Source organism: Convolutriloba macropyga, chromosome 3, assembly GCF_964194025.1.
Source record: "Convolutriloba macropyga chromosome 3, txConMacr16.3, whole genome shotgun sequence".
In the NCBI taxonomy this organism is placed as follows: domain Eukaryota; kingdom Metazoa; phylum Xenacoelomorpha; order Acoela; family Convolutidae; genus Convolutriloba; species Convolutriloba macropyga.
The window spans coordinates 76,678,959-76,739,210 of record NC_134470.1 but is presented as its reverse complement, the minus strand read 5'-3'; the positions used below and the strand labels follow the sequence as shown (position 1 = coordinate 76,739,210).

Genomic DNA, 60,252 nt, shown 5'->3' with positions numbered 1-60,252 from the left:
ATTACCAGCACAAAAAACAAACAAGAAATTAAGCAAATCTAAAAATAGGGGCATAATATGCTGATGTTTTAGATCCTGACATTGCCAATCTTCCTGTGAGAGCAAAATATGCCAAAGTGAGCTTGTTTTCCATGAAAAAAAAATTAAGGATTATAGGCTGGTGTAACAGTAGATTGTCAGTAATTGAGAATGATTAAAACGAAGAGGTTCCGTAATGTGCGTACGCAGATAAGGTTCCGATCCCGCTCGTCCACATCTCTGAGTAAATTGGCTACCAAATGATGAAGAGTTGGAAAACCTTCAACAACATACATATCGTTCAATAAACAACCAATGGAATACAATAATGCCAAACTAGAGTGACAATGAACGTCGTTGATAATAGGACTACTAGAAAGGACAAAAATATCTAACAAAAAGCACTATTTACGACCCAAACTCGATGGCTTTACTAAATAAAATCATAAGAAAATCAAATTGTCTTCAGATAAAACTTTAACAAAACAATTTAAACTAGAATTTATTAAACAAATATATGAGACCTGTTCTCAATGCGAATGGTTAACAGCTCGACAGAAAAGAGCAAAAAGCTGCAAAATTCAAAAATACGTTTCCGTTTCTGAAAACAATTAATTTTACCGTTAATAATGTCATTAGAATTCAATTGAAATCCCTAAAAAGTTCATTTAAATCTCTAACGGAAGCAATTAAGACTTGTGATCATCCAATGTTTAATTGTGCAATATTTCAAAGCCAATGGAACCTATGATTATTGCTATAAATTAAAAAGAAAACAAAAATCCTATAAAATGCGCAAATATAAAAACCACAAATTTTTTTTGAAATCTCGTAGTAACAGTAGTAACAAAGCCGAGAAACAATTGTTTAAAGCTAAATCAGTTTTAGAGATTAATTTGTAGTTCACTGGAAACGGCTTGTGAGCTGTGCTTACAGAGACTAAGCAACAAATTGACCGAATAACTAAATTAAAATTGACGAAGCTCAAAAACCCTTATATGTTTTTGAAAACAAATATTTGCAAAAGTCACAACAGACTTAAGATTTTAGCAAACAGCAATGAATAAAGTTGCAAAACCTCAGGAAACCTATTGGGCCTGTTAATAAAGTGACTAAGTCACGACCCCCACAAAATAACAACAAATACATAAAGAAACCAAAACTTCAAACAATTATACGAGACCGCACTATTCAAGGCACTATAATTATAAAATTACGCCTGCAAGAATTGTAAATTGTCATTTTTTTTCATTTTTACTTCATTTAGGCTTTCTTATGAAAGGACTACGAGGAGATGACAACAAAAAGAATCCCAATGTTTTTTATCTGTATAGGAATCTCGAAAATTTTTTGTGAAATATATGCTCGAAGCAATAGGTCACAACGTATAACCAAAAACGAAAATTTTTATGAATCACCAAAAGTTCTTGAGACTTCTAATTATTGAGATTGGGTTACATGGTTACGTAAATGAAAGAAAAATGGATACAATTAAAAAAATGTTTATTCTTTCAATTTTGAAGTCGGTGAAACAAACAGCTATAAACTGAAATCTTTAACTAGGCTGAGTTAGACGTCCTGGAGCAGCAATTGAGACTTATTGTTATCAGATGTATGGCGTGCAACAACAACAACAACAAAAAACAAACATAGACGAAAACAAAAAACTCCATTTAATTTTTGCGAAACTACTGTGCCTCAGCTCGAAAAGCATAAACTATATAACTAAAACAATTAACATATCCAGACACGTTTTTTCAACAAAGTTTTGTTGTTTCCCTACTATGCTTTACTTCAATTGGAAATGTCAATAATATGTTAATTTAACAAGGAAACAAAATTAACTAAAAAAATGCAACTAAGCTAAAAAATAAAAAAAAAACTTGATAACGCGTAATATAAAAAGGAGGAGACCATTAGATGAACATAGAACAACTCCAAACAAAAATTTATAATCCACAAGAAATAATTTTCTGCTTGTTTTTGTTGAAACCGCGCCCAAAGTTGAAAGAAATAAGAGAAAAATAGTTGCAAAGTTCTGAAATTAACCGATAATTTCTTATAACAATTATATTCAAAGTCAGAACAGACAAAAAGTAACAACTGAAAAAATTGTCTAGATTCATTTATGCCTGCTGAGAAACAACTGGATCTTCGAATGGGGACAATAAGTCAATTAACTACAAAAATAGAAAACAAATGAAAGCAAAATTCCAGTACATAAATATCTTTTAACGAAAAAAATTTGTCAGAGCCACAAAAACCATATGAAACCGTAATATAATTTCGTTGGCTCTCAAACTTTTGGAATAGTTTTTGTCATTCATTGAGCCCTGATTTTAAGTTCTTGTAAGTAAAATAAATTTTACATAAAAAACATTTACATAGCGCAAACTTTTTGAAAAAAAGTCGCGCGCCATTAAAATCTTAAAAACGTTCTCTCGTAAGCATCCATGGCGAGGTCAATATCAGCCCCGATGTTACCTTGCGTCTAATAAAATACTCATTTTTTCAAATGGTTGCTAGATAGATCAATTTTTCAACAAAATTCTTTATTTTGTCAAAGATGAACTATATATAAATTCCAGAAGACTCTCAAAGCCAGCGGGGGTAGAATTAGCTCGTTTGTCAGTTTAAAACGAATATGGCTGCAGGTTTAAGGTATCTACTTCAAGCAAATTTAAAATAAGTGGACTAAAAAGAAAAATTGGTCCCGAAAAAAAAACGAATTTTGAAAAATTTAGCAAACATTCTAGCCAAAAAACTCAGATCGAAGAATTCAGCAACCCTCTTTCATCTTCGGCGATAAAATCAATAACACTACAGCGAAAAATTTGAACAAGCATAATTGACCAAAATTAGATCAAAAATACCGAAAATGTGAATAAAAACAGATGAATTACGTGAAATGTTCACAAAATTTAAACCCCGATAACTCCCTATAAAAAGCGAAATTGAAAAAATTTTATAAGTTCCATATTCTACGCTGGACGGATTTTTAATGACTACACTCACAACTCTCTACGATGATTATATCGATCGGCCAAAATTGTCTGAAAAAAGAAACCCATTTGAATATATAGTTCCTCCCCCCTAAAGTGGGTCTGAACAATAAAAGAATAAATTCTTTGAATTATATTACAAAAACAGCAAAATTTTTCCCATCCTACTTTGTACCTTTGAACAAGGGCTGTTTGAAACAGAAGACCGCAGTTTTATTATTCAATGAAGGCTGTTGCTCAAATTTTCTGATGAAAAACGACACGAAGAACGGGTTTGAACTGAAATTAGAACGCGTTAGCTTCAGATGTAGCTGCTTTATCCTGTTCAAATGGATATTCTGAAAAAATGTCTGAGACTTTATGCCCCGGAGGGCGCTGTAAAAATCCGTTTGATGAAGAAAAGAAATGTGCCTTGATAAGAGTTTCTGTTGATTTCGGTAAGTAGCGTGATGAAGGCCAGAACATGTTTACAAAACAGAACTCAAATGAACTTGAGTTTGACCCAGGTGGCTCTTCTGGTTTGGGTTGCAACATACTCATTTGAAGAGAAATTGCTTATATCAGCAATTTCTCTTCAAATGAGTATGTTGCAACGTACAAAAGCTAAACGCATTAAGAATGTTGAACATTTTCAAGCTCAGGTATTTCGAAGTAAATGCCTGAGTTAACGCATAAATCGAAAAGTAGTCAGGAATTGGTTCCTCCAAAAAAGTAGTAGTAGATAGAACGCGCGCGAATGATGGGCAAGAGTCCGGTTCAGAACCCGGTTAAAAATTTATGGGAATTTTTTCTTTGCTCCTGAAAACTTTTCAGGAAAACTTTTCAGGAAATTTAGGAGAAAATGTGATTAAGAATTGCAGCGAAGCGTACACACTTTTTCAAAATACTCCTGAAAACTATTAAAAATTGTAACCTAGAAGTGATTAAAGCTAAAGGCGCAACAAAGCTTTGCTAGAGAACTGAAAAATGAAAGATCCCTCTGGTGTTGTACGCATGTTCAACTTAAGGAATTCTTACATAAAAAAGTCTTGACAACACCAGTCGCTCAAAACTTTATCTACCTTGCCATGCCATGAAAGATCTTGATAACTCTTACAAGAATTGAAATATCTTGTCGAGATCTTGATAGGAAAAAATTTCTTAGAGCAATTTGGTCAGATCTTGACAAGAACTTATCGTCACGTCAAGAAAAGTTCTTGGCGCAACAAAAAATCTTGAGGCGAAAACCAGCTTTTACCAATTTCAACAGCTCAAACCAGATAAATTTGAAAAAATATAGATTTTAGACACTGTTCTTGTATTCGATTTGCTGCAAAGTTGCTATAAACAGACAACATAACGTAAACATAAGGTTAATTGGTTTTGATGCCAGATGCCAAAATTTTGTTTTTCAATCTGCAAGCAAAGATCTCGCAGGATGATGTCATCTTGTCATGTAACATGATAAGAATCTGTCGGATTAAACCAAGTTTTAGTATGTTTCTTATCAAGGCTATTAATTTCTGTTTCACAGAGAACCTTCTATAGTTATTTGTATTGTTTTTTTTGGATCTGTTCTGTTTCACCCCTGGTGTTTGTTATGCCCCCAATTACCATTTATTTAATGTTATATAGCACGTTGCTGTGAAAAATATAGCACGTGCGCCTGAGGGTGTAAAAGTCACATATGCCCACTAAGCTGCGCGGGAGGGGGGGGCGTTTTTGTACTTTCTTTTACCTGAGCAAAACTTGAAGGACTTGGTGCCATTTTCAACAACATTGCCGTTCAGTAGAAGTGAAGATACAGTGACCTTGTACTGAGATAGGGGCTCCAGAGATACCATTTTGATTCTTACTCGATATGCGTAGGACTCCGGTTGTAATGTTACCAAATCGTTACATGAATCAGATGTTATTACATTAACACACTCTACGCTGCCCAGTGAATAGGTGCCCCTGGTCCTTGTTAGATTAGAATTGACTTGGAGATAAGCTCTTGTCAGGTATGCGTCGATATTTGAAGACGAAACAGTAGAAATTTCGAGTTCTCCTTTTGCAACTGAAAATCAAAAGCAAAATTTATAAACCGATTGGTGATCACTAAATTGAACAAAAATTAGTGAGCCCAACTAAACAACGTTTCTATGATCTTTTATTAACAGCTGCGATAACAATAGCCGAGGGGAGCTATATTTGGATTCTCTTGTTTTATTTCGACTCAAAGAGGATGGTTTTCCATTATGGTTTTACATTTATTTTTAAAGAAAAGAGCAAGCGCAAAAACCGAAAGTTCAGGGGGAATCAAATAAGTTAGGAAAACAATTTAGCTGTAAAAAGGTTTGTAGAGCGGAGAAAACCCGTGGTGCTGTTTGCTTTTGTTAACACCTTCGTATGAAAAATAGCGTAAAGGTAGGTAAGAACAAAATTTTCGCTCAATGGGATTTTTTTTGTTCACGTGTGATTTTTTTCATGCTGTATTTTGTTTGATATTTTTGATTCAAAAAAGTTTAAAATTTTTTACAGACTGTAAAAACAATTGCAGGTTTGTTTTCGACAACATTTCGATTTTTGGCTTATTGTTATATTTTTTCCTCTTAATTATAGCTGTTCTGTTTTTTATGCGTTTGACTTCACGCGTTCTGTCGAAAATATTAAACATTTAAAAGATATAAGTATCAAAAGATACTCGAAAATAAATTTTATTTGGAATGAAGCTTTAACCTTTAAAATTCTTTGACATCAAGTTGAGTTCCTGTTTACAAGTTTTTTCCATTTTGTACATTTTCTTTCATAATTTTTGCTTAACTTAAAAGTTTGTTCTGCATAATAATAACACATCATTTTTTTGTGGTACTTTTATAGTCCATTTGTATAAAACACTCTGTTTTTTTTGTACATGTACTTTTAAAATTCAAAACAACTGAATTTTCATCAAATTTTGAGTTAATATATTTTTTGAAGTGTCTTGAAATGTAATATTCTTTTTAGTGGCAGATTTTAGTTGAACGAACAAAAAAAAGCGGTTGCACAAGGTTTGAATAAAAATGCAAAACTTTTGGAATTAAATTTCGAGGAGTGGAGAGAAGAAACAATAGCGATTTTGTGAATGCCCTCTTTTGAAACAGAGCGAAAATCAAAGGTATGAAAATCATTTTGTTCTGCTCGCATATTTTTAATGCTTTTTTTCATTTTTTTGTTTTTATGTCCTCAAGAAAATTGGTGCTGACTGAACAGCATTTGTTTTACTGGCGCTTCGAAGTTTTTCTGTATATAAACGGAATTTAACGCTCAATTTGAGTCTTAAAAAACACTTGGAGCCTTTTTGAGGATTAAAGGGATAATGTTGTTATATTTTACAAACTGCACTGTTTGACTGCGTTTTTTGTTAACTGCTTCGAAGCCTAACACTACTACTTTTTCCCTTTCGTGAACGGGAGTTTTTTTAGAATGAGACTAATCATTGAAAACATATAATTATTTTTCAACTTGCTTTGAATTTGCTTTTTTATTGGTTTTATGCTTCAATTTGTTTCAAGGTGTTGTACCAAACAAAAAATTATTGAGTTTTCTTTACATTTTTAGATTATATTTTTGTTTTTTATAGGTTCTTACTTCAACGTGCTTTTTTTCTCATTAAGTTTTTCCAAACTAATTTTGTTTGTGTTTTAAACTGTTTACGCATAAAAGTCTCAAAAATTCTTATTGAATTAAAGATTACTTTTCAAGTTATCTTGACAGCATTTTGAAGCTCACTGGTAACTAAAGAGCTTACTGGCAACTTGTGAGTTGTTCCTTATTATCAGGATTTAGCAGCAATTGTTATGATTGTTTTATGCAACTAGGCTGCTTTGTTTATTGATAGCTTAATGGAGCCTTCGGTTTGAGAAATTTGATTAAAAAATCATTAAAATTTTTTTGTTTCTCTTAGTACGAAGCCGGTTTTTTGTCTGTAAAACTTGACCACCTAAAATTTTGCACAGTTTTTTCCTTCGGACAGTTTTTCTACTTTTTTGGCAAAATAAAAAGCCTCTTATGCATATTCAGGAGTGCTTACCAGCAAAAAAAACAAGATATTGCACGCAGAACAATTTCGTATAAAATTGTCCAGTTAAATTCTTTATTTCTGTTGTTCACCGACAACAACTAAAAAATAAATAATTAATGGTTAAAATGTTATGAAATTTTGGTTTGTTTTCGTTTCAAAAGAAATGGTATTCTCCATCAATAAATTTTGACATCGATCGAAGTCAACTCTGTTTAATTGAGAGGACAGAGACTGCAATTTGGATCTATTAGTCCAGAATAACCAAAAAATTGCGCTGAAAAAAAATTGCGAGAAACCACTTGAAATTATCAATTCCTTATTTCCTATTTTGTGCTATTCGGATTTCTCTTTAATGTTATAAGTTTCGAGAAAGTTCTACTTCATTTTTACCAGCAAAGTTTGAGAAATAATCTTCAATTTTTAGCTCTCTTCTCGAACATATCTTCAAATATTTAGGTTACTACCCAAGCTGATTAGGTTTCAGAGCGATCAGAGTTAATTTCAATTTGACATTTCTATTGTTGAAGTTGGTAAGTTCTTCTCCTTTTCATTTCAATAGCGTCCTTTTTGACTATGCCAATACTAAGGCATAGAATGTTCTACACTCAAAACACTTTTTAATTCAAAATTTAGAAAATGTCTATTATTTGAAAGGATTAACATCATCCAGAGAAACATTACCTTGATATGTTAACCTAGATTTTTGATCTAAAAAAGTTTAAAAGAGGAGTTTACGTGCCGAATTTATCTTTCTTTGTTCGATGGCCACAGTTTGATCTGTTTTCGCAAATTAATATTTTAATCATCGGTTCCCCTCTAGTGCCAAATGGAATCTAAAACCAAGTCAGATGCCCTAAATAAAGGATTGAACAGGACCATCTAATTTAAAATTTCCTTTATGCATATATACTGGTCTTTTTGGTACTATAAGGGGAATAAAACTGCGCGACGGTTACACGCGAAAACAATTTTAATCCAAAAAATCAATGATTAAAGATAAACATTGGGATCAGAGACACATCGAGAACAACAGCTCGATTTCTTTGGCTCACTAATGAGCTTTTGAATGTATCGTCTAACCATTTTTCTAAATCACGCCATCTGGGTTGTATTTGCTGGTAAGTCGTTTAATAAATGATGCTCTATGAACCAGTAACAATATCAGAAATTTTTATTCTTCTGAGATTGTTTTCAAGAGTGAGATGACTTAGGCAACAATCTTATTTTTTTTTCAATAGTGTCTGAAATGAGCAGTGACCATCAAAGATTAACAATGGTTCAATCTTTACTTAATTGGTGTTTAATTGTTTTCATGCGTAACCATAGCACAATTTGATACTCGATTTATTACCAAAACAGACGAAGGCAGTTTCATGAAAGGATTTTCTGTAAAGTCACTTATTTAGAGAACCCGACTTACTTTTAGATTCAAACTGACGCCAAAGGGAACCGAAGAACACTGATTGTGCACTAGAATCAAATAGATAGTGCACGTTGTAACCCTCAATCTTTTATAACATTTTAACTTTTCGTAGCTTTTTGTAAAAAATCTTTTTTTTGGAAAAGTATGATTTTGGACCTAAAAAGACAAGATATCGCACGCAAAACAATTTCGTATAAAATTGTCCATTTAAATTCCTTATTTCTGTTGTTTACCGACAACTAAAAAATAAAAAAATTAATGGTTAAAATGTTATAAAAATTTGACGGTCACAGTTTTTGTAGTTCAAGTTGTGACAATCAAACATTTTTAATGTTTTGTAGCAAAAAATTATATTTTTAAAATGTTTCATTTTGTAACAAGAAGATCATTCTTTGCGAACAAAGTGAACTTCATAAAAATTGTCCTGAAAAAAATCCTGATTTTTAGTGGTCACCAAAAACAATTAAAACCAATTAGATAATGATATATAAATACTTGATGGTCACGGCTTGAACTATCTGTAGTTCAAACTGTGACCATCAAGTTTTTAAAACCTATTTAATAATTTGTAGCAAAAATCATATTTTTGAGCTAAAACTATGATTTAGTACCAACAAAACAAATCTGTTTGCACATGAGATCAATTCCATTTTGTACTAAAAAGACTTGTCTTTGCACAAAAACAATTTCATGTATGATTGCCTTGTAAGATTATCCAATTAGATTTTTGATTGCCTTGTAAGATTATCCAATTAAAATTATGCGTGTAGGATTGTCCGTTTGACGCTACAGGGAATGGCAAAAATTCAAATTTTGCGCTGCACTGAAATGGATAGTTCAAACTTTGATCATCTTCTCAACCTTTTAATAATTTTTAGCAAAAATTATTTTCTTTTAATTCTTTTTTTCAATTCTGTACCATAAAAGATAATTCTTTGCGCACGAAAGCAATTTCATGTAAATTTGTCCTGTAAATCCTTTGATTCTGATGGCTAACGACAAAAATTAAAGCCAATTAATTAATGATTAGAAAGATATAAATATTTGATAGTCGCACTCACTCAAATACAAAATTTTTTTATTCCCCTTAGCGCCAAATGGAATCTAAAACTAAGTCAGGCACTCTAATATAAAAATTTTACAGAACAATCTTACATAAAATTGCCTTTGTCTGTTTTGGTGTTAAATCGGGCCTAAAACTGTGCTCGAGCATGACAACAATTAGAAATTTATTAATAAATGATTAAATGTAAACATTGGTATTACAGAGACGTCTAGGCACGAAGAGTTCGATTACTTTGGCACTCTACTAGGTTTTTGAAAGTTTTTTTTTCAATCTTGCTCTCTGAGTTCTACTTGATAATGAACCGTTTAATCAATGATGCTCTATCAGCGAGGAACAATAACAGAAAATTTGATTTTTTAGAATTTTTCTCATGAGTCTTTTCAGTGAAGTTTTCCCTTTACAGGTTTTTATTGGGCATCTAAACTGTTACCAATGTGCAAGTTAAAATAAGTTTTAAAAAAATTCAGAACTAGACTTTACATACTTCATATCTTTTTTTCCTCATTTTGAAAAAATTATGGGAACAAAAATTGAATTAAAGACGACCAAATTTTGTACATTTCTATTTGGATACCATTGCAGTCTATAATTTCCGAATGTTTTCTTTAAACAGAATCATTTTAGATTAACATTTACTCACGTTGGTTGAACCAAAGAAACCACAAGAAAACACGAAAATTCTTCATAATTGAAAAAGTTGGTACGTAGTGAATTAAGTAGAACAATAAAATTTGTTCAGAGTCTTTTCAAGATAATCAGAACTTCTATTGAAGATGTTTTCAGGCGAAAAATGTCGTCTTCATCATTTGCGCATTGATAAATTATAACTGCCGTAAAATTACGTAGAATCTTTTCAAAATTTTCAAGTATTTACTGCTTTGAGATATTCACATTTTGAAGGAGTTTGAATTTTGTTTGTTTTTTGACAAACTATCATATTTAGTAAGCATTTGAAGTCTCTTCGGACGATTGAAGATCGATAACTGCAGTTGATGTATGATCACTTAACGAGACATATTGAACCGAAAATGATTAATGAGTTTTACTCTCAAAATAGTTGAATGGTTACAAATTTTTTCAGCAAAAGTGGGATATCATTATAGAACCACTGATTACCTCACAAAATTTACAATAATTTTGAAATTATGAAAAACTCTTCACAAAAAATATAAAAAAGTAACCAAAATTTTTTGAAAAATTGGAATCAATTCCTGTAAAACGAAAAAAAAAAACCAATAAAACTGATTGTTAGTTGTTTGTTGTCGGATATTAGATTATGACGATTGAAAATATGTCCATATTAAATTGCCACGCTTGCTTATTTTTCTTAAGCAAACTAACGTAAACTGTGGTTATTGCGGATGTTAAACGCCAAGATGCAACGGTTGCAAGAACGTCTTCAAAATTGATACAAAATTATTCTTTACTCCTTCGTTTTCTTAAGATGAAAAAGTTAAGTTATTTAATTGATAACGAGAAATTGTTGGCTTGCAAATATTGTTTAAAAAATGGAATGTAATTACTTTAGATTTCTCAAAACGTTAACTTTCGCGAGAAAAAAAATTGTCATTTTGTCAAATGGACAAATTTTCGAATACAGCTGGATTTGAAGATGGTCACAATTTGGCTACAAAAATTTATCGTTCGGTCAGAGCTCAGATGAATTAGATGGATAATTTTGGATTAGATGACAAAATTTGTTTTCCTCTGACTAGTATATATGTGAATGAGTTTGGTGTCTTGATAATTAATTCACAAGTGAAATTTAAGTTTCTTTTAAAAAAATTACTGCAATAGGCAAAATATCAAGCATCATATACTCAAAATATGACAGATCTGAATGTCTTCATTTGAAGCTATTAATGAACATAAAGTTATTAAAATATTTCAATTGATATATGTTCAACCAAATTGTATGGGTTGATGAAGACGAAGTTTTGAAGACCCGATTGTGATGGGTTCTGGGAACAAACAAAAGGCAAAGACTCAATTGGCGTGAGTACCATGGTGACTTGTGGGTAAAAGCCTGATCCTACTAAAATTTTCTGAAAATCGACTTAACTTAGATCTAATTTCAACCATGAGTTTCCCAACCAAGCATACCTTAACTCATTAGTATAAACATAGCAATAAAATCTTGAGATTAAAAAAATTGGTATACGATGGTTTTTATTATTTGAAATTCTACGTTTTTTAAAAAAAATAAACTCTTTTTGTAACTTTGCCGTTTTTGTTTCTCTACTTGTTACCGAGTCTCATTAAGGACTGATTCCATGTTTTTTAGTGAAGTACAAAATGGTTTTTTCAGTTTACTTATTATTTGGCGCTATTTTGACTTTGTTATTAAACGTTTTACAAAAAAATAGTCTGTGATTTTGGGTTGTAAATGATGCTTGCCGTTGTTTTATAGTTCTTTTGTCTGTCTGGTCGTGTAGTGTTAATAATAACACGTCTCATCCGCCTTCTATTGTGGCAATATTTACGTTATTAAAAGATTCGAGTTGCAAGCTGTTTTTTATTCATACACAATTACTCTTGAAAAATAATTAAATTGTTTAAAATGTTTTATCTCTTCCCCATTTGGTTGAGAATTCAGCGACAAATGTGGATTAGCGGGGTAAGAACTTTATGTGCAAACACACAAATAACCCAGTCTCTTTGTTTTACTTTACGTCAGTGCTTGCAACGTATAAACTTGATGCATTAGCCGTGGACAACAGTGAGGTAAAATGCGTAATTTGAAAACAATTTTCCTGGACTAACTGAACAAATATCGACCAATTTCTATCGTGTAGTTTTCCACAAATTTCTTCTTTAGGGCCAAAAAATTGATTTTTTTGGAATTGCATGAGACCCAATTGAGAAGACTAAAATCATTAAAGATCAGTGTTCTCAGCAGTTGAAGAACTGCTAATAATATAATCTTTTTAACTGTCTAAAGGCGTACCGCGTGATCGTTCACCAATTTTCATTAAGACTTCCTTTCCTTTTCCGTTTAATTGGCACGTTTGTTACACTATGGTCCCGAAAAGCTATGTACACCTTACACCTTAAAAGCATTACAAAAATCTAATAAAAGAACATTTTGAATTTGGTCTCTAGTATTGTGTCATTACAACTTAAGCTTTTTTTGACGTCTAGCAGACGGTTTTATAGATTTCATACATGATTCCAATGACATCTGTGTCAATTTCGTTCCAAATTTTTGACACTTTTGCTTCTAATTGTTGCTAAAAACACTGACTGTTTTCGTTAGCTGTCACAAAATGGGCCATAACTTTTCGATTGGATTGAGATCTGGCCTATATGCCCTCCATTAAATTAGGTTGCACTCCTTCTTGTGAAACAAAATTGCCAATAGTCTTCGCCTTATGCACAGGAGCATTATATTGTCGAAAGATGATGTCATGAAAGTTTCCAAATAACCAGAAGCGTTTAGCTTGTTTGGACTCTCAGCAGACATTTTGCGTCCATCTGACTGCATTGCACCCCTAAACATAAGCAAAAGTTTGTCCGAAACCAAATTTTTTTTTTCAAGAAATTTGTTCCATTTCTTTGAAAAACTCCAACCATTCCGTCACTAGAGATGCATCAGTAAAAACACCAATTTGCCGGAAAGAAAATGGCTCCTTGAGCAAATGGACACACCATTTTGAACAAAAAATTTTGATTTTTTCTCTTCAAACTGACTTTTTTTGTAGCATTTCTTGAAAAAAAAACACTTTTTAGTAGTATTTCTTGAAAAAACATAATGTTTGAGAAATTGTCTAACTGTGCCTCTGGAAATCGTATTCTATAAAGAGAAAGCTTTACGAATTACTCTGATACGCTCCAGAGAAGATTTTGGATGTTTTGAGGAGAGTGAAATGGAGTGATTTTTTCGACAATTTTGATCTTCCGCTCAATTTTTTTGGCCTCGAAACTGTCATTTTTTCAAATAACGTTTGTATGGATGCTGTGTACCATCTTTAAGCGGAGAAAGTGAGAATGACGTTTCTCCTAAAACATCTAAGTTTCACTTTTTTTGCGCCTTAGCGCAAATCATGCTAATGAAGCACGAATCTTGTTGTAAAAGCGGAAATCACGCTGTACGTAGGTACTTGGAAATATGGTGAATGAAGGCTTTGATATAACGTTTTTCACTGCTTAAAAATTCTCACACGTAATAAAGGCAATATTAATATAAAATTATCTTAGAAAATTTTTTCTAGGATTTAGTGTTCTCATTGCTTTATCACAGGTAATGTTAATATAAGATTATCTGTTTTGGCCCCAAAAGAAAAAATGTTTATAGCCAAAAAGTTCTCGACAACAATCTTTTTCATTTCAGCTTCAATTTAGCTTCAGTAAAAGTGCCGTTCTGCTATGGAACAGTTTTGAAAGGGTTCAATGCTCTAACCTCCGAGAAACCTCTTTTTTTACTATGAAACAGATGAAAAAAATAATGTTAGATGGATTTCACTGGAGGCTATGATATCATTGCATTTATGTTCATCATTTCTTAACAAAGAAGTCACAAAATTTGAAGGTAGTATTAGTAAAAAAAAACAGTCAAGTAACCTTTTTCTAAAGTTTACGGTTCTCATTTCATTATCACTAGTGTAATACTCTAACAATTGGGTTTAGCAATAGTAAGACGTTCGTGCCGTTATCAAATGAGTCTGGTAAAACTGAAACTTTGCTTAGCGACACTTTCAAATTACTTGTGTTTGCTTTTGTATATATGCAATCAATTTTGGAGATATGGAAACACGGCTTAATTCCAATTGCTCAATTTTGATTTTCAAAAAGAAAGGTTTTGAGTGACAACTGAATTGAAAGACTATTGAGAAGAGTGAAATAAGTAACTGCAAAAATATTCAAAAATGTTTGAGATGGAAGCTGTGAAAATATGACTTCCTCCGATACAGATATAAAATAGCAACAGGTGAACAAGTACAGTGAAAGTTAAGTTCGGAATAAAGAAATTTTGTCTTTAAAAAGGGGTTCCTTGTGTATCAGATATTACTCAGATATTACTAAATAAAATTATTTGAAAGTAACAATAACTTCAACAAAGTAACATCCAGATCATGTTTACAGCTTTGAGCAATTGAAAACATAGCTGGCAAATTGTCAGAAAATAGCCGCAATAGCTTCATAGATCTGTAGTCTCAAAAAGAAGGTACGAAAGACAGACCAAAAATGAAACTTATTCATTTCATTAGGGGCTGAGATGTTATATTTTGATTGAAAAACTGTATATGTTTTTGCTGCCTCTATTAGCTGCTCTCTAATAACCTTCATTTATAGTGACAAGCACTCATTTGACCTTATCTCTTTGAATTAAAGCAAAGTCAGTTTCAGGGTGTGGAAGTCATTTTTAAGAGTGAGGTAAGTCACGTATGACCAAAAATTTAATCACGCGAATGAAAAAACTACCTCTACTATGAGTGAAAAATAACGTCACGCACGCAGTTCAGTTGAAATTGCATTAACGAATGAACAAAAAGCAGATTTGAAGTGGTTGTGACGTCATATGATCGTAACAAAAATTGTGACGACGAAATAAATAAAACATAGCAGGACAAGTCCTGACGTACAATTCAAAAAATTTTCATCGACAAAACCGAAAACTAGACTTAGAAGGAACTATGAATGGATAGGGAAAACATTTAGAAAAAAAATCAATCCAAAAAATTGAAAAAAACAGTAAAATTCAAAGTGAAATTGCCGCATGTAAACAAACAACTACTAGCAAGAAAGCAAATTTTTGTACAAACAAGGTTTCCTCTCTCTACATTAAAATTAGAGCAAAACATTTACATTTTTACGCCGCAAAACCACTCGCTTTTTCGCTCCACTTCCTGTTTCGCCGTGACCAAAATCACTACTCCAATTTGACTTCAAAAATCATGAAAATGTGTGAATAGATCTTAAAAAAAAGACAGCGCCCCAATACAATTCAAATTCTTTGAATTGTAAAACACCAAGAGAAGGCCAATAAAAGCCTCAGCTATCGCTTCGTGGCTATTAATAAAATGAATTATTTTTTTACTAAAATATTAATATGATCTAGATAACAGCTTTTGCTAGTTATTATAGCTAAAACGAAAACGATATGATTGCTAATTACCACAACTAGTGATATTAAAAAACTGACATAATTTTAACAGCGCAAGCACCATTTAAGAGTATATTGTAAATTATCACCAACAAAAGTCAAATGGGACTATAAGCAACTGGTCACGGAGACTTTAAAACAGCTGCGTAAAATAATCAGAATAATTATACTCTAAATTAAGTGATGGAAATCTGGCACCTATTAAATGTACAAGGAACAGTCTAGCAATTGCTTAATCATTATTAAAGAACAACTACTTATATGCAGTTGAACCTTTAGAAATGAATTTTAGAGCTTTGAAGACTAGAATTAAGTTAAATTTTCTGCGTCAAAGGCGGACATACTTATTTCTTTTTCATAATCCTCACATTGGTATACTGGAGATTGATGAAGAGAACGATTACGGGGTTCCGAGGGGCTGACGACTGGAAATTTGAAATCTGTCTCCTCAGTGGTTGGTCTTGCACGTTATCTTTCAATTACTGAAACAACTGAGGAGTTTCTCTGACATTTTGCCTCACAGTTCGTCCATTGGCATTCTGTACGGAAGATGCCGCCGTTGCGCACGTGTCCAAAACTAGTGTTTTTCTCGGCCGTTATTCTTTTCCGAATGTCGCAATTTTGCTATACCGTATTCAGACCTCTTGTTTTCCGTGTTTCTTAATTAGATAGTGAGACGTTTGGACTACGGTTGAGCCCGGGACCAGTGTTTCAATTAGTCCTCTAAGGTCTATTTATGACCGTTTTGAAGTTTGTCTGGCTTATTTTAGATTCAAGGAGGTTTTTGTCCTTAAATCGGTTTTGGGCGAATAATGAATAAAGACACATTGGTAACAATGGCTATTGTAACATCTCCTGGCATCAGTCGCCGCATTTCTATGGCCTTCTGACCTGCTATGTTGCTACGTTTTGCTGCCAACTGTACGTTTTTATCAAGGCGGTCAGCCACGGGTACAGTATCATTGGCTAAATAATGATTTTAAATCATTTCATAAGTGAAATTTGTACTATTATGTTGTGTGCTAGTGTTACTTAGGGATGTGTTTGGTAGTCTGTCCAACAAACTTGTAATGGTGATAAGAGTGTTGTCTTTTGTTTAAATACACATAATCAAAGAAAAACTGCTTTAAATGGTTTTTTTACTGAAAAAATATTTGTTTGTCATGCTATTCTTATGCAGGCAAATCTTCGTTCAATTGTTTGCGTCAACAGTTCAGCTAATCTCACTGCTATTTGACCATTTGCAGGTGTTTGAATTATGTTAATACAATTGTGACAGAATTTTAATCTTTATTTTAAACTAACCATCTTGCTTGTACTAATCTAAAAATTCGAGAAATCCCATGATTATGTATGAAACTTTCCAAAAACTTCACTACCTTAGGACCATTAGTTTAGTCAAATACTTCAAATATTGGATATTTAGAGAATCTGTCACTACATATACATCCTTGAGTCATTCATGCTCGAATCAGTAAACCTTATTTAGATATCTTAATTTGGTTCTGAATATTTTATATGTTGCCTCCACTGAGATGCTGGTATGATTGATTTAAGTTTCATACGTATATCCTGCAGTGTTTGCATTTGGACGATTTCATTAGGACTTCATGTTGCATGGGTGGCCAAAAACCATATGGACCAAGGGATATCATCCCCAGCTGCCGAAGTGGGCTAATCACATTTTCGACAGCTTTCGTATTTTCTACACTTCCGTCTTTGCATGGAGTTCATACGTATATCCTGCAATGTTTGCATTTGGACGATTTTATCAGGACTTCCTATTGCATGGGTGGCCAAAAACCATATGGACCAAGGGATATCATCCCCAGCTGCCGAAGTGGGCTAATCATATTTTCGACAGCTTTCGTATTTTCTACACTTCCGTCTTTGCATGGAGTTCATACGTATATCCTCCAGTGCTTGCATTTGGACGTATTCTTTAGGACTTCCTTTAGACCATGGGATATTATCACCTAGTTGCCGACGTGGGCTAACCACATTGACACAAAAATCGCCTTTTCGACAGCTTTCGTATTTGCTACACTTCCGTCCTTGCAGGCGCAACCAGATCAAAAGTGTCGATCCCACTTATACGAGTATTTAAACGGGTTCACATCCTTGCACCTTTGTCCGTCACCTTGTATTATACAGATTCTCACTTACTCTAATACCGCATTCTTTGAAATTATTATAGCCATAGATTGTTCAGGGAAAAATCTTGTTAGATTTCTTCAAAGTATTCCTCTTTCGAGAAATCTAGTGCAGGCGGAGAAGTTATTATTAGAACTTGGGCTAAAAAAATGTCACTCTGTTGGTGTAGCTTTGTGGTTTAGATTGGGAAAAGATAGTACCACTGAATTTATAAATTTTGTAATAGTAGAATTTCAACGCGTTTGCAGATTTGTCGAGCAGCAACTGATCCGTACGGTGGTTAAGAGTAGAAAGCAAATGCGAATTAGTTATTTGAATAGTATTAGTGTCTCAATTAGAATAATCACCCGTGAATAAGCTCTGAAAAACAAAGTCTCGGCAAATATTTTTGACAGACCAAACTACCCTAAAACTTTCCGATTCATTAACGGGGTACCGTTCTTCATTTTTCATTGAAGGAATGTGACGCAAATGCTAGTGGTTTTCTAGCCAGTGGGTGATCGTCACTCTAATGCATCTCCTAAAGCAGCTCGAGAAGCATGGTATTTGAAGTGCACTTCAAATTAGGGATTATAATGAGTGTTTTCAGTTGCAAGTGCTATTTGATTTTTAGTTTGTTAAGGAAAGGAATCATGATGTTTGGTCAAGAAAGTTGTTTTTTTTTCAAGAAGAGAACGAAACTGATGACACAAGTGTGCAAGAATTTGTTATGAGCTTTCCAGGACAACTTATCGAGCCACAAAAGGATCCTAATGGTTTATTTTCTGTTTCAAGTAGTTATATGACTGTTTGACTAAAATTATAACCTAATCATTCAATTTCCGCTTTAGAAAAATGAAAAAATGAAATTTAGGAAGGCTTACGTCGAGGTTGCTTTTGTCAAATTTTTCAAGACGTTTGTAAACAAAATAAAAATGATCAATTTTGTTCCAGGACGGTCTATCCAATAAAATTACTATTGCGATCTTCAACTGCCCTAATTTTCACGTTTTCCGCTGTCTAATCTGCGGTGTTGATGGATAGAATTGTCTTGCTTTTGTCATTTGAAATTGTTTTCAAACAACTCACCGCTATTTCGTTTGTCGTGTCCATTAGATTCATTCTTCTGTTTGGGTTTTCTTTGTCTAGACTCTTGTGAACAAATGAGAATACGCTCCCCGAATCCAAAAAAACTTTGGCTGAGAGGTCTCTTAATTGGATTTGTTGCATAATGTTTCCGATTATCCATATGTTTGTCCTCTCATCTGTGTTTTCTCTCTGAGAATGCAGCTCAAAATCTCCGAGAATGCAGCTTAAAATCTGAGAATGCAGCTTTATTGAGCAAAACTTTCAAATTACTTGTGTTTGCCTTTATTTTTCCACGATCGATTAAAGAGATAGGAAAACGCGGCACGATTCCAAATGTCTAATATCGGTGCTCAGATAGAAATCTTTTGAGAGAAAACTGAATTGAAGGTTTTTTAAGAGAGACTTAAATTTAATAAAATTTTACTTAAGGTTGTAATAATTAACTAAGTAACTGCGAAATGTTGGAGGGTGTTAATGTTTGACTTCCCCCGAGATAGAAGTAAAACTGCAAAAAATGAACAATTAAAATCAAGGTTAGGCTAAAATTTGATGAATTTGGTACAATAGCAACTTTTATTTGCAGAGTTTTGTTCACCTTTTTTGCCAGGAGGTGTGCCGTGCTGCCGCAGAAGGTTTTTAAAAAGTTTTGAAAGACTAACAAAAGTGATTATTTACGATTTTCACCTTGAAAAATTAAAATTTGCATTTTTGGAACAGCGTTATTACCGGTATATTGCCAACGATAAAAATAATAAAAAAAGTTTCTATATTAAAACCCGAGCAGAACAATAAATTGAGCTGTGTGTATGAGATGTAAAGAGCCAACTACAAGACAACAAACCGACTCCCACAATTTTTGCATAGATATTCCAGGAAGGGTGCAACCTACCTGAATTGTCACAAAATGACAATTTTCAAATTTCACACAATTGTTCCAGAAAAGTGTGAACAGTTAGTGCACCTTTCATATAAGTATTCGGAAACAGTAATTTCTTAACAAGTCATAGATGCGATGAACACATCTAAAAATATTAAAAATTCTTTTATAGTGACTCAAAAGGTAGTATCAATTTTTTTGTGTCCTTTATGTGTTTACGCTGGTTCAATTATCGTTGAAAATTGGGTTTTATGGTATTTGAGCGCTATTAATGAAGCAATTGGATTGATTCAATTTGAACTACCCTAAAAAAAACTTTTTTTTGAGGGAGAAATTTTCAATAAACCATTATAAAGACAGAAGCTGGAGCTTATAAGTTGGGAGTCTCTGGAGTTTTTAATATTACGTTCCCAATGCCCACTAAACTATGCACACTTTGTACAGTTAAATTTTGTTAAAAAATTTTTATTGATTTAATTTCATGGAAACCAGTATTTCAAAAATTCTATAACTGATAAAGTACATTTGAAACTGTCTATTTAGGCCCTAGAGAAAAATTGGTTTAAGGCTAATTAAATTTGCGCACCAATTTTGTATTTGAAAAGTGTGTTATCCTCAGATGGAGCGCCATTCTGCTATTAAGAACAATTTTTAATTGGATTGAAAGACAAAAAATTGATCAGTTACGAAATTCTCCATGTACATATTTGATCATCAACAAATATTATGCTATCGCTACACGAAACGTATGGTCAATGTTTTTGCATGTGTTCGGCATTTGATTCATATCAATTAACTTTTTACAATTCGATTTCACAATACTTGAACCCTAGTTTTGGTTCAAGGTCCTTGGAGTCAGAGAAACATCAGATTTCATTACAAGAAACAAGTCAGATGAAACAATACATAAGTTTTGCTGAATGTCACTGGAGGCTTTGATCTGACGTTTTTCGTTGCTTAAGAAAGTTGTCACAACCCCTTTTTCTGATATTAAGGATTCTCATTGCGATATCACCGTTAAGGTCTATATGAAATTTTCTGTTTATGCCCACGAGAAAAATTCCTTTAAAGCGAAAGAAATTTTTGGACCCAATTTCTGAGTTTTAACTATGAGTTTGGCTTCTAAGTTTTACTGCGTATTTCGCAGCAGGAGAAAATAATCATTCAATGAACTTTTCGATGTTAATATTGCGAGATCTTGCAAAATTCACATCTTTTTACAAGAATCTTGCAAGCTCTTGCGAGATTAACATCGTGTTTTGTCCATTGAACAATTACAAAGCTTTTGCCGATACAAGCTTGTCCTACAGTTGGGACGCCTACAAAGCACTAACCTTCATACTGTCCAGTACCGACAATTTTGCAAAAAAAACTTAATTTAGTGCAGCTAAATATTCAAAGATGATCAATTTTTTGATGACCACGAAATCTGCTGTTGCCGCTAAAATAAAAAACAAATTGAAGTGATGAAAATCAACATTCTGTTGCTTCTGAAGTTGATGAAGCAATTATAACTCTGATTAAGCAGGAACGTTTAGCCAGGGATTTTAGCTACGAAGCTTCAATACTCGATAATACTTAAATCAGGCAAAGATGACGTAAGCATAACAAATCAAACATCAGATTCAAGAGCGTTACAGTGTCTGTTTAACAGTCTAAAATTGGGGGGTCTATTTTGCAACTTTCTCTGAGGGGGAGCCGTGACTGTAATCAAAGTTGCGTTTCTGAACTCCTGCGAATGATGTTGATAGAATCCTTGGGAATCGTGATTCTTTCCCAAGTGTCTTCCCAGAAATGGAGAGTTGAATACGGACTGACTTGTGCATTGACTATCGTCTTCGGGACTCCATCGATTCGTAGTTGTGGTTGTTGTTAAACCCAAACTTTGTTCGTTGTCGTGTTCTGATTGGATTGGGCTGAAATGTGCGCCCGAAGTACTTCTGGATCTGCGCTCCGCGTTGGTTGATGGCGTCTGAAACAATGGTAATACTTGCGATTAAGTTTTTAATTAAGCAATATGTTCTACTTAATTTTTTAAATAAAAATATTAGCGTCAGAATCTGGGATTTTGCAAAAATAAATAAAAATAGCATCCCTCAATTACAGTTCTGATTTTTTTATAAATACATATAAAAAGAAAATCAGTTTCAAAAAAGCTGCACTAATAAGCTAGGTTCATTGTTTGTAACCTTTAGTATAGATTATTTGATTTTTTAAAAAAAAATTTCAGGCTAAAATTGATATACATTTTTAAATTTCTTTTAATTTCTAGAAATAATTCAGATTGATTACAAATTATAAAAGAATGATTCGACATCGCAACAACTTGAAACAAACTCAAGTTAAATTTAAGATCAAAAATGTCAGCCTAAATCTGCCTGATTAAACAAAAACAGAGATAACTATAAAATAATTCAACTCATTTTTTGCTTTGCTTTCAGTTTAAAAAGGAGCATTTAAGACTTTCAGTAGCGAAAAAAACCACGCAAATTCGCAAATTAGTAAAAAAAACAATAATCTATATTACCATGACTGTCGTGGAGGCACTGCGATGCCCATCTTCTGCTCTTTGATCCTGACTGCGCAATTGAGCGATCACTTTCGGGTCAAAGTTGAACACGTTTCTCGAACACTCACTCCTTCGCACAGGTGCCGAATTACTTTCATCCTTTCTCTTTTTACAATTGCTGCTTCGTAAATTCTGATCGGATAGTGAAACGAAATTGTTGATAATTGTTGTTTTTGAGTAGAAAGAGTTGTTGTTTTTGTTATTTTTGGGTTGTGCGGTCTTGGAAAAAGTGTTCCACAGCGCGCTTTGTGAATCAATTTGCAAAGTTATGACGTAATTTGAGGGTCGCCTACAGCAAGACAGCATTGACTTGTACAAGGACAGGTAAGCTTTCCTGTGCGACCTGTCAAAAAAGAAGTAAATGATAGGGTTCACCCCACTTTTGGCATACCCGAGCCAGAGAAAGGTCAGTGAGACTTCAGATGGTATCTGGCACGTGACGCAGAATGCTTCCAAGATGTACAAACTGAAGAAAGGAAGCCAGCAGAATACGAAGCAGATGATGACCAGTCCGATTAGCTTGGCAGTGTGAAGTTCTTCAGTTTTCAGGCTGGACACGCTGGACGGGGAGCTGAAATACTTCATAATTAAAATGGGATCGTTCCCATTATAGCCCCGCCCCTCCCCCCATGAAATTACAGCCCCCCATTATGGTATATATACCATGATTGGGGGGGGGGGTCTATAAGTTATCTGACCACTAAGCTGGGGGGGGGGGGGGGCTATAATGGGAAAGACCCTTAAAATGAAGTCTTCCATAGTTAAGAAGACCAAAACAAAACGGCAAAAAAATTGTAAGAGATTTTCGGTATCTTCGGTTTCGAACGTAAGAAAGATTCGGTATGTTCGATTTTCGAAGATTCGGTATGTCGACTAATGAAAAGGGGGCCATAGGTACGTACCCACAGTTTTTTCAACTTATCCAGTTAGAGTAAAGATTGATCAAAATTCAGGTTTTATTTAAATATCAAAGGAAGGGAAAAAATCAGAAAAATTGTTTGATTTGGGAGTCTTATGGATTCACAGTTAAGATTCTGATAATATTTAACTAAACAATTTTGGACCAAATTAAAATTTTCTTAATTTACATTATTTTGCGGTTTAAAATCGCATTAAAATTTATGTATTTTTCAGTGTCATATTTGTCGGATTTAATCTGTTCTGGTCGCCAGTGCGGGGAAACAAAATCTCCAGTGTCGGTGCATTTCAATGATGGTTAAATTAGTAACTACAAGAAACTTTCTGGTGATTATAAACTCGGCTCTGAAAAATTCATAGCTGTGCGATAGAACATTGCATCTTCCCACTCATAGCCCACGCATAGTGAACATAGGTCATATAGTCTTTACCATCACTCGATTACCATTTATATACCATAATGAGAGCGGTGGGGGGGGGGGGGGGGGTGATATAATTTTGATACACTGGGAACGTTAGAAATAAACAGAAACTCATATTATATTTTCTATGACTGGTTTTTACTAACACAGATCTTTGTATCTTTCCCCCAGAGTCATCGTGTGCATCATTTGTCATCGTTGACTCCACCTGTTGATTCCCAGCGGCGGACTGATCAAAATCCGGTAAACAATACCCGCCGATTCCATCAGCTGTGCTACTAGCTGTCGACACTCTTCTGTATTGATCGTCTGTGAACAAATTCTGCATGGACATTGACAGCGGAGAGGGGGAGGGGGAGGGGGAAGGGCCGGGCGATTCCATTTGCCTAACACCTTCTGGCGACCTTTGAGAGGCGTCACAATCAAGTAATTTGACTCCACTGCACTTGTTTGATGACCTCTGAGGTCTTGAGTTATCTAAAGGCGGTTTTTGAAGTATAATCACGAGCCAGCGCCCCTACTTTTAATTAATGTTCCTCTGATTTATGCGGAATTCTGCGACAATAGACAAAGAATTTGTATAATTGCCAATTAATATAATCGCTTCTTTGTTGCTTGCAAATTTCTACCTCATTATGTGCAGTCTCTTCGCATATTCGCATAGATACTTTTTTTTCTAAAAATAGACTAAGCATTCTTGGTTTTGATTCCCATGATGTTCATAGGAACATCATAAAAATTTGTGAAGATTTCGAAAAAAAAATTCGAAAATTTTTTTTTCGAAAATTTCGATGCACTTTCTGAGCATATGACGATGACTAACAATCTTAAAACGTTGCAAGAAAAGTAATAAGATTAGCAAATCCCGCCAAAACTTGTAATAATAACCTATTTACATCGCTTTCTGGAATTAAAGAGGTCAAATGGACCGAATGGTTCACTTTATTTGATTAGGGCGCTGACTTGTAATGCCGTATTGAAGATTTTGTTGTTGTTGTTGTTGTTGATGATGTTGATGTTTCTGCATCTCTGGATCGACTCTTGGGGGTGAGGGTTGCGATGAAGATGATAACGAAGTTGAGGAAGACGATGATGGTGAAGAGATTGCAATCTGAATGATGTTGACGTATGTGAAGATGAGGACAGTCAGGGGTACAAAGAAAGAGCTCATACCTTAAAAAACAACAATAAAATCAATTCCACGAGTCAAACTTGTAAGCGACGATGCAAAATTCACATCAAAATTATCTTAGAAAATTATTTATTTAGTGAAATTTTTCCAACAAAAAGCACATACATAACAAAAAACGGATCTTTTCCGTTTGTGCCCCCCCGCATAGTTGGCGCATGTTATTTGCACCTCCCAGAAGCTTGTGCCATATTTTTACATGATGGTTTACTATGAAATGGCACGTGACTGGGGGCGCATAGCGTACTGGGGGGGGGGGGGGTTGGCACAAACGGAAAAGATCCCAAAAAACAACGTCAGGGAAGAGAAGAAAATTAAGGTTCCTGAAAGTTTGTCCGTTTATATTAGCACTGGTGATCCTTCGCCACAACTCTTTTGTAAGTTGTTGTTCTGATAAGTGTTAATTGTGACGTGATTTTTTCAAAAGATAAACAGAATCTTTTCCGTTTGTGCCCCCAGCTTAGTGCGTGCATGTTATTTGCGCCCCCAAGACGCACGCGCCATGTTTTTACACAATGATTTACTATGTAAAGTCACGTGCTCTATGGGGGGGGGGGGGCATAATCTACTGGGGGGTTAAATACGGAAAAGATCCGATAAACAGCTTTAGTTTGGTTTAAAAAGCCTGCCTAATTCTATGCTGAATTTATATATTAATTCTAACTCAATTCTATGATACCATTAAGCTCTCTTATTATTCACATGTTTTCACACTCCTTAAACATGCAGCCTAGCGTATTACGTGCGTTTTCGGACGCGCTATAACCCCCATGATTAAGGTCCTCTTCTTTGCATGTTTTAGATGTTAACAGCGTTAACAGCGTTTTAAGTAAAACAGCGTTAATGAGGTTTAAAATGTCTGCATAATTCTTGCGTATCAGTTTTGAATTCCATCTCAATCAGTAGCCGCAAAAACTCAATTTTGTTTGTTTCACATCTTCAACGCAATTTGATCTCAAGGAAAAACTTCTGAAACAATGTTGTTCAATCAAAAAGACAAGAATCTGTTTAACCCTGTCAACATCAATTATCTGGCTCAAAAACCAACACAACAAATGTCAAAAATGTTCATTGATAATTCGCATGTAACCATAGCAAAACTTTAATTCTCAATCGAAGTACGTCATCTGAAACGTACCAACAGTTTTCCTTAGCATTTTCTGCAATAAAAACTGTGAATGCTGACTGCTTTTTTCTCCATTCGCCTACTCGACAGGAACCTGCCGAAATTACAGCTTGTTTTCGAAATTCAAGTAAATGAAAACTCATTTTTTAGTAATTATTTTTATGTCTTTACTTCAGTCCTTTACAACCTCTGAGCTGCATTATACCTGTGAACAGGCCTATTCTTGCAAAAGGACTGCTGGAGAGAATCATTCATAGTCGTGTTTGTCTGCAATGAAGCCTGTATTAGGCTCTCGTGAGATCTCGCTACCCGAGAACATATCTGGTGAGAATGACAGAGACGGAAAAGAAGGAAATAGGAAATAAATTAGGGTAATCAAGCCAGAGTCCTTTACGAAGCCATTGTGAGCAAGATATCTTCAGGAAACCTAAAGCAAAATTTCATATTAAATCGATGTTTTCACAATTAATGTGGAAAATTTCATAAAGTTTCAGAGGATATCAAACTCACCATGGCTTTGTAAAAAGCTTTTTTGATTCTCATTTGTGCCTTTGTTGCAATCGATGTTTTTCCGACGCTGCAATGAAAACTTATGATAAAGCGAGAACTGAAAAGGTTTAAAAGTTTAGACTCGATATGTGTACAATCTCCCGCGCTTAACTTCTGCAGGACACCTGGGAACAAATCAGTGCTTGCACCCATTGTAGTGCTATCACTAAACTATCCTTTGGTACAATGAACAGAGTGGCAACATATTGACAGGTGTGGCTAATAGAACTTATATGGTGCAAAAGTGCATATTTCATTTCTTATCAATTTCACACATCTTATATTACATTTTCTTTTTCTTTTTGAAACATTATTGTAAAGGTCATGTATTGGAGACCTTAAATACAAGGCAGTGATCCGCAATATATCAGCTAAGAGACCATACATTATAGTATCATGACTTTTGAAGAGTAAAATTTGGACGTTCATCCTATCTTTCACTCGTTCTCACAATCAGCGATCAGCACATATAATTATTCATGAAACGGAATTTGCTGTTCACTCAAAATAAATATTTATTCAAAGCGCAAGTTAGTGGTTTAAAACCATCAGAAACTGTTATCAAGAGCTATTGGCTCTCGAATTGAACAAAATTAATTTTTCATCAACTTCAGTCTCAATTGTTCAAGTTTTGCTACATCGTAAAAACAGTAGAGTCTGTTATACTCATACACAATGAGTATAGTCAATTGAATTGCAAATGGCCTCGCACAAACTGAGATAGGCACTTGCGCCGCGAATGGCAGGTTTAGTTGTTACTTTCAACTAGATACTTTCTAGATTGGGCAATCGCGGTGCGATTGACTCTAACTGAACTTTATGTATTGTTTTAGCTCCGTTTCGCGTTCGGCCCGCGTCCCAAATTTGGCGATATCAGAATTCCTAACCCGTACTTCTTGTTTGTAGGGTTCCTTGATGACACTCGTCGTTTACTTATTTTGCACACTGTGCTGCCAGGTGCTAATACCTCATAGAGGCCATCCAAGTTCTTCTTTTGGCGTTGGTTCTCGTATATCTTGCGGGCCAATTTCACCTGAACGCTACGTTCTGAGCAGGGAATCGCGCGGTAAACGACATCTGGCTTTATGAAACGATCTTCCCCGTCGTTTCGTTTCTCTTGTTCTCTTCTAGCGCGGGTACTTGCGGCGCAAATGACTCGCTCAATTTCAGTGTCAGAACAAAGAGCTGTATCCGCCCACTGTTCATCTGTAAGGTAGGAACGACCCGGGATTGTATCTTCGTCTAAATAATAATTAATTATTGCATTATAGTTGAGATTTTTGCTATCAGATTTAGTTGTAATATTTGATACAGGTGTGTTACATTTTCTACCGAAATTGGCCTCAAATGGTGTGGTTGTTATTGTTTTTTGTTTTGATATTCTTAGTCGTTGTATTATTGCTTTCAGTGAATTCTCTAAATTAAATTTTTTATTTAATTGTGATTTCATGCAAGATAATTGTCGTTTATTTGTTTGAATGACACGTTCTACTAATCCGATTGCTCTATGGTCATTTGCTGGTGCATATATAGGTGTAATATTATTTTCTGTACAAAATGTCTCAAACCTTTTTTCCTGTAAAACATCTAGCTTGATCTAATCTAATAGTTCTAGGTACTCCGTGTTGATATATATAATTATTTAGGAATTTGATTACATTTGGACTGGATGCATTATTTACTATTTCTGCTGTGGGGTATTTAGAATATCTATCTTTACTAGTAATAAAATATTGTTCTATTCCTTTCTCATTTAAAATTGGACCACCAAAATCTAATTGTATTTCGTCATTTGGTTCACTACATTTAGGTAGAGGTGTCCATTTGCGGTGCGGAATCACTGATTTAAGATTCTTACCAATTTCCGTGCAAGCTTTGCACTCACTGGCCTTTGCCAGTATGTCTCTCTGGATGTAGAGCCACCAGATATTTTGAGCTAAAGAAAGCATAGCGAAACTGCCTGGATGTGTGGAATGAATGTCTTCCAACACCGCATCCTTAATTGATTTTGGGATCGCAATTCCCTTATCTAGGCAGACACACCCGTGTTTTACGCTTAGATCTCCCAATATGAGAAGAGATAAGGACTGATCTCTTGCAATCGTTCCTTATCATTTCTAATCACACAGTCCCTTACTTCTTTCAATATCGCGTCCTTTCCAGTCAGTATTGCTAGGAACTTCTTACTGAACACTTTATTGAGTGTCTCAGTAAACATTATGTCCTCGGCCTCGTCTATCAAACTACCAGTTGGAGTTTCTGTATGAGTTGTTGCATTGGATTCGGGTGTTGAAGGTGTCGTGTCGGAGAAAGTTACTCTCGCCTTAGTAGGGGTTGATTTAGAGCGGGTTGCTTTGGCCTTTGACATCGTTTTGAGAATATTTACTGAATTATTTGATATGAGAGGTTTATTGTGTTTATTCACAAAGTAGTGTTTCTTAGGCAGAATTTGGGCAAAAAGCGAGTGATTTTTGTGTAAGTGGTATTTATACTTGGCACTTTGTGTTTTCGCGCTTAATTTAGTGTTATTAGGTGTATTACTTGACTTATGACCATTAATGCGCTGCATTGAGGATAATTGTTTAGATTGTTCACATTCTTCACTGTCTAATATTTGCACCTCTTTTGCAGCGAATTTGTTAATGGAATGTGAATTATTTACTTTACTGTGATTTGGTACAAATTGTAATTTTGTAACTTTAGGTGGCATTTGCGACGCAAATGGATGTACAGAATAGGGATTAATTTTAGAATTAGCATGTGTTAATTGCGGTGCGAATGGAGTTTTCAATGGGGAAACAGTTAATTGTGATGCAAATGCTTTCTTGCAGTTAAGTGAATTAGCACTTTGTGATATGGTTAATCGCGATGCGAATGGTTGTGTAACTTTCAGTGAAGGCAAATTTGACTTTAATATGTTTCTAAAATTTTTAGTTGCTGCTTGTCTATTTGTAATTAGGTGTTTCAATGAATTACGAATTTTTGAAATTGTTGCTACAACAAAATGTTCGTCGTATGTAGATATCTTTTTAGCTCTGGCGAATGGGTTTCTAGAAATGTAGTCAACGAGTCCCATCTTTGCACCTGGCACATGCTCAATTGTGAAATTGTACGGTAGCAATCCATCTATCCATCGAGACAGTCGACTATTGTATGACTTGTTTGATCGGTGTTCTTTAAGTATGGACAATAGAGCTCTATGATCTGTCACTACCGTAAAGTTTTTTCCGTATAAGTAGTATTTAAAATAATCAATTGACCAAACTATCCCCAGTAGTTCCAATTCGTTGACACTGTAGCGTTCTTCCATTGAATTTAAGAATCGTGACGCAAAGGCTATTGGTTTCCAACCATCCGGTGTATTTTGTTCTAATGCTGCCCCCAATCCTGAACGAGAGGCATCACATTTTACGCGAACGTCTAATTTAGGGTTGTAATGGCTATTCTCTGTACTATTTGCTATTTTTTCTTTAATCTGATTAAAATATTTAGTGTGTTCGTCTGTCCAGATGAATTTTACTGATTTCTTTAAAAGTGGTCTAAGTGGATGACATAATTGTGCTAGGTGTGGTATAAATTTGCCAATGTAATGTACTGACCCTCGAAATGATCTAAGACTTTTTTGATGTTGTTGGTGGTGGTATTGTTAAGATTGCAGCTGTTTTGCTTTCTAAAGGTGATATTCCAGTCTGTGTAAATTTGTAACCGATCCATTCTATTTCTGATTTAGCAAAGTGACATTTCTGGAGGTTAATTCTCAAGTTATCGTCATCTAATTTCTTTAGACATTTGTAAACGTAGGCTAGATGGTCTGCTTCCGTGCCGGTACTAACGATTATGATATCTTCCAAGAAACAATATGTGTTTTGCAAGCCTATGAGTGTGTAATCCATAGCTTTTTGAAATTCTGCCGGCATATCTGTAAGTCCATAAAAACCAGTTTTGAATCTATATGTACCGGTAGATTCTCCACATATGATGTTAAAATTACAGTGTTTTGCTGTGTCGTGATGTAGTTTTAGTTGACTATATGCATACTTTAGATCTAATGTGGTGAAATATGCTTGTTGACCGTTTTGTGTATCTGTAAGGTGTTGTGAGATGGTGTCGATTAACATTTCAATATTAGGCATTTGGTATTTATTTTTATGTATTGCTTTATTTAGTACTTTAGAATCTAAGGCAAATTTTATCGACTGATCTTTCTTCACTGTAATTACAATCGGGGAGATGAAGTGTTTGTCAGAGCAGCTAGATAGTTTTTCGATATGACCTTCAGTCTGTAAACTTTCTAATTCGTTTGATACTCTAGGTTGAAGATTTATCGGAACACGTCGACCTTTTTGATGCTTTGCTGTGAACTTTTGATGAAACTTTGATTTTGCTACATGTGTTTTAGATAAGCCAATTCTCGGTAATAGATGTGGAAATTGCGTCGCGATTGACTCTTTAATTTTACATGCAGGATTATTGATGTTATAAACACATTTACCAGTTTCTGGTTGTTGTTGGAAGTCCCAATGGTTGTTCTTGCAAGTCCCAATGTAGTGAACAGATCTCTTCCGATGATATTTTTGGGTCCATCATTTACCACAGTCAACATTGCTGATTTGTCTTGCCATTGATTGTAGACTACTGTGGTTTCCAAGTGTCCAATGACTTTAATCGACTCATTTGAAAAAGTTTTCAAGTTCCTTCTTTCCGTTGACTCTGTCCATTTGGCTGATTTTGTAGATCTGAGGATTTTATTCGCTAAACTTTTTGTGATGATACTGACAGCACTTCCAGAGTCAATCATGGCAGATGTTTTTATTTCCCCCATTTGCACTTCCACGTTTAATGGTTCCAATTGATGAACTGAATCCGAAGAAATCGCCGCAACATAAACATCAGAATCACTATCATAGTTTGAATCGTACACCTGTTCGTACAATTGTTGATAGCTCGTTATATAGTTTACTGATTCTTCATCATCACTTTTTTCCGGCGTCTGATCGATTTGGTTTTACATTTGATTTTTGGGTTTTCTGAATTGGATTCTGTGACTTTTTTGGTTTGCGACATTTTCTAGCGAAATGACCCATAATACCACAGTTATGGCATTTCTTACCATTCGCGGGACAAATCTGCTTATGGTTGTGACTCCAACGAAGACCACAATCCGTACAAATACTCGTATATTGATAATTTTGAGGGACAGTTGGATAGCGTAGGATGTCTCGTTTTGTTGAAGGTCCATTCGCGTTGCGATTGCGTACTGAGTTATTATTGATGAAATTCAGAAGTATTACCTGACATCAAGTTTTGGTTAATTTTCTGCTGATTTTGTGCTCCCATTTCCATTTGTATTGCTATCTCCAATGCTTTTGGTGGTTCTACTGTTTCCTTCAACAACTCTTTCTGAGTCTCGTGATCAAGCATATTTAATATGAATGCATCCCGAATTAGTGTAGTTTCTTCACTACCAAGAGTGCAATTCTCCGCCAATTCTATGAGACGGCCGTAGAAACTTTCTACCGACTCTCCTTTTTGCTGCTTACACGAGTAGAAAACAAAGCGATCGTAAGTTATATTACGAACCTTTGTGAATGAGTCCTCCATTGCCTGCCACAAATCTTTAAAAGGTTGTTTCTCGATCTGAAAATGAGGGTATTTGCTCTTGAAGATCCGCCGTCCCTCTGTACCAATGCTCAGATATAGCAACGATATTGTCTTCTGTTCACAATTTCCCCACGGTGTGTCTCCACAGAGGATCCCGATTTCTTCAACCTTTATGCAACGATTTTGCCAGTTTACTTTCAATTGCTGGTTTTGAACTTTACGATCTCTTTCCGTTGCCTGTGTGTGGTTTTCCACCGGTTCTTCGTAGGTAGGTTCAGGCGGGTAGGTCACTGTTGTTGGGGGATCATTCAACAGGATGTCCAATTGTATCCCTTCCTTAGCAAGTAGAGCCAATTTGCATTGCTGCGTCCATTTGATCCACGTCAGAGGAGGTGTTACTGTCGGTTTCTCCCAAAATGCTTCAATATGAAGTGGTGTTTTCTTTGAGTCCGCTGCTGACTGCGCCATGTCCAATTGTATCCCTTCCTTAGCAAGTAGAGCCAATTTGCATTGCTGCGTCCATTTGATCCACGTCAGAGGAGGTGTTACTGTCGGTTTCTCCCAAAATGCTTCAATATGAAGTGGTGTTTTCTTTGAGTCCGCTGCTGACTGCGCCACTCATACACAATGAGTATAGTCAATTGAATTGCAAATGGCCTCGCACAAACTGAGATAGGCACTTGCGCCGCGAATGGCAGGTTTAGCTGTTACTTTCAACTAGATACTTTCTAGATTGGGCAATCGCGGTGCGATTGACTCTAACTGAACTAATCAGCTCAAATGAGAAGCGTTTGCAAGAATTAAATTAAACTGAGCGTTAGCGCTGCAAATTGGAGAATGAAAGTTAATGATGATACAAATTATGAAAGAAAGTTTGTTCAGGTTTTAATCATACATAAAGGAAGCAAAGTTTGATTTGTTTACAACGTGAATGAATATATATCCGGTACAGACGGAATGAACAGACTAAACTGCTAAAAATGGGAGGAAGTATATAGCAACTGAACTTAAATGGCATTCGCCCTTCAAAAGGAACTTACAACAATGAATTAATTTAAAATACGGATATGGATACATGAAGGGTATCCATTGCCGTATGACAGAGTCGGAAGAACCGGGCCAGCTTAACGCTTAAAAATTAGGCTATTAAGATCAAGTTCTGCTGAGAATCCTGAGAAGCTTGAACACTATTTGAGACCTTTATTTCAGATTCATTAAAATTTCGTTTCTCTAACACGGTGTCCGCGTTGCTCAGGCAAAGACTTTAAAACGTAGATCTTAACAAGTCAGATATAGTGCAATCTTTTCAAAGACTCCTTCACAGCTTTTAGGAATTCTTTTTTTCTGCCACTCTTTCAGCGTCACTTTTTCAGTGGACTCTATAATAAGAGCGCAACAACCCCTCCCCTCACGTTTGCTGATAATCATCTCATTATGCTGACTATCAAAATGACTTCAGCTTGGAGTATTTTTCATCAGATTAAATTTTTGGTGTTATTTGTAGTCTGAGCTCATGCCCCGTTAGGTTCTATTTCTTTGTTTCAAGTGTTAAGAATTTTTGTCGATTTCAAAAGAAAAAAGATTGCCGTTTTTGTCGGTTTATCGCTAAAAGCCAAGTTTTTCTCCATGCTGTTGTGTCCCTAGTGATGAGCAGATTCAAATCTTGCAATAATCTTGCAAGATGATTCAAAATTTGCAAGATTCTTGCAAGAATCTTGCAAGATATCAATCAAGGCCAAAAAATAAATCTGGGTACAACTGTTTTAGGAAACATCTTTGAAGCAAGTTATTGTTTATTGAACAAGTTACGAAGCCTAATTCAATGAAAAAAAAATAGCCAGGATTCAAAATCTTGCAAGAATCTTGCAAGAATCTTGCAAGATTTTGAACTCCGGAAAAAATATTTATGTGTTTTTGGTAGCTAAAACTAACTGAAAACCAAATATCATGGATTCAATTCTTGCAAGAATCTTGCAAACAAAATGGAAGAACTATGCATTCCCTCGCAAGATTTCTTGCAAGATTCTTGCAAGATTTTAAATTTATCAATCACCAGGGGTAACAAAAAGTTGTGTTGCCAAAATTACCAAAAACAGACAATGATTGACAATGATTGACGCTCCTGTCAACAGAGCCGACAAAAACAACAAAACAGGACAATAGGTGACTTCTTACAAACGAAAGCGAAAATAACGACCGATCAAAAATTACTGTTTCTTCTATTTTTTTTAAAAAACTTGGGTTGGTTTTTATCCAGAGAGAAGAAATTATTCAAAAGAGGTGTTTAATCAGTCAACTAAGAGCGAAATGTGAATTCTGCTCTGACCAGCAAAAACACTTTTTAGTACTAACTAGATACAATTCTGAATTCTCTGTCGATTGTGTACGTGCAGTTACGTCGATCCTTTGCTGTCTCAATGATGGCCCTCCAGAGCACCTGTGCCAGGGCCAGAAACGTGGAGAATATCCAGACAAATGCGATGATGACTGAACACCTCCTGTCTGTCATCTTGTCATGGTACTCAACTGGCTGTGACACTGCCCAGTGTCTGTAAAACCGCGTGATCGAACGAAATCATTATTTATAACTAACCTTGATCTGATTATAACTGGGCTTATCCTGGGTGTTAAAAACCCGAATAAACTGCTTTATTGAATTCCCTTAAAATATACATCTTTGTTCATTTCAAAGATAAATTGCAAAACCTGCAATTTGCGGATCATTTTCACTTTGAGGCTTTTGTGGACAAAAACAAAAATAATACAATTTTGAAAATAAGTGAATTTTTACAAATAGTTTTATTTTTTAAATTACAAGCGCTTTCCTTTGCGAAAAAAAAACACTTTTAAGAAAGTCGCTATGTTTAAGAGACTAGTTAAAAGAATTAACTTGAAGTAAGTATAGTCGAATTTTACAGTGTGTTAAGATACAAAAATGAAACCAGTTTAAAAAGTTAGTTAATTTAAAGCATTCGAAACGATTGAGTGTTCCAAAAGGACGAACAGCAATAGCGGGGCTGGTTTTGGTCCAATCGTGGACTGTTACAATCGAAAAAATAGTTTGGATTGTAATCAACCGGTCTTTTTTTTAAAAAAGTTTTGAGCTTTTTTTATGTTAATTAAAGAAGAGAACAATTCACATTAAAGCTCACTATTAATAGGTCCAAATTGCTTCCTAAATAGTTTTAATTTAATTTATCCATTTTTTTACGAAAGATTATGGTCGTTTTGACTTTTAAAAGTGTTTGCTTTTTAAATAAACAATGGCTTATTGCACTTCGCCATTTTTTTCTTTCAATTTGGTCAGCTTGTAGCTTATTATCAGCAAAGAACAAATGCTTCTTCGTCCTGTTCTTTCTATTGAATTTTTATCTTTTTTGCGATTTTGAGCGTTACGTTAAGGTTTTCTCGCTTTGTACTACTAGATTTCAATTTTTTTAGGTATTGGCCCGTTTCTCACGTTTTTTTCACGCTTTGTCACGTTATCACAGTTCTGACAGTTCACATATTACATTATTGGCGCTCATGGCACAGTTGAACATTTAAAAGTCTTGAAAAGATTCTTGAAAATCTTAACGGATTCGACACAACTTTCTCGAAGAATTTAATTGAATTTTTTATCATCTTCAACTGTCGTTTTTAATGTGTCTTTTTAATCGTATGAAATTACAAGGGTATAACAGGTCTTATTGGCATTTTGTGAAAGAAAAGATATGCTTTTATTTTGATTTGAGTAGACAGCTGAAGGCCTTCATGACCTTGAAAACAATTGTTTTCAAAAACAAAAAAACTCTTTTTGAGTTCGCATTTTCTTTCTTTATATCTATTTGTTAGTTAGTCTCGCTAATTAAGGGTCACATATGATATAATGTTGTCGAAAGAGAGCGCAAGTGTGCAAAATCTAATGTTTTTTTAAGAATTGGTTCTGGATTAATTGGCTTCGGCACGGGTTTTTCGCAGAAAGAGTAAATTAACTTTTGATTTTTGTCTATGATTAACAATCTTTATGTAGATGTAGGACCAATTCTTATCAATTACAGGCCTCAAGCGTTTCTTTTGGACGAATGGATGAAACTATTTAATTATGTCTTTTTGTAGCTAACGGCTTTCTTGAGTTTGAAACTATTTTTTTTTCGAAAAAAAAACAAGATGTTATTAATTTTGCCCTTCTTTCCTTTTTTCGCCTTCTTGTTCCCTATTTTCATTAATGAGTAGGTCCATACCACAATTTTACAGTTCAAGTAAGGCTCATTCGAACATATTTTGAGGGGCGAAATAAGGCCTTTCGGCTTCGACAGCGTTTTCTCCCAAAATTTAGTTGACTTTGTTTTGTTGTCTCTATTTGTTGTTCTTTAGTACCCTCAATAAAATAATTAATGACAGGTTTTATTGCCCTCCTGTAGAGGAGTAGGTGATTTTTTACGCATTGGACGTTTTCAATTGCCATTTATTAGTTTTCTTTCTTTTGAAATTTAATGTTTTTGAAAATATAAGCCATTTTTTCTTTGCTGTTTTTTTCTGTTTTATATAATTGCTACCGGGCCATTTTATAGAGTGGCCCCATATGTTTTCTGTTAGAGTAGAGGTTATTTTGTTAAGTTTCAGCTTTATCCGATCTTATTTTGAACTTGATAGTAAGTTTTTTTAAAATGGACATAAATATTTGGATGCAATTAATATTTGTTGTTATTGTTGTTTGATTTTGTTCTTCGTCTTGACTTGCCTTCTCAATAAGGACTAGTCAGATCAATCTAATGCGGCATTTTTACTGCAGTGAGTTATTTGCGTCAGAGGCTATCTTTGTTCATACAGATTTTTTTTTAAATATCTTTTTTGGGTTTTTCTATCTGTTCCTCATTTGATAGACATTTATGCCAAAAATGTGGATGAGCGGGGTCGGAACTTTATGTGCGAACGCATATTACCGCGCCTCCTTGCTAATTGTTTTAGAAGCGATTAAGAAATCAAGTTATCTCAAAAGCCACCACATTGTTGAAACGTGTTTGCAATTTGTGCTTTAAATCCGCAATCAGGAATCCGAGGTCCCTTAATGCAAGTTTACACCCATAGCGTTTTTTTAATTATTTTTAACACTTTAATGAAAGAAATCATAAACATATTTTACAAATTCTAATGAATCGACTAAAGAAAAAATTTTGCTTGCTACGTAATCTCTACATCCCCCTCGTCCAATTTCGGAAGTAGGTTTTTTGCACTTAACGTTCAGACCACTGTCCATCAAAGTAATTGTAAAATGTGGAACCCAGCGCAATTCGCACCCGCTCAATTTTTCGCTGTGTTAACACATTTTACAATTACTCTATACCTTTAAAAATCAATCGAATAGTTCAATTTTGAGTAATTTATATTTTTTTGCTTTTTTCGATTGTATGGCCCCATTTTCTAATTAATTTATATGGTTTAAAATTTGATTGAAATAGTTCATTTTTTTATTTCGAGTTTTTTATGCTCTTCATTTCACTCTTTTCACTCTTTTTCATTCTTTTTATTTTGCAATTATCTCTATTTTATTTATTTACTATATTTTAAAAATAGATTGAATAGTTTATTTTTGAGAAATTTATATTTTTACTTTTTTCACTGGTGTATCCACATTTTAAAAATGATTTATGTGGTTTTTTTATTTTTATAATTGCTAATTTTTTTATTTTGAGTATTCTTGCTCGTTGTTTTCACTTTTTCACTTTTATTTTTTATTCTCGCAATTATCTCTATTTTTTTATTCATTCACTATATTTTTTAAATTGATCAAATAGATCAATATTGAGAAATTTAACTTTTTTTTGGTTTTTTGCATATACGACCTCATTTTTAAATTGGATTATATGGTTTTCCATTTTTTATAATTGCTCATTTTTATTTCGAGTATTTCATGCTCACAATTTTTTTACTTTTCACTATTTTATTTTTATTTTGCATTTATCTTTATTTTTTTATTTATTCATTATATTTTAAAATTCGAAATATTTAATAATTTTTTTGAGGAATTTTAAAATATCGCAAAATATTGAATTTTAACTAATTTTAAAATATCGGTCAAAATATAGGATTTTTAATTATTTTAAAAATATTTCTCAAATTGGGGAACCAACAATTATTTTATTTTTTTAAAATGAAAAAATTATTTTTTTAAAATTTTCCCAATAAAAATGACGGATATATTTTGTGAAACTTATAACAGAGAGTTTAAAACTAATAAATCACTTCAAAAACATTACTCAACTAAAATGCATAAAGATAAAGTGGAAAAACATCAAAATCAAGATATGGTGAATAAATTAGATGAATATATCAAGACACTACCCAATGATATTACTACTTGTTTTAATAATTCAGTTATACAAATAAAATCAATTCTTAATAAAGATGATGGATATAAAGATAACTTTGAAGAAATTTTTAATAACATAACTTCTATTATTCACAATCCACAAAAATATATTTATCCGAAGAAATAGAATATAAAAAAGGAGAAACAAAATTTAATATAGGACTTACTACTATTCCACAAGTTTATACAGCAGGTATTTATATAACCCATTTGAATGAAATAGAAAAATTATTAAAAGAGGCAGAATTAAGAGAATCTGGTTGGATGATTCAAAGAAGAATATCTCGATCATAACATATTTCGTATTATAATTCAACTGGTGGATCATATATTGAATTACCTTTTAAATCACCATATATTATTAATGTTAAGAATACTGATGATGATATGTGTATAATTTGGTGTATATTAGCATATAAGTTTCCTGTAGCAAAGGATAAACAAAGAATATCTAAATATGAAGATCATCTCAATTCAATTAATATTCCTTCCTTTGATTTTCCATATAACTATAATAATATAAAAAAATAACATAAATTGAATAATGTAGATTTTAATATATTTGAAATAGATGAAGATAGAAGAATTAAAGGAATAATATTTAAATCTCATAATAATTAGGAGATGTAAGGGATATAACCTTTTATTATATAAAAATCACTATGTATTATTTACTAATATATCCACCATTATTAGAAATTCAAATAGAATGTCATATCCATGTTTAAATTGTCTAACAAGCTACTCATCAGAACAAATATTAGAAAATCATAAATTAATGTGTGAAGAACATAAAGCAACAAAAATTATCTATTCGCATAATGATTACCATCAACTTGATAAATGGTGTTTCAAAGACAGAGTTCCCTTTACAATGTATTGTGACATTGAAAGTTTTAACACTGAATCAAACACTCAAAAACCATTTTGTTATAATCTTGTAATTAAATCAAGTTATCCCGATCTAATGAAAGAACATGAAGTTACTTATATGGGTAAAGATTGTGGTGAACATTTAGCTAACACAATAATAAAATATGAAGATAAATTTAAAAAACTACTGAAAGAAAACATTATAATGGATGAAGAATCAGTTACTGGAGAACCTACTTTTTGTTTCTATTGTAATAAAAAATTAGGTGAAGACATAGTAAGAGATCATGACCACTTTAATGGCAAACTTAGAGGATATGCTCATAATATATGTAATTTAAATTCTAAGAAACCTGATTTTGTTCCACTATACTTTTATAATGGATCTAAATATGACATACATCTTTTCATTAAAGAATTAGCTATAACAAAGTTGAAGATGAAAGCGTTAGCTAAAACAGAAGAAGAGTTCTTTTCTTTAGATATAGGATGTATTAGAATATTAGATGCATTTAGATTTTTTACACCACTAAGTTTAGATGTAGTAGCAAAAACATTAGGTGGAATCCAAACAAAAGGAGTTTACCCTTATGATTAGGTTGATGAAAAATGGGAAGATAAATTGAAAACAACTGAGTTTCCTCCACAAGAAACATTCTATTCCAAACTAAAACAAGAGGGAAAATCAGATGAAGATTATATTAAAGCTAAAGAAGTATTCGACAATAATTGTAAAATTTTTGCAGATTATACGATTATGTATCTAAAACAAGATGTAAAATTTCTGTCAGATGTATTTGAAAAATTTAGAGATAAATGTATAAATGAATATAAAATAGATCCATGCTATAGATATTCATCACCAGGTTTATCATGGATATGTCGTTCAAAGTTTACAGAACAAAGATTGAAACATTACCAAAAAGATACATATGATATGTTACTCATGATTGAAAAAGGAATAAGAGGAGGTATTGCTACAAAACTTGGTGATAGATATGTTAAACATGGAATAGATATACACAACCAGAACATCACGAAATAAATAAATTGTGCACATTATTACACAACTCAGCCTATAGCTCATTAACTATAGAAAATGAAGCATATCAAGCATAACAGGCCCAAGAAGATTATCTATTATATTATGATTTTAACTCATTATATCCATCATGTATGGTTGAAGATCTACCTATAGGTGAATTTATTAAATGTAATGACCTACTTTACGAAACTACTAAATGTGGGGACTTTTGGTATAATATATGAAATAAATATAAAAAATAACAATGACCTAAAACAGAAAATAGAAGTCTTCCCTTATTTTCCAGAAATTTCAATACCATATACTGAAGAATTTACTGATTATCAAGAAGTAAACAAACCAAATATATACAAACCATTAGAGAAATCATTGCTTACATTACACAATAAAAATAACTATGTTATAGAAGGAAGAATGCTTGATTGGTATTTAAACAATGGTGTTAAGTTAGAAGATATAACAATTCTCAATACAATCAAATATGAGAAAAGTAAATGGTTAAAACCATATATAGAGTATAATGTGAAGAAAAGAGAAGAAGCTAAAGCAAATAATGATAAATTTGGTGAAATGTTTTATAAATTAATGAGTAACTCATTCTATGGTAAAACTTTAGAAAATGTAAGAAATAGACAAGATGTAGAAATTGTAAATAAATTAGATAGATAGAAACAACTAGCAGGTAAACCAACATATAAATCAACATCAATATTTAGTAATAATCTCGCAGCAGTACACAATTATAGAAGTGTTGTTAAACAAGATGAATTTAATTATATAGGATTTGCAATATTAGAGCTTAGTAAACTTAAGATTTATGAATTTGTGTATAATGTATTGAAACCAATATATAATAATAATTTCAGCTTATGTTACATGGACACAGATAGCTTACATATACATCTAAAAGATGACCCAAACAAAATGAATGAATACATAGGATGTAAATTAGGACAAATGAAAGATGAGTTAAAAAACGAATACATAACAGAAGCTATATTTTTAGCACCAAAAGTATACATTTTTGAAACAACAAAAGAACGAACTCTTAAAGCAAAAGGTGTAACTAAAGCTTCTCAAAAACATCAACTAAACAGAGATGATTATTATAATGCATTGTTTAACAATGAAAGCAAATATGTTGAACAATTTAGACAAAGATCAATTAAACATGATATAAATATTGTAAATGAGAAAAAGTTTGCATTATAATCATTTGATGATAAAAGAATTGTTGATGGTGTAAAAACTAAACCATATGGTTTAAATGTCTAATACTATAATAATTTATAAATCTATATGTAAAACTATATGTAAAACTATATGTAAAACTATATGTAAAACTATATGCAAATATAATATAAATATAAATAAGTATAAACATAAACATAAATATAAACACAATTTAAAACCAATTAGATAAGAGTGAAACCATTACTACTTTTTACAGGTAAATATTTAAAATATAAAATGATTAGTACAATCTGACTAGTAAATAAACTTCTACTACTACTACAACCATTCTAGATCTAGAGCATGAAAAGAACAAAATCTAATCCTTATCTAATTCTAGAACTATCCCTTAATGATGATAGAAAGTTAATTTCTTCTACAATTACACTATATAATGATCTGTGAATGGACTTAGACCTTTTCACTCTTTTATTATAGTTCATGTAATACATGTAATTTCATGTAATACATCCGCTGGTTTAGTGGTTAATAGATTATATATCATCATCTCAGCCATTATTTTTACCATAGGGTCAGGGCTATTGTTTAAACCCAAAGCAGCTTCTTCTAACGTTCCATCTTTAGCTAATATATTTTTATAGTATTCTTTAAAGTCTATTACTTTCTTAGGTTTATCCACATACTTAGAAAAGGATGAAATAATTAATTTATTATGATTTGGGTTTTTTACATGATTAATGAATTCACCCATACTATAACATTGTTTTCTACAAGCTAAATTTTTTTTAATCAATTTGAAAATTCCATTTTATTTATTTTATAATATACCTTTTCAATACTATAAAAATGATTAGTACCAAATGCGTTAAATGTAAAAATAAAGCTTGGTGTTGGAGTTGTGATGAGTGTCAAAGTAAACCATTCCAAAGTTTTGCAAGTAATAATATTATAACATATAGAGACAGACATAATCAGTTGCAAGTGAACTTTAATAATCCCAATCAATGTTTAGTATGCAGAATGTGTAAAGTAAATAAACACATCTCTCAGTATAGATTTAAACACTTCTATTGTAGGTTATGCATATATCTCCATAGATATAGGTTTCATCATACAAAAGAAAGATTCTTAGAACATGCAAAGAAATATAATATCAGCGAAGCTGGTTTCCAGATCCACAAAGTGGTTTCACCAATCAGCGAAGCTGGTTCCCAGATTGAAGTAAAGCTATAACTAATTATAATAAGTTTTTCACCCCAAATAAAATGTTGCTGATGTTTCCGCTTTTGATTATGTTGATACTTACTATTATAATTGCTTATTGGAATTATGATAAATATTCTGATTTATGGAAGAGATTCAAAGGATATAGGAATATTGTACCAGAACCATTTTAAATTAAAAAACATAACTTTATTATTTATGGTCCGTCTAATTCTGGTAAAACAACTTTTATAAAAAATTATTGTGGTTTTTATGAGACTGTTAATGTTTACTGTATTGATGGTTGTGAGTGGAAAGGATATAATGTATATGGTGTTGATGATTTAATTTTATTAGATAATTTGGATATCTTTGCTAATAGTCTTATTATATTTGATGATATGGGAGAAAACATTAGATTACCAGCTATAGACTCATTGTATTCTAAAGGTAAACATCACAATATTAATATAATATGTGTAGGTCATGCTGTAACAGATTTAAATACAAAAGCAAGAGATAATACCCCAGCTATATATATTATTTTAAATAGTTCACAACAATTCTTTGAAAGAGTACAAGAGAAGTTTAAAATTGATTCTAATCTATATAGATTTAAACATTATAACTATGGTGTAATAAATTATAATACTATTAGTGACTATTATATTGTATTAGATAGATAAAAATGTTGTATAAGATAAAAATGTTGTATATGATTCTAGGATAGGTGATCTTGATTTTGAGAAGTATGTTGATTATACAGAGTTTAAGGAAAAGGAATATAATATACAAAGTAGTTAGTTAACAGATAGAATGATAGAACCAACACATATTGAACCAAAAGAGTTAATGTTCTATTTTGAAGAATATTTAGAGTTTAAGGGAATACATAAATCAATTAAATTATATAAAATATATACAAATATAAAAAATGTACTTAGTGAGATACATAGTGGCAATTATGCTATTGCTGGCATAGTTACTGTGGTAGGATTTGGTTATTCTTACTTTCAAAAACATGGTAATAAAAATGATAATAATTTTAATGGTATAGAAATAATGAATATAGATAAAGCAAAAACTAAATTAAAAATGGTAAGAATATGACAATAGGTTATGGTTTGATTGATAAAAGCAATTATGATCTCAATCATCCATCTAATATAGTATGTGTGTTAGCTGGTTGCCTTGTAAGTATTTATGCAACTCATAATCATATTAATTCTATATCTAAAAATGAGAGTAACATGTAGAGAATGTAATAATGAAATTGATGCTAGTAGTGGTTATCCAGAACATGAACTAATGGATCATTATAATATTTTTCATAAAAATTTAATGGTAAGATGCACGAAATGTTTGCAAAGAATATATAGTGGTTATCATTTTATGGATAGATGTATAAATAAACGTACAGGCCTTATATCATCAACACATAGTTATATTGATTATACTGATATTATTAATAGTATTGACAATATTGATAAAAATAAAGATGATAAAGATGATAAAGATGATCTAAATAAGGTTTTAATTGAACTGAAAGATAAAATTAAAGAAGATATAAAAGAATATATTAGGGATATTTTAAAACAAGAGATCATTAATGAATAAGAACTAGAGATTAAAAATGAAATAAAAAAGAAGTTAAAAATGAAATAGAAGGAGGTGCTAAATTTAAAGACTGATGTTAATATTAAGAATCCATCTAAGCAAATTAAATCAACTAGGACTTGTTGTTTTTGCAAAATTGAAAAGAATAAAGATTGTTTTTTATAAGACTGGAGGTTTATGTAAAGAGTGTTCCTCTGAAAAGGTTCAATGTCATTGTGTATCATTTTCTAAATAGGTCTTCCCTTAGAAAACATATGAAGAGAGCACATATAAATTAGAAAGATAATTTTTAATGAAAAATTAATTATAAGCCATATATTTATGAGATAATTCTCTCAATTATATCTTTTAATTTGTTAATTACAAAAATTACACAGAATAACACAGAATAATAAGGATAACTAGAATTATGGATTAAATTAGAATCTTAGTAATTCTGCACTCGTTCAATTTTGCAAAAACAACAAGTCCTAGTTGATTTAATTTGCTTAGATGGATTCTTAATATTAACATCAGTCTTTAAATTTAGCACCTCCTTCTATTTCATTTTTAACTTCTTTTTTATTTCATTTTTAATCTCTAGTTCTAATTCATTAATGATCTCTTGTTTTAAAATATCCCTAATATATTCTTTTATATCTTCTTTAATATTATCTTTCAGTTCAATTAAAACCTTATTTAGATCATCTTTATCATCTTTATCATCTTTATTTTTATCAATATTGTCAATACTATTAATAATATCAGTATAATCAATATAACTATGTGTTGATGATATAAGGCCTGTACGTTTATTTATACATCTATCCATAAAATGATAACCACTATATATTCTTTGCATACATTTCGTGCATCTTACTATTAAATTTTTATGAAAAATATTATAATGATCCATTAGTTCATGTTCTGGATAACCACTACTAGTATCAATTTCCTTATTACATTCTCTACATATTACTCTCATTTTTAGATATAGAATTAATATGATTATGAGTTGCATAAATACTTACAAGGCAACTAGCTAACACACATACTATATTAAATGGATGATTAAGATCGTAATTGCTTTTATCAATCAAACCATAACCTATTGTCATATTCTTACCATTTTTTAATTCAATTTTTGCTTTATCTATATTCATTATATCTATACCATTAAAATTATTATCATTTTTATTACCATGTTTTTGAAAGTAAGAATAACCAAATCCTACCATAGTAACTATGCCAGCAATAGCATAATAGCCACTATGTATCTCACTAAGTACATTTTTTATATTTGTATATATTTTATATAAATTAATTGATTTATGTATTCCCTTAAACTCTAAATATTCTTCAAAATAGAACATTAACTCTTTTGGTTTAAAATGTGTTGGTTCTATCATTCTATCTGTTAAATAACTACTTAGTATATTATATTCCTTTTCCTTAAACTCTGTACAATCAACATACTTCTCAATATCAAGATCACCTATCCTAGAGTCATATACAACATTTTTGTCTTTATCTAATACAATATAATAGTCACTAATAGTATTATAATTTATCACACCATTGTTATAATGTTTACATCTATATAGATTAGAATCAATTTTAAACTTCTCTTGTACTCTTTCAAAGAATTGTTGTGAACTATTTAAAGTAATATATATATAGCTGGGGTATTATCTCTTGCTTTTGTATTTAAATCTGTTACAGTATGACCTACACATATTATATTATTATTGTGATGTCTACCTTTAGAATACAATGAGTCTATATCTGGTAATCTAATGTTTTCTCCCATATCATCAAATATAATAAGACTATTAGCAAAACTATCCAAATTATCTAATAAATCTAAATCATCAACACCATATACATTATATCCTTTCCACTCACTACCATCAATACAGAATACATTAACAGTCTCATACAAACCACAATAATCTTTTATAAAGTTGTTTTTACCAGAATTAGATGGACCATAAATAATAAAGTTATGTTTTTCAATTTCAAATGGTTCTGGTACAATATTCCTATATCCTTTGAATCTCTTCCTTAAATCAAAATATTTATCATAATTCCAATAAGCAATTATAATAATAAGTATCAACATAATAAAAAGCGGAAACATCAGCAACATTTTGTTTGGGGTGAAAAACTTATAATTAGTTATAGCTTTACTTCAATCTGGGAACCAGCTTCACTGATTGGTGAAACCACTTTGTGGATCTAGAAACCAGCTTTGCTGATATTATATTTCTTTGCATGTTCTAAGAATCTTTCTTTTGTATGATGAAACCTATATCTATGGAGATATATGCATAACCTACAATAGAAGTGTTTAAATCTATACTGAGAGATGTGTTTATTTACTTTACACATTCTGCATACTAAACATTGATTGGGATTATTAAAGTTCACTTGCAACTGATTATGTCTGTCTCTATATGTTATAATATTATTACATGCAAAACTTTGGAATGGTTTACTTTGACACTCATCACAACTCCAACACCAAGCTTTATTTTTACATTTAACGCATTTGGTACTAATCATTTTTATAGTATTGAAAAGGTATATTATAAAATAAATAAAATGGAATTTTCAAATGGATTAAAAAAGTTTAGCTTGTAGAAAACAATGTTATAGTATGGGTGAATTCATTAATCAAGTAAAAAACCCAAATCATAATAAATTAATTATTTCAACATATTCTAAGTATGTGGATAAACCTAAGAAAGTAATAGACTTTATAGAATAAAATAAAAATATATTAGCTAAAGCTGGAACGTTATAAGAAACTGCTTTGGGTTTAAACAATAGCCCTGACCCTATGGTAAAAATAATGGCTGAGATGATGATATATAATATATTAACTACTAAACCAGCGGATGTATTACATGAAATTACATGTATTACATGAACTATAATAAAGAGTGAAAAGGACTAAGTCCATTCACAGATCATTATATAGTGTAATTGTATAGGAATTAACTTTCTATCATCATTAAGGGATAGTTCTAGAATTAGATAAGGATTAGATTTTGTTCTTTTCATGCTCTAGATCTAGAATGGTTGTTGTATTAGATTTTAAATATTTACCTATAAAAAGTAGTAATGGTTTCAATCTTATCTAATTAGTTTTAAATTGAGTTGATATTTATGTTTATGTTTATATTTATTTATATTTATATTATATTTGCATATAGTTTTACATATTGTTTTACATATAGTTTTACATATAGATTTATAAATTATTATAGTATTAGATATTTAAACCATATGGTTTAGTTTTAACACCATCAACAATTCTTTTATCATCAAATGGTGATAATTCAAGCTTTTTCTCATTTACAATATTTATATCATGTTTAATTGATCTTTGTCTAAATTGTTCAACATATTTGCTTTCATTGTTAAACAATGCATTATAATTATCATCTCTGTTTAGTTGATGTTCTTGAGAAGATTTAGTTACACCTTTTGCTTTAAGAGTTTGTTTTTTTTGGTTGTTTCAAAATAGTATACTTTTGGTGCTAAAAATATAGCTTCTGTTATGTATTCTTTTTTAACTCATCTTTCATTTGTCCTAATTTACTTCCTATGTATTCATTCATTTTGTTTGGGTCATCTTTTAGATGTATATGTAAGCTATCTGTGTCCATGTAACATAAGCTGAAATTATTATTATATATTGGTTTCAATACATTATACACAAATTCATAAATCTTAAGTTTACTAAGCTCTAATATTACAAATCCTATATAATTAAATTTATCTTGTTTAACAACACTTCTATAATCGTGTACTGCTGCGAGATTATTACTAAATATTGATGTTGATTTATATGTTGGTTTACCTGCTAGTTGTTTGTATCTATCTAATTTATTTACAATTTCTACATATTGTCTATTTCTTACATTTTCTAAAGTTTTACCATAGCATGAGTTGATCATTAATTTATGAAACATTTCACCAAATGTATCATTATTTGCTTTAGCTTCTTCTCTTTTCTTTACATTATACTCTATATATGGTTTTAACCATTTACTTTTCTCATATTTGATTTTATTGAGAATTGTTATATCTTCTAACTTAACACCATTGTTTAAATACCAATCAAGCATTCTTCCTTCTATAACATAGTTATTTTTTTTGTGTAAAGTAAGCAATAATTTCTCTAATTGTTTGTATTTATTGGGTTTGTTTACTTCTTGATAATCAGTAAATTCTTCAGTATATGGTCTTGAATTTTCTGGAAAATAAGGGAAGACTTCTGTCTTCTGTTTTAGGTCATTGTTATATTTTTTATTTATTTCATATATTATACCAAAGTCCCCATCTTTAGTAGTTTCGCAAAGTAGGTCATTACATTTAATAAATTCACCTATAGGTAGATCTTCAACCATACATGATGGATATAATGAGTTAAAATCATAATATAATAGATAATCTTCTTGTGCTTGATATGCTTGATATGCTTCATTTTCCTTAGTTAATGAGCTATGGGCTGAGTTGTGTAATAATGTGCATAATTTATTTTTTTCGTGATGTTCTGTTTGTGTATATCTATTCCATGGTTTAACATATCTATCACCAAGTATTGTAGCAATACTTCCTCTTATTCCTTTTTCAATCATGAGTAATATATCATATGTATCTTTTTGGTAATGTTTTAATCTTTGTTCTGTAAACTTTGAACCACATATCCATGATAAACCTGGTGCTGAATATCTATAGCATGGATCTATTTTATTTTCATTTATACTTTTATCTCTAAATTTTTCAAATACATCTGACAGTAATTTTACATCTTGTTTTAGAATACATAATCGTATAATCTGCAAAGTTTTACAATTATTGTCAAACACTTCTTTAGCTTTAATATAATCTTCATCTGATATTCCCTCTTGTTTTAGTTTGGAATAGAATGTTTCTTGTGGAGGAAACTCAGTTGTTTTGATTTTATCTTCCCATTTTTCATCAACCCAATCATAAGGGTAAACTCCTTTTGTTTGGTTTCCACCTAATGTTTTTGCTACTACATCTAAACTTAGTGGTGTAAAAAATCTAAATGCATCTAATATTCCAATACATCCTATATCTAAAGAAAAGAACTCTTCTTCTGTTTTAGCTAACGCTTTCATCTTCAACTTTGTTATAGCTAATTCTTTAATGAAAAGATGTATGTCATATTTAGATCCATTATAAAAGTATAGTGGAACAAAATTAGGTTTCTTAGAATTTAAATTACATATATTATGAGCATATCCTCTAAGTTTGCCATTAAAGTGGTCATGATCTCTTACTATGTCTTCACCTAATTTTTTATTACAATAGAAACAAAAAGTAGGTTCTCCAGTAACTGATTCTTCATCCATTATAATGTTTTCTTTCAGTAGTTTTTTAAATTTATCTTCATATTTTATTATTGTGTTAGCTAAATGTTCACCACAATCTTTACCCATATAAGTAACTTCATGTTCTTTCATTAGATAGGGATAACTTGATTTAATTACAAGATTATAACAAAATGGTTTTTGAGTGTTTGATTCAGTGTTAAAACTTTCAATGTCACAATACATTGTAAAGGGAACTCTGTCTTTGAAACACCATTTATCAAGTTGATGGTAATCATTATGCGAATAGATAATTTTTGTTGCTTTATGTTCTTCACACATTAATTTATGATTTTCTAATATTTGTTCTGATGAGTAGCTTGTTAGACAATTTAAACATGGATATGACATTCTATTTGAATTTCTAATAATGGTGGATATATTAGTACATAATACATAGTGATTTTTATATAAAAAAAGGTTACATCCGTTATAATTATTATTTGATTTAAAAATTATTCCTTTAATTCTTTTATCTTCATCTATTTCAAATATATTAAAATCTACATTATTCAATTTATGTAATTTTTTTATATTATTATAGTTATATGGAAAATCAAAGGAAGGAATAATACTTGAATTGAGATGATCTCATATTTAGATATTCTTTGTTTATCCTTTGCTACAGGAAAGTTATATGCTAAAATACACCAAATTATACACATATCATCATCAGTATTCTTAACATTAATAATATATGGTGATTTAAAAGGTAATTCAATATATGATCCACCAGTTGAATTATAATACGAAATATGTTATGATCGAGATATTCTTCTTTGAATCATCCAACCAGATTCTCTTAATTCTGCCCCTTTTAATAATTTTTCTATTTCATTCAAATGGGTTATATAAATACCTGCTGTATAAACTTGTGGAATAGTAGTAAGTCCTATAATAAATTTTGTTTCTCCTTTTTTATATTCTATTTCTTCGGATAAATATTTTTTTGTGGATTGTGAATAATAGAAGTTATGTTATTGAGAATATCTTCAAAGTTATCTTTTTATCCATCATCTTTATTAAGAATTGATTTTATTTGTATAACTGAATGATTAAAACAAGTAGTAATATCATTGGGTAGTGTCTTGATATATTCATCTAATTTATTCACCATATCTTGATTTTGATGTTTTTCCACTTTATCTTTATGCATTTTAGTTGAGTAATGTTTTTGAAGTGATTTATTAGTTTTAAACTCTCTGTTATAAGTTTCACAAAATATATCCGTCATTTTTATTGGGAAAATTTTAAAAACAATAATTTTTTCATTTTAAAAAATTAAAATAATTGTTGTTTCCCCAATTTGAGAAATATTTTTAAATTAAATAAAAATCCTATATTTTGGTCGATATTTTAAAATTAGTTAAAATTCAATATTTTGCGATATTTTAAATTCCTCAAAAAAATTATTAAATTTTTCGAATTTTAAAATATAATGAATAAATAAAAAAATAAAGATAAATGCAAAATAAAAATAAAATAGTGAAAAGTAAAAAAATTGTGAGCATGAAATACTCGAAATAAAAATGAGCAATTATAAAAAATGGAAAACCATATAATCCAATTTAAAAATGAGGTCGTATATGCAGAAAACCAAAAAAAAATATAAATTTCTCAAATTTGAACTATTTGATCAATTTAAAAAATATAGTGAATGAATAAAAAAATAGAGATAATTGCGAAAATAAAAAAAAAGTGAAAAAGTGAAAACAACGAGCAAGAATACTCAAAATAAAAAAATTAGCAATTATAAAAATAAAAAAACCACATAAATCATTTTTAAAATGTGGATACACCAGTGAAAAAAGTAAAAATATAAATTTCTCAAAAATAAACTATTCAATCTATTTTTAAAATATAGTAAATAAATAAAATAGAGATAATTGCAAAATAAAAAGAATGAAAAAGAGTGAAAAGAGTGAAATGAAGAGCATAAAAAACTCGAAATAAAAAAATGAGCTATTTCAATCAAATTTTAAACCATATAAATTAATTAGAAAATGGGGCCATACAATCGAAAAAAGCAAAAAAATATAAATTACTCAAAATTGAACTATTCGATCGATTTTTAAAGGTATAGAGTAATTGTAAAATGTGTTAACACAGCGAAAAATTGAGCGGGTGCGAATTGCGCTGGGTTCCACATTTTACAATTACTCATCAAAAAGTAGAAATAAACAGCCAAGAAACGAACCCAAAACAGAAAAAGGCAAGTCTATTTAGAAATTTCAAGAAAACATGAATTTATTCCAAAAAATAAATTGATAATTAGTTAAATAATTGTTAGCTATGAATTTGTCGCGAAGATACCTTATTCTTAAAAGGCGAGTAGCTGAACAAAAGGTTAGCAGTAGTTGAGATAAAAAGAACTTAGTTGAGATAAAAAGAGAGTAAACAATCTTTTTCATTCTTTGGTTGCCATATATCGTTGAAAACTGGTGCTTTGTTAGAATGTTCTGAGTGCCCATCTGAGATATTTTATCGTGGTGACAAAAATGTTCTCTTCGATAGTGCTCAAAACAGTGAAAATGGCTCATGTATTCTGGAAATGGCTCATTACTAGTAATGAGTTAAGGAGGAAAAAACTTCAGTTCAGTAATTGGTTTTTTGGGAACTAAAAACACGCACAGTCTCTTAAACTGAATATTCAATTTGTTTTCGTAAACCTTTTTAAAATCAAAGGCAAATAAGTGTGTATCATGTTTCTGTTACCAACAATACAAAAAGTGTTTTTGGACTATAATGCTTTTTGAATTGAATTGAAATGAATTTAATTTAGTTGGATTAGTTACAGGTACAAGTTGATGTATTTAAAAACAAATAAACATTATTCCAACAAGAACAATCAAAGAGAAATCTCAATTCTTGTGTCAACCAGTAAATTTTCTTAATATATCTACTTTTGGATTCCATAGTTGAAAACATGATAAGTTGAAGGGCTTGCCTGATGCTTATGATTTTTTTATTTTTTTGAAACGAAACAATATTTTTTTGAGGTTAATGAGCTTCTCTATCAGAGGATTCTCTTCGTCAACAATTTTCTAGCCAGAATTGAATGATACTTGCCAAATTTTGTTCTTTCAAATGAAATAATTCAAATCCTCAATCGATTTTACTTTTTATCTGATAGCTCATGTGGTCCTGATATCTCAATACGAAGGAAAGTCTTTGCTCAAAAATCATTTGAACAATATGCAACGTTTACAAATGGATCCTATTTTTCAAGCGAGAAGTTCTTAAAGAAACGGACTTCATATGTCTAAATATTTTACATAAAAGTGGTTGTAAAAATAATCGGAACATTAAGTTCAAATTATGCGCCCCCTGATTGGTCTGTTTTTTTCCTGTATAATCTAAAAATTTAGTTGGAATTACTCCGAAAAACTTTTGAACTGTCCTTTTGCTATTTTAAATCAGTTTCCGTGACTGCGATAAAGGAGTCTAATTGTAAGCTTTTCTATAAAGCTCGCAAACTCCCCAAACTTTATTTGTAATTTTGGCAACTAATCAACAAAGAAGAAGGAAAACCAAGACGTCTGTTTTCATTCAGATATTGATTATCAACCATCAACCTATTAAAATAAGATTTTCTCTTGAATCCAATTTGAGATCACCTGACAAGAGACGTACACTTGAGTAGCTGAAAATTGTTTTAAGGAAGAAAACAAACACTTATAAAACAATGTTTCTTCTCTGTCAAAAACAATGAATTCTGTTTTATCATCATTAAATTTAACTTGCCGCAATTACTGTCCAACTTATCAGTTTTTAATGACTAATATTATAAGCTTTTTTTTAAACCAAAAAACTTAAAATTTGTGGTCCGCTTGAGCGAGTGATTAAATCTAAATGTGCTCTTGTAAATCATTTTAGATTTAAAGGATCTTTAAAAATTATAAATTATCCGTTATGTTAGGCGCTTTTTTGTTTAGGATAGGTTAATGAGCGAAAAAAATCCGCAAAATCTGATGTTAATCTTACAAGATCTTGCAACAAGGATGTTAATCTTGCAAGAAAATTTTGCAAAATTTTGTTAATCTTGCAAGATCTTGCAAGAAAATATTGCAAGATTATGCATAATCTTGCAAGATTCTTGCAAGATTAACATCCTAAATCGACTAGGGTTTAGATTTAAAAGATATTTAAAGTAATAAACCAATCGTTATAGTATTTGTAAAACCTGTCTAATGCTATTGCAGTCAGCAGCAGGATTGAAGCAGTACAACAGAGGATGTCACAACTGGTCCATAGGGTGCAGAATACCCCTGCCCCTCCCCCACCCAGTCCCAACGACACCCAATCGCCATCAGTGATGAACAGGGCTATTGCGAAGGGCATTATGGCCAGCGAAACCTATAAAACAGGGTGACTTAGGAAAGTTTTCACCCAAAATGAATAATGATCTCGTGAAATTTTTGCATGAAAATTCACTAATATTTATTGTATTTATTTCTCGTATTATTTCTACGTTTAGTATAAGGACCAAACTATTCATAAGTTTATAAAGTGATAATTTAAATGTAATTGTTTAACCAAACTTTTCTGTTATGGTTATAAATTTTGAATTTACACTTCAAATTGAAAAAAAACATCAATTTTGGATTATTTTGAAAAATTTAAACAGTCTAAATAAAAATCGTGACTGAAGCTGTCGGACAAAATCAGAAATGCGGACTCTAGGTACCCCAGCTCTTCTTATGATTTGCTAAACTTAACTAAATTAAGAAGACTTGACCTTCTTCAGAATCTTATTTTAAAACATTGAGAGAAAGTTGACCGCATAATACGGATAAGCACATGTTCAACTTTAGTTATCTAACAAGTGTCGTTGCACGGTAGGAAAAGTTATCAACATTTTAACAGTTTTTTTACCTGTCCTTTTGAGGTTGGGTTGCCCCCGGGGGGGTATTAGAGCAGAACATAATTAGTTTGATTGGAACCGACATTCAAAAATAGACAGGGTAGTGGATAGAATAAGAATCTGAGGAAGGTCAAGGTTAGTTAAATTAGAGATTTTACTTGAACAATTATATTTCAAAGAAAAAATAGTTTTTCGCTGTTTTCAAGTTTTTTCGATCATAAGAATTGCTGGGGTACCTAGAGTCCGCATTTCTGATTTTGTCCGACAGCTTCAGTCACGATTTTTATTTAGACTGTTTAAATTTTTCAAAATAATCCAAAATTGATGTTTTTTTCAAAATGAAATGTAAATTCAAAATTTATAACCATAAAAGAAAATTTTGGTTAAACAATTACATTTAAATTATTGCTCTATAAACTTATGAATAGTTTGGTCCTTACAAAATCCGAGGTAAAAAACATTTCACGAAGTATGGCACAAGGCATAAAATCAATCTATACATTACGGAACTGCGGTCTTGAAAGCTTAAAAAAAAACACTTATTAACTCTTTCGTTATAAGTCACCTGCAACATCTAGCAGTACTTCTGTGCTCATTATCTCAGCATCTTATAACAAATCTCTTAAAACAATTAAACTGGGCAGTCAAAGCCTGCTACAATCGTAAAAAGTTTCATTCAACTCACGATCTTAAACTGATGAATAACATATTAACTGTTCGACTGTTAATACAATATAAGGTTACACTATACACCAGACAATTTTTCAATTACAAAAAGCAAGCAATCAGAAATATTTCTGGCATTGCATTACCAACGGCGAACTTTTGTTTTCACAATCGGACGAGAAAATAAGTAAATAAAATCATTGCTAGAACTAAATACATTGAACAGGGAGTGATCAATAGTGGTGTAAGATATCATAAAGAAATTTTGAGGGCGAATGAAACCTTGTCAAAATCTTCTGTAACTGCCAGAAAAATATACAAAGCTCACTTTTTAGAAAAACTCAAGAAGGACGCAGGCCAAATTCAGTTTGGCCAAATAACGTGGCGTGAAATCAAATTTAGTTCATGATGTGTGCTGTTCCTACCTATGTATTTATTAATCTATCTTTTTATCTACCATTTCAATTATTGGTGTTCACAATTCAAAAATAACTTTTTCTGTTTATTTATTAATTACATACACTACCTGCATGATGTATTTTATATATCAATTCAGGATATATCTCATGTGGTCCTGATATCTCAATACGAAGGAAAGTCTTTGCTCAAAAATCATTTGAACAATATGCAACGTTTACAAATGGATCCTTTTTTTCAAGCGAGAAGTTCTTAAAGAAACTGACTTCATATGTCTAAATATTTTACATAAAAGTGGTTGTAAAAATATTCGGAACATTAAGTTCAAATTATGCGCCCCCTGATTGATCTGTTTTTTTTCCTGTATAATCTAATAATTTAGTTGGAATTACTCCGAAAAAATTTTGAACTGTCATTTTGCTATTTTAAATCAGTTTCCGTGACTGCGATAAAGGAGTCTAATTGTAAGCTTTTCTATAAAGCTCGCAAACTCCCCAAGTTTATTTGTAATTTTGGCAACTAATCAACAAAGAAGAAGGAAAACCAAGACGTCTGTTTTCATTCAGATACTGATTATCAACCATCAACCTATTAAAATAAGATTTTGTCTTGAATCCAATTTGAGATCACCTGACAAGAGACGTACACTTGAGTAGCTGAAAATTGTTTTAAGGAAGAAAACAAACACCTTATAAAACAATGTTTCTTTTCTGTCAAAAACAATGAATTCTGTTTTATCATCATTAAATTTAACTTGCCGCAATTACTGTCCAACTTATCAGTTTTTAATGACTAATATTATAAGCTTTTTTTAAACCAAAAAACTTAAAATTTGTGGTCCGCTTGAGTGAGTGATTAAATCTAAATGTGCTCCTGAAAATTATTTTAGATTTAGAGGATCTGTTAAAATTATAAATTATTCGTTATGTTAGGCACTTTTTTTGGGATAGGTTAAGGAGCAAAAAAAATCTGCAAAATCTGATGTTAATCTTGCAAGAAAATCTTGCAAAATTTTGTTCATCTTGCAAGATCTTACTAGAAAATATTGCAAGATTATGCATAATCTTGCAAGATTCTCGCAAGATTAACATCCTAAATTGACTAGGGTTTAGGTTTAAAAGATATTTAAAGAAATAAACCAATCGTTATATTGTGTGTGCAACCTGTCTAATGCTATTGCAGTCAGTAGAAGTATTGAAGCAGTACAACAGAGGATGTCACAACTGGTCCAAAGGGTGCAGAATACCCCTGCCCCTCCCCCGCCCAGTCCCAACGACACCCAATCGCCATCAGTGATGAACAGAGCTATTGCGAAGGGCATTATGGCCAGCGAAACCTATAAAACAGGGTGACTTAGGAAAGTTTCCACCCAAAATGAATAATGATCTCGTGAAATTTTTGCATGAAAATTCACTAATTTTTATTGTATTTATTTTTCGTATTATTTCTACGTTTAGTATAAGGACCAAACTATTCATAAGTTTATAAAGTAATAATTTAAATGTAATTGTTTAACCAAACTTTTCTGTTATGGTTATAAATTTTGAATTTACACTTCAAATTGAAAAAAACATCAATTTTGGATTATTTTGAAAAATTTAAACAGTCTAAATAAAAATCGTGACTGAAGCTGTCGGACAAAATCAGAAATGCGGACTCTAGGTACCCCAGCTCTTCTTATGATTTGCTAAACTTAACTAAATTAAGAAGACTTGACCTTCTTCAGAATCTTATTTTAAAACATTGAGAGAAAGTTGACCGCATAATACGGATAAGCACATGTTCAACTTTAGTTATCTAACAAGTGTCGTTGCACGGTAGGAAAAGTTATCAACATTTTAACAGTTTTTTTACCTGTCCTTTTGAGGTTGGGTTGCCCCCGGGGGGGTATTAGAGCAGAACATAATTAGTTTGATTGGAACCGACATTCAAAAATAGACAGGGTAGTGGATAGAATAAGAATCTGAGGAAGGTCAAGGTTAGTTAAATTAGAGATTTTACTTGAACAATTATATTTCAAAGAAAAAATAGTTTTTCGCTGTTTTCAAGTTTTTTCGATCATAAGAATTGCTGGGGTACCTAGAGTCCGCATTTCTGATTTTGTCCGACAGCTTCAGTCACGATTTTTATTTGGACTGTTTAAATTTTTCAAAATAATCCAAAATTGATGTTTTTTTTTCAAAATGAAATGTAAATTCAAAATTTATAACCATAAAAGAAAATTTTGGTTAAACAATTACATTTAAATTATCGCTCTATAAACTTATGAATAGTTTGGTCCTTACAAAATCCGAGGTAAAAAACATTTCACGAAGTATGTCACAAGGCATAAAATCAATCTATACATTACGGAACTGCGGTCTTGAAAGCTTCAAAAAAACACTTATTAACTCTCTCGTTATAAGTCACCTGCAACATCTAGCAGTACTTCTGTGCTCATTATCTCAGCATCTTATAACAAATCTCTTAAAACAATTAAACTGGGCAGTCAAAGCCTGCTACAATCGTAAAAAGTTTCATTCAACTCACGATCTTAAACTGATGAATAACATATTACCTGTTCGACTGTTAATACAATATAAGTTTACACTATACACCAGACAATTTTTCAATTACAAAAAGCAAGCAATTAGAAATATTTCTGGCATTGCATTACCAACGGCGAACTTTAGTTTTCACAATCGGACGAGAAAATAAGTAAATAAAATCATTGCTAGAACTAAATACATTGAACAGGGAGTGATCAATAGTGGTGTAAGATATCATAAAGAAATTTTGAGGGCGAATGAAACCTTGTCAAAATCTTCTGTAACTGCCAGAAAAATATACAAAGCTCACTTTTTAGAAAAATTCAAGAAGGACGCAGGCCAAATTCAGTTTGGCCAAATAACGTGGCGTGAAATCAAATTTAGTTCATGATGTGTGCTGTTCCTACCTATGTATTTATTAATCTATCTTTTTATCTACCATTTCAATTATTGGTGTTCACAATTCAAAAATAATTTTTTCTGTTTATTTATTAATTACATACACTACCTGCATGATGTATTTTATATATCAATTCAGGATATATCTCATGTGGTCCTGATATCTCAATACGAAGGAAAGTCTTTGCTCAAAAATCATTTGAACAATATGCAACGTTTACAAATGGATCCTATTTTTCAAGCGAGAAGTTCTTAAAGAAACTGACTTCATATGTCTAAATATTTTACATAAAAGTGGTTGTAAAAATATTCGGAACATTAAGTTCAAATTATGCGCCCCCTGATTGATCTGTTTTTTTTCCTGTATAATCTAATAATTTAGTTGGAATTACTCCGAAAAAATTTTGAACTGTCATTTTGCTATTTTAAATCAGTTTCCGTGACTGCGATAAAGGAGTCTAATTGTAAGCTTTTCTATAAAGCTCGCAAACTCCCCAAACTTTATTTGTAATTTTGGCAACTAATCAACAAAGAAGAAGGAAAACCAAGACGTCTGTTTTCATTCAGATACTGATTATCAACCATCAACCTATTAAAATAAGATTTTGTCCTGAATCCAATTTGAGATCACCTGACAAGAGACGTACACTTGAGTAGCTGAAAATTGTTTTAAGGAAGAAAACAAACACCTTATAAAACAATGTTTCTTTTCTGTCAAAAACAATGAATTCTGTTTTATCATCATTAAATTTAACTTGCCGCAATTACTGTCCAACTTATCAGTTTTTAATGACTAATATTATAAGCTTTTTTTTAAACCAAAAAACTTAAAATTTGTGGTCCGCTTGAGTGAGTGATTAAATCTAAATGTGCTCTTGAAAATTATTTTAAATTTAGAGGATCTGTTAAAATTATAAATTATTCGTTATGTTAGGCGCTTTTTTTGGGATAGGTTAAGGAGCAAAAAAATCTGCAAAATCTGATGCTAATCTTGCAAGAAAATCTTGCAAAATTTTGTTCATCTTGCAAGATCTTACTAGAAAATATTGCAAGATTATGCATAATCTTGCAAGATTCTCGCAAGATTAACATCCTAAATTGACTAGGGTTTAGGTTTAAAAGATATTTAAAGAAATAAACCAATCGTTATTTTGTGTGTGCAACCTGTCTAATGCTATTGCAGTCAGTAGAAGTATTGAAGCAGTACAACAGAGGATGTCACAACTGGTCCAAAGGGTGCAGAATACCCCTGCCCCTCCCCCGCCCAGTCCCAACGACACCCAATCGCCATCAGTGATGAACAGGGCTATTGCGAAGGGCATTATGGCCAGCGAAACCTATAAAACAGGGTGACTTAGGAAAGTTTTCACCCAAAATGAATAATGATCTCGTGAAATTTTTGCATGAAAATTCACTAATATTTATTGTATTTATTTCTCGTATTATTTCTACGTTTAGTATAAGGACCAAAATATTCATAAATTTATAAAGTGATAATTTAAATGTAATTGTTTAACCAAACTTTTCTGTTATGGTTATAAATTTTGAATTTACACTTCAAATTGAAAAAAAACATCAATTTTGGATTATTTTGAAAA

The 60,252-nt window shown here is 31.8% G+C and overlaps 1 protein-coding gene across 1 annotated transcript; it reads right to left on the bottom strand.

Annotated features, from left to right (window-relative positions):
* Positions 1 to 21,264: 21,264 nt before the first annotated feature.
* Positions 21,265 to 59,976, bottom strand: LOC142336747 (putative tyramine receptor 2). Its single transcript, XM_075385655.1, has 7 exons — positions 59,902 to 59,976; positions 56,891 to 57,063; positions 34,462 to 34,658; positions 24,608 to 24,817; positions 23,791 to 24,121; positions 22,263 to 22,875; positions 21,265 to 21,707 (listed from the first exon to the last, which is right to left on the bottom strand). Exons 1-7 carry the CDS (start codon positions 59,974 to 59,976, stop codon positions 21,348 to 21,350), a joined length of 1,959 nt encoding a protein of 652 aa, XP_075241770.1. The 3' UTR covers positions 21,265 to 21,347.
* Positions 59,977 to 60,252: the final 276 nt, after the last annotated feature.

Coding starts and splice junctions, on each gene's coding strand:
- LOC142336747 (XM_075385655.1), bottom strand. CDS start 59,976: ATGCCCTTCGCAATAGCCCTGTTCATCACTGATGGCGATTGGGTGTCG. Junction 57,064..59,901: donor TGGGCGGGGGAGGGGCAGGG/GTATTCTGCACC, acceptor CCTGTTTTATAG/GTTTCGCTGGCCATAATGCC. Junction 21,708..22,262: donor GTGCCTCCACGACAGTCATG/GTAATATAGATT, acceptor CCATTGTTTCAG/ACGCCATCAACCAACGCGGA.